A 72,089-nucleotide genomic window follows, 5' to 3' on the forward strand; every position below is an offset into this window, starting at 1 on the left:
CAAATAAAGATATTGATAGCCACTAACCAAGAAAAAACCTCATCAGATGACAGTCTGATAACATATTTATTGTATAGGATAGGTTTTGTTAGAAAAATGTGCATATTTCAGGTATAAATCCTAGTTTACAATTGCACCCACCATCACAACTCGACTAGAATAAATACACAGAGCAACGTGTATTACCTAATTACTAATCATAAAACATTTCTTAAAAATACACAACTCACAGCAATGGAAAGACACAGATCTTGTGAATTCAGACAATATTTCAGATGTTCTAAGTGTTTTACAGCGAAAACACAATAAATCGTTATATTAGCATACCACATATGCAAACGTTACCCGACCATTGATTCAAGCCAAAGAGAGCGATATCGTTATCATCGCCAAAATATATTAATTTTTTCACTAACCTTCTCAGAATTCTTCCGATGACACTCCTGTAACATCATATTACAACATACATATAGAGTTTGTTCGAAAATGTGCATATTTAGCCACAAACAACCGTGGTTATACAATGACAATACTAGCAAAACTAGCCTGAAAATGTCGGACGCCATCTTTCACAGTGATCTTGTCTCATGGATAACTATTCATAAACTTGACTAAAAAAATATAAGTTGGACAGCTATCGAAAGACAAATTAGTTCTTAATGCAATCGCTGAATTACATTTCTAAAATTATCCTTACTGTGCAATACAGGGTTCGCCAAGCGAAGCTATACCAAACAAAATGGCGGAATATGCGTTTAAAATTTTTCGACAGAACAACGATTTATCATCTTAAATATTTCTTACTATGAGGTGATCTTCCATCAGAATCTTGGGCAATGTATCCTTTCTTGGGTCTAATCTTCTTTTGGTCGAAAGATGTCCTCTGTCCGTCGAAATGCCCACTAACGTTCGACCGGGACCCCGAAACGTGCCCAGCTCTTGGATGGGCGTCACATAGAACTGCCTCAAAATCGCACTAAACGGATATAAATTGCTATAAAACGGTTTAAAGTAACTACCTTATGATGTTTTTAACACCAATAACGAGTAAAAACATGACCGGCGATATATAAGTGGCTAAACAACAGCTTGGAAAGAGAGGAGGTCCAACGTCCATCCTGCGTCAGGCGCAGGGAGCAAAGGGACGGTACATCCGGTCTTTGCCGTTTTATACAGGCACTGATTGCGCAATCGACTCCATTCAAATTGTCACCACTTACTGACATCTAGAGGAAGGCGTGGGCAGTGTTTGTATCCTCATAGGATTTACAGGGACTTTAAAACTGATCTGGAACCAGAGGCCAAGATTGCTGAAATCTCACACACTGGGAGGAAAAGTGCTGTAGAATGAGTTCTGTTTCACTCAGAGACATAATTCAAACGGCTATAGAAACTAGAGAGTGTTTTCTATCCAATAATAACAATAATATGCATATTGTACGAGCAAGAATTGAGTACTAGGCAGTTTAATCTGGAGAGCAAATTATGCTAATGCGAAACAGCACCCCCTATAGTGGCAAGAAGTTAACTTGCAATGCTCCAGAGGAAGATGTGCATAGCTCACGTTAGCTGTTGTTAGCAAGGTAGCTAGCTAGCTGTAGCCCATTGGCATTTAGGGTCAATACAGGGCGGGAACATGGATACTAGCTTGCTATCTAATCATAGGATGTAGCCAGCTTGCTTTCAATAATGTTTCAACTCAAACTGGCTAGCTAACGTTAGCTCGCTAGCCAGCTAATTTAAACTTGGACAAAGATATGATAACTAACCTGGATTTGCAAGTTAGGTAGCAAGCTAGTATTCGGGGGCTTCGTCTGCTAACCCAAAACAACATGCTTGTTCTCATAAAAGGTTTTGTGTATTTTCAAGGGCAAAAATAAATGAAGGATGGTACTTGTCTACTGCAAATACAGCCATGGCAGCAAATAGCAAAACGTATCAGCAAACATTCAGCAACATACACAGCTGTAGTTACAGTCCCTCTATTAGCATATAAATATTATATTTTACTCGCTATACCTTTATTGACTGATTATATTTTATTTCATTCACAGTCTATGTACAAAACCTGGTGGATTTGTTGTTCAGCACCGTTGTGGAAACCCCCTTACCAGATCAGGATTTGAAGAATCGCAAATATAAAATATATTTTGATTTGTTTAACACTTTTTTGGTTACTACATGATTCCATATGTGTTGTTTCATAGTTTTGATGTCTTCGCTATTATATTACAATGTAGAAAATAGTAAAATAAAGACAAACCCTTGAATGAGTAGGTGTTCTAAAACTTTTGACCGGTAGTGTAGTACTGAGATCTCACATGTGAAGCTGGCAAATTACCTTTTAATGGCATCAGACCAAGGTCAAGTCTGTCCTTGTGTCCCTAGACCTTTTGACACCATCGATCACTCTTTTGGAGCGATTGGAAGCCCAAATTGGTCTGCGCGGACAAGTTCCTTCTTGGTTTAGATCTTATCTGTTGGAAAGACATCAATTAATCTCTGTGGATGGTCTGTCCTCTGATAATTCAATGGTAAATTTCGGTGTTCTGTTTTAGGACCACTTTTGTTTTCACTATAGATGCTACCTCTTGGTGATGTAATTCAGAAACACAATGTAAACTTTCACTGCTTTGCGGACGACACACAGCTGTACATTCTGATTAAACATTGTGAAACCCCAGGATTGGCTACCCTGAATCCCTGTGTTTCAGATATAAGGAAGTGGATTGCAGCAAATGTTTAACTAGTTCTAGGTCCCAATAAACAAAGAGATCTGGTGTTTGATCTGACAATTACTCTGAATGGTGGTACAGTCATCTAAAATAAAACTGTGAAGAACCTCAGCGTTATTCTGGACCCTGAGCTCTCTTTTTCCAAATATTTCAACAGCAGCTTTTTTCCATCTTTGTAACGTTGCAAAAATCTGAATGTTTTTGTCTAAAAATGAAGCAGAAAAGCTAATCCATGCTTTTGTCACTTCAAGATCAAATCTAATTTTATTTGTCACACGTGCCGAATACAACAGTGAAATGCTTACTTACAAGCCCTAAACCAACAATGCAGTTTTAAGAAAAAATAAAAAATAAATACAAGAAATAACAGTAATAAATAATTAAAGAGCAGCAGTAAAATAACAATAGTGAGGCTACATACACAGGGTACCGCTACAGAGTCAACGTGCGGGGTTCAGGAGTCTTAAGACTTGGGGATAGAAGCTGTTTAGAAGCCTCTTGGACCTAGACTTGCCGCTTGCCGTGCGGCAGCAGAGAGAACAATCTATTACTAGGGTGGCTGGATTTGACCATTTTTAGGGCCTTCATCTGACACCGCCTGGTATAGAGGTCCTGGATGGCAGGAAGCTTGGCCCCAGTGATGTACTGGGCCGTACGCACTACTCTCTGTAGTGCCTTGCGGTCGGCGGCCGGGTAGTTTCCAGACCAGGCAGTGATGCAACCAGTCAGGATGCTCTCGATGGTGCAGCTGTAGAACCTTTTGAGGATCTGAGGAACCATGCCAAATCTTTTCAGTCTCCTAAGGGGGAATAGGTTTTGTCGTGCCCTCTTCACGACTGTCTTGTTGTGCTTGGACCATGTTAGTTTGCTGGTGATGTGGACACCAAGGAACTTGAAGCTTTCAACCTGCTCCACCACAACCCCGTCGGTCCTCCTTTTCCTGGAGTCCACAATCTTCTTCCAGTGGTGTAAAGTACTTAATAAAAATACTTTTAAGTACTACTTAAGTCCTTTTTTGGGGTATCTGTACTTTACTTTACTATTGATATTTTTGACAACTTTTACCTTTACTCCACTACATTCCTAAAGAAAATAATTTACTTTTCACTCCTTACATTTTCCCTGACACACAAAAGAACTCGTTACATTTAGAATGCTCAAGCAGGACAGAATTATGGCACTCATCAATATAATGCTTTGTCATCCTTACTGCCTCTGATCTGGCGGACTCACGAAACACAAAAAAAATATATATGAAAATAGTGCTGTCTGATTTGCTTAATATAAGGAATTTGATGTATAGCATTTACTTTTACTTTATACTTTTACTCAAGTATGACAATTTAGTACTTTTTAAGTACATTTAAAACCAGATACTTTTAGAATTATACTCAAGTTGTATTTTACTGGGTAACTTTCACTTTTACTTGAGTAATTTTCTGTTAAGGTATCTTTACTTTTACTCAAGTATGACAATGGAGTACTTTTTCCACCACTGTCATCTCCTTTGTCTTGATCACGTTGATGGAGAGGTTGTTGTCCTGGCACCACACGGCCTGGTCTCTGACCTCCTCCCTATAGGCTGTCTCATCGTTGTCGGTGATCAGGCCTACCACTGTTGTGTCATCTTAATGATGATTAGACTACTGCTCTGCTCTCCGGCTACCCGGATAAAGCACTAAATAAACTTTAGCTAGTGCTAAATACAGCTGCTAGCCCAATTACTAGAACCCCAAAGCTCAGTCATATTACTCCACTGCTATCCTCCCTACACTGGCTTCCTGTTAAGGGTTGATTTTGCCTGGCCAGGTCCCCTCTCTCCTGGGATTCTCTGCCTCTGACCCTTTTACTGGGGATGAGTCACTGGCTTGCTAGTGCTCTCCCATGCCGTCCCAAGGAGGGGTGCATCATGTCTTGCCAGGCTTTTTCGCTATACTCGTCTTGAGTGGGTTGAATCACAGACGTTGTCTTCCTGTCCGGTCTTGCGCTTCCTTGGGCTCGTGTGGTGGGGGAGATCTTCGTGAGCCATACTCCGCCTTGTCTAGGATAGTAAATTGGTGGTCTGTTGATATCGCTCTAGTGGTGTGGTGGCTGTGCTTTGGCAAAGTGTGTGGGGTTATATCCTGCCTGGTTGGCGCTGTCCAAGGGTATTGTCAGACGGGGCCACAATGCCCCCCCCCCCCCCCCCCCCCCCCCGGTCTCAGTCCCCAGTATCTATGCTGCAATAATCCATGTGCCGGGGGGTAGTCTGTCCTATCTGGTTAATTTCTCTTGTCTTATCTGGTGTCCTCTATGATCTTAATAAGGTATGCTTCCTCTAAGTCTCCCATCTCTCTCTCTCGCTCTCTTTTCCCGGAGGACCTGAGCCCTAGGAGCATGCCTCAGGACTACCTGGCCTGACGACTACTGGCTGTCCCCTTCCCCAGTCTACCTAGTCGTGCTGCTGATCCAGTTTCTGCAGTTCTGCCTGCGGCTATGGAGCCCTGACCTTTTCACCGGACGTTCTACCTTATCCCGGACCTGCTGTTTCGACTATCTCTCTCTCTCTCTCGCTTGCTGTTTGGTGTTTTAGGCTGGGTTTCTGTATAAGCTCCCGGCTCTATGTACTTGAATCTGTGCTTGAAATGTAATACTTGACTGAGGGACCTTACAGATGTTGTATGTATGGGGGACAGAGGAAGGGGTAGTCATTCAACAATTATGTCAACCCATATTGTTTCACACAGATGTAACTTATTATGTGATTTGTTACACTAAATGTTACTCCTGAACTAATTTAGGCTTACCTAAACAAAAGGGGAGAATAGTTTAGCAACAACTACATTTTTGTTATTTAATAATTTGCATTAATTTGTTAACATTTGTGGTATTTTCTTTTTACTTTGACATTATGCAGTGTGTAGATCAATGACAAAAAATCACAACTAAATCCATTTCAATCGTACTTTGTCAAGCAACAAAATGTGAAAAAGTCCAAGGGGGGTGCTTACTTATGATACACACTGTATTTATTACGATATCACAATCTCTGTCTCTTCAATGTGAGAGGACATTGGCCAGCTATCTCTCTCACACTTACACACACACACACACACACACACACACACACACACACACACACACACACACACACACACACACACACACACACACACACACACACACACACACACACACACACACACACACACACACACACACACACAAATATTCAGGAAGTATTTGGTTGATAATTCTTCTCCATTTGACATTATTCATCTCCATTTGATATTGCCATATTGATGCATATGCATGGCATGGCAGTGAAAAATATCCAGACGCAACCAGGCAGTCTTTTTGTATAAAAACTACAGTATTAGACCTTTTAAGTAGATAGCCCAAAAATCATCCTCCTAATTCCATTGAGAAATAGCATTTATTGTCTCACAAATTGGATACACTTTATCACTTTAATCAATCCAAGCAAACTCCAGATTCGTTGGGATGGACTGTGAATTTCAATGTGGGCAATTCCACTTCACTCAGTCAACAACTATGTCTATAGTAAAAATTTAAATGATTAAACACAGCAGGATTCCAAAACATTCAGAACACCCATAACCGCAAACCGATACACAAACCCAGAAATTGATTTTCAAATAAATAACTGCCATTCCGTTTGTGTGTGAACCCTTCATCCAGTGCAATTTTTATTTATTTTTTATTATATTTCACCTTTATTTAACAAGGTAGGCCAGTTGAGATCAAGTTCTCATTTACAATTGCGACCTGGCCAAGATAAAGCAAAGCAATTCGACACATACAACAACACAGAGTTACATATGGAGTAAACAAACATACAGTCAATAATACAGTAGGAAAAAAAAGTATATATACAGTGTGTGCAAATGAGGTAAGAAAAGGGAGGTACAAATTATGTTAAAATGTTCAACAAATGACTTTCGAATGAATGTTAAATTCGACCATTGGGGCAAATCAAATGTATTTATATAGCCCTTCGTACATCAGCTGATATCTCAAAGTGCTGTACAGAAACCCAGCCTAAAACCCCAAACAGCAAGCAATGCAGGTGTAGAAGCACGGTGGCTAGGAAAAACTCCCTAGAAAGGCCAAAACCTAGGAAGAAACCTAGAGAGGAACCAGGCTATGAGGGGTGGCCAGTCCTCTTCTGGCTGTGCCGGGTGGAGATTATAACAGAACATGGCCAAGATGTTCAAATGTTCATAAATGACCAGCAAGTCAGCACCTCAGGAGTAAATGTCAGTTGGCTTTTTTAGCACGTCCGGTGAACAGGTCAGGGTTCCATAGCCGCAGGCAGAACAGTTGAAACTGGAGCAGCAGCAAGGCCAGGTGGACTGGGGACAGCAAGGAATCATCATGCCAGGTAGTCCTGACGCATGGTCCTAGGGCTCAGGTCCTCCGAGAGAGAGAAAGAAAGAGAGAGAGAAGGAGAGAATTTGAGAGAGCATACTTAAATTCACACAGGACACCGGATAAGACAGGAGAAGTCCTCCAGATATAACAAACTGACCCTAGCCCCCCGACACATAAACTACTGCAGCATAAATACTGGAGGCTGAGACAGGAGGGGTCAGGAGACACTGTGGCCCCATCCAATGATACCCCCGGACAGGGCCAAACAGGAAGGACTGCGCAGTTGATGTTTATGCAACGCCTATTGTGTGCTTTCAACATCAGTCCACTAGCCAAGCTAGCTAGCTAGCTAACATTGGACATTACCAATAGCAAAAAGGCGATCTCATCAGCTGTTTAGACAAACCATCAAAGTTAAACTAACTACTGTAGTTTATTGTTAATTCAGGAATGTGCAAACTATGAAGAACCACTCAGTTTTAGAAATCCTGAATTGTTGATCTGGCTAGCCAGCTAATCATATTTTTCTATCTGTTTTCTGTCAGGGACTACAGGGCAATTGATGCTTTGGCAGGACAAAGCACTCTTTCCCAACTGGCGTGGATGTGTGAAATTGTACAATTATCTGATAAAAAATATAAAAATTCAGCTAACTGTTTTCTGCGCAGTTGATGTTTATTGTCGTGAGTCTTGTCCTGGAGGAAGAACTGAGCGATTTCCCCCTTAGATAGGCCAGCTGCAAAGTCAAAATGGGCTATATTGTAAAAATGTACGCAAACAAAAATGTGCTGTTTGCTCTTAATTTAAGGTTAGGGTTAGGCATTAAGGTTAGCAGTGTGGTTAATGTTAGGGTTAGGTTTAAAATTGTATGACTTTGTGGCTGTGCTAGCTAGTGACCACTCTGCAGAGCTGCCTCAGGTGCATCCTGTTTCCATTGATCATCCTTGAGATGTTTCTACAACTTGTTAGGACTCCACCTGTGGTAAAATCAATTGATTGGACATGATTTGGAAAGGCAGACACCTGTATATGGTTCCTAAGTTGACAGTGGATGTCAGAGCAAATACCAAGCCATGAGGTTAAAGGAATTGTCTGTAGAGCTCCAAGACAGGATTATGTCGAGGCACAGATCTGCGGTAGGGTACCAAAACATTTCTGCAGCATTGAAGGTCCCCAAGAAGACAGTGGCCTCCATCATTCTTAAATGGAAGAAGTTTGGAACCACAAAGACTGTTCCTAGAGCTGGATGCCCTGCCAAACTGAGCAATCGGGGGAGAAGGGCCTGTCAGGGAGGTGACCAAGAACCCGATGGTCACTCTGATAGAGAGAACCTGCTCCAGAGTGCTCAGGACCTCAGACTGGGGCGTAGGTTCACCTTCCAACAGGACAACAAACCCTAAGCACACAGCCAAGATGACACAGGAGTGGCTTTGGGACAATTATCTGAATGTCCTTGAGTGGCCCAACCAGAGCCCGGACTTGAACCCGATCGAACATCTCTGGAGAGACCTGAAAATAGCTGTGCAGCAACGCTCCCCATCCAACCTGACAGAAATTGCGAGGATCTGCAGAGAAAAATGGAAGAAACTCCACAAATACAGGTGTGCCAAGCTTGTAGCGTCATACCCAAGAATACACCATGTTGTAATCGCTGCCACAGGTGCTTCAACAAAGTATTTTATTTGTAATAAATTTGCAAAAATTTCTAAAAACCTGGTTTTTGCTTTACTGTCAGTTCAATCAAATACAGCACAGTATGAAGATAGGCAGAAACTGCTTCTCCAGTAGATATCCCTGATCACGCTTGTAGGCGAAGTCATGGTGATGTTGGCTAGCTAAGCTCATGCACAGAAACACGGCATCGGGTCTAACTGTCGTCTTGTGCCGAACTGCGCATGTGCTGTCCGTCAAATCAAAGCCACTCCTTCGTTATAACGTTGTTTTTGAGGAAAATTAACCTCTACCAATTCTCTCCCGGATCCGGGATCCTGCTCATCAAAAAAGCTGACTAGCATAGCCTAGCCTAACGGGACAGGGATATCATATAATATAATTTTCATGAAATCACAAGTCCAATACAGCAAATACAAGATAAACAGCTTGTGAATCCAGCCATCATTTCCGATTTTTAAAATGTTTTACAGCGAAAACACAATATGTATTTCTATTAGCCAACCACAATAGCCAAAGACTCAACCGCATATTTTCACCATGTTTCTACCGCATAGGTAGCTATCACAAAACCGACCAAATAGAGATAAAATTAGTCACTAACCAAGAAACAACTTCATCAGATGACAGTCTTATAACATGTTATACAATACATTTATGTTTTGTTCGAAAATGTGCATATTTGAGGTATAAATCATAGTTTTACATTGCAGCTACCATCAAAAATATCACCAAAGCAGCCAGAATAATTACAGAGAGCAACGTGAAATACCTAAATACTCATCATAAAACATTTATGAAAAATACATGGTGTACAGCAAATGAAAGATAAACATCTTGTGAATCCAGCCAATATTTCCGATTTTTTAAGTGTTTTACAGTGAAAACACAATATAGAATTATATTAGCTTACCACAATAGCCAAACACACAAACGCATTTATTCACCGCAAAAGGTAGCTTTCGCAAAAACCAGCAAAAGATATAAAATTAATCACTAACCTTGAACAAATTCATCAGATGACAGTCTTATAACATCATGTTATACAATACAATTATGTTTTGTTCGAAAATGTGCATATTTAGAGCTACAAATCCTGATTATACATTGTGAATACGTAGCATCGATTCACTAGAATCTCCAGAGATATTTTGGACACTCACCTAATCTGACCAAAGAACTCATCATAAACTTTACATAAAAATACTTGTTGTATGGCAAATGAAAGATACACTGGTTCTTAATGCAACCGCTGTGTTAGATTTTTTTAAATAACTTTACCATAACATACAGCTTGCGTTATTGCGAGACAGCGCTCACCAAAACGGCGGAGAATAGGACTCAACATTTTACACAGAAATACGAAATAACATCATAAATGTTTTCTTACTTTTGTTGAGCTTCCATCAGAATGTTGTACAAGGAGTCCTTGGTCCAGAATAAATCGTTATTTGGTTTTAGAATGTCCATTTCTTCTGTCAAATTAGCAACCTTAGCTAGCCATGTGGCGCGAACATGCCCATCAACTCTTGGCGCAAAGAACGGAAAATTCCAAAAGTCCCAATAAACGTTGAATAAACTGATAAAACTCGGTTGAAAAAACCTACTTTATGATGTTATTATCACATGTATCAAATAAAATCAGAGCCAGAGATATTCGCCGTGTATACGTAACGCTTTTCAGAAGCCAATGTCGAGCTCCGCGGCGCGCCTTGGTAGACAAAGAAAATTCCTGACCTGCCACTCCAAAAGCTCTTGTTCGGCCTCAGATCAAGCTAGACACCCCATTCCACCTTCCACTGCCTGTTGACATCTAGTGGAAGGCGTATGAAGTGCATGCATATCGATAAATATAAGGCAATTGAATAGGCAGGCCCTGAAACAGAGCCTCGTTTTCAGATTTTTCACTTCCTGCATGGAAGTTTGCTGCAAAATGAGTTCTGTTTTACTCAGACATAATTCAAACAGTTTTAGAAACTTCTGAGTGTTTTCTATCCAATAGTAATAATAATATGCATATTGTATGATCTAGAAAAGAGTAAGAGGCCGTTTCATTTGGGCACGATTTTTTGAAAGTGAAAACAGCGCCCCCGTATTGACAAGAGGTTTTAAAACGTGTCACTTTCATGAGGTTGGACTAATAACACAGAACTTAAGCTGAAATGCGATACCAAGGAAAGACCCAAGTGCAGACCGTGTGAAGTAACAATGTTTGTTGAAACACCAGGGGCAGGCAAACAACAGGTCAAGGCAGGCAGGCTCAGGGACAGGCAGAGTTCAGTAATCCAGAGGTGGAGCAAAGGTACCGGACGGCAGGCAGGGTCAGGGTAGGCAGAGGTCAATAACTCAAAGGTGGGACAAAGGTACAGGATGGCAGGCAGGCTCAGGGACAGGCAGAGTGGTCAGGCGGGCGGGTACAAGGTCAGGACAGGCAAGGGTAAAAAGAAAAAAAGGAGAACAAAGAAAAATGGGGAAAATGAACGACACCTGGAGGGGGGTGGAGACAAGCACAAAGACAGGTGAAACAGATCAGGGCGTGACAACTACAGGTTAAACTCAAATAAAGCATACTACTTAATGGCAAATAAACCTGGTAAACGTCTCGCAGCTCTCACAAAACGAATTCATGCTAAACCAGTTATAATTTTAAAAGATAAAGACACAAAGCGGCAATTAGCAACAACTACGTGATTAATTACAATTTTAAAGCTTCTATGAACATTTATATAAATCAGAATTAAACAACAGTTGGACAGATCCAAATCTGAAGCAATTATCAGCAGACAAAAAATGATCACCAAAAACAGAGAACACCCAAGAATAAATAATAGATAGTGTTAAAACATTAACACGGAGAAAAGCACCAGGAATGGATGGCTTTCCCAGAGATTTCTGTTAACATTTTGGGACAAAGTAGCTCAATTCAGTACTTCGTAGTTCCATGCATCAAACAGTTCTTTCAGTTATATTAAAACCAAGGAAATCTAGAGAGTCCCCTGCTGATTATAGACCCATAAGTTTAATAAATTGTGATAATAAAAAAATTACAAAGCTTATAAGCAATAGAATGGCAAAAGTCTTATCAGACCTGATACATATCAATCAAAGATGGTTTATTAAAAATAGACACTTACAAACAAATACAAGAACAAGTTTCAGTTTAATACAATATGCAAAAAAACAAGATATGGATTTATCAATAGTAGCTGTGATGCCAAAAAGGCTTTTGACCATCTTGAATGGCCTTTTCTATTCAGAACTTTGGAAGCTTTCAACTCTCCAGCTGAATTAATAAATGCTGTATAAATGTCCTAAAGCAAATAATACATTGTCTGATGAAATTGCTTTAAAAAGGGGCACAAGACAGGAATGTCCTCTCTCCCCCCTCCTCTCTGCACTGGCAACTGAACCGCTTGCATAAATAATTAGACAGGAGAACCAAAACATAACAGGTATCAGTATTGGAATATATGAATATAAACTAAACTTATTTGCAGATGATCTCCTGATTTACCTGACCAATATTGAAAACTCATTGCCCCCTTTGCTAGAAATATTTTCGGAATACTCAAAAATCTCAGGATATAAAATTAACATGGAAAAAAATGAAATAATGGCAATATGATTTTTTTTTTTTTTAAATAGCTCAGTCGACAGCAATCCTTTAAGTGGACGACAAAAAAATATTAAATGTATCAATATTAAATTACTCTTACCCGACACGCTTGTCTAAATTGATGGGTCATGTGAAGGAAATGCTATAACCATCACCCAGCCACATCTAGCTAAGTGGATAGGGATGATATGCAAAACCTTGCAGAGAGCATATATAACTGACAATCTCTTAGAAAAAATATAAACTATTGGAACCAAGACTTAAAAAGGACCGATGTTGGCACAAGATGGAGGGAAAGTTGCAGCATAACTATAAGGAAATTAAACTTAACGAAAATGTATGTTTAATCCAGTATAAACTAATGTATAGAATGTATTATACAAGAGGGAAAATTCACATTCTAAAGCACAATGGCAGAGTCATGTCTTAAGTGTAAAACTAATAATGACCCAATAATCCATGCTTTCTGGGAATGCTATTAAGTCCAGAAGTTGTAGGCGGAGCTCAAACGTTGGCTGTCAGAAGTATTACAATGTAAACTTACTTTGAATCTGTCTGTCAGCATATTTCAAGACATGGCATATGGGGATGTAATGAGATACTCGATGGGTTGGAAGATTCTCTTCTCATCATTCATCTTGAAAAAACAGAAACAAAAAACGTGGAAATCAATCCGGCATCGTTAACACAATGGAAAAATGTAATGAGTTATTATTTTAATATTGAAAGTGTTTGGGCTACGGAGAGAAACAAAATGTTTCAGTTTCAGGCCATGTGGCTGAAAGTGATGCGGGCTAGAGATGGGGGTGTGTGCTACTGGGTCTGGGAAGGAGTGATGTAGTCGATGTTTGTACGATGTTGTCGTCTGTATGTGTATGTTTTGTATTGTTTATAAAATATATAATAAAATATTGTGTGATGTGCACTGTCTGAGAGGGGGGGAGACATTCAGTAACACATGGACAATAAAGTTGTATTCTATTCTATATGTTGGCACTTTGGCACAAATGTGTGCAACTCAATTGCATTCTCATCGCGTATTCTCATAACAGTATTTCGTCTACTTCTCAAAACCCATTGGATGAGAAAGCCAGAGGTCCCACCCACTCTGACCTTCTCCCTCATGGCGAGAAAACTAGCGGCGCTGAGAAGGGCGCGAGTCTTGACGATTCCTGGTCAACTTTGCATTTTTATAGCTATTTTTGCATTAATAGTTACTTTGTTTACTCCGAAAGTTCGTACAATATTTTCCTACGACCGACAAACACTTCTGGATCATGAATTGGAAGCTACACACGTATCTCTCATCTCAAACTCCTGTTCACCAGACTTGGAGTTTCTGATGCTAAAATGCAGACCCTACTATTACTAAGTGCCGAGGGAATTCACGTGTGTTATCACAGCTGTGTACATACTGCCACAACCAAACATCAAGGCGGCACAGAGTAAATTGTACAAGAATTAGCCAGCAAGAATCTTCTCAACTGGAAGCAGTCTTTATTGTTGCGGATGATTTTAACCAAGCATGTTTAAAACAAATTCTTTCAAAATATCCCCAACATGTACTTTGCCCCACGAGAGAAAACAACGTGCTGGAACTTGTATATACAAACACCCGTGACTCCCCCACCTTGGCCATATCAGATCACGTCTTTTTGTTCCATGTCCCCCCCCGACAAGCAGCAACTCAAGAGGGAGCCCCCAACACAGAGTGAGGCGCTGGAAAGAGGACGCAAGACTTAATGCTGCTAGACTGTTATGAGAATACTGATTGGAATATGTTAAAAGATTTATCTACCCAGGACTCATTCATCGACATTGAAAAATATACATAATCAGTCACAGGCTTAATTTCGAAAATGTGTTGATGATTTTGTGCCCACAGTAGCAATCCGGACATTCCCCAACCAAAAACCTTGGATGAATGGGGACGTCGGTACGATGCTGCGAGCCCGTACTGCAGTATTCAATGTCAGCAGAACGAACACTGATTACTCGGTGGCAAGTAGGCACAATCTTAGCAAATCCATTAGGGACATAAAAAGAAAATACCAATTCAAACTTGAATTGATGTTCGACAACTCAGTCTTGTGACATATGGCAAGGACTAAAGACTATCACAGACTAAAAAAGCAAATCCAGCTGTGTGGTACCCACCGAAGCCTCCCTCCCAGATGAGCTGAGCTCGCTTTGATGCAGACAATACTGAGCCATCCAGGAACACTTTCGCCACTCCGGACGACCAGGTGCTTTCGCTCTCCGAGGCTAACGTGAGGAAAACTCTCAAAAGATTGAATACTCACACAGCCCCCGGTCCAGATTGCATCCTTGGCCTCATCCTCAGAGTGTGTGCTGACCAGACATCTTCAACCTGTCCCTGTTCCCAGCTGTAGTCCCCACATGCTTCAAAGAGACCACCATCCTCCCAGTGCTCAAGAAAAACACTCACCCCAGTCATCATGAAGTGCTTTGAGAGGCTGGCCATGGCCCACATCAAGGCCAGCATGCCAGGCACACTGGACCCACTCCAATTTGCCTACCGCTCCAACAGATCCACGGAAAAGGCCATTTCCACCGTTATCCACGTGGCTGTAACACGTCTGGACAAGAGGAACACCTACAGTTGAAGTCGGAAGTTTACATACACTTAGGTTAGAGTCATTAAAACTCATTTTTCAACGACTCCACAAATTTCTTGTTAACAAACTATAGTTTGTATAGTGCCAGGACAACAACCTCTCGTTCAATGTCAGCAAACAGAAGAGTTGATTGTTGACTTCAGGAACCAGAGGAGGGAACATGCCCCGATCCACATAAATGGGACTGCAGTAGAGAGAGCCAGCAGTTTTAAGTTCCTCGGCATTCACATCACTGAGGACTTGACATGAACCAACAACACCACCACTCTTGTCAAGTGGGCGCAACATCGTCTCTACTTCCTAAGGCGGCTGAAGAAATTCAACATTCCTAGGTCCTTTCCAAATACTATCGCTGCACCATCGAGAGCATCCTGACCGGTTGCATCACAGCCTGGCATGGGAGTTGCTCCATGCACGACCGCAAGGCCCCTTCAGTGGGTGGTGAAGATGGCTCAGTATATCACTGGGACCGTGCTCCCCCCAATCCAGGATATCTACTTCCTGAGGAAGGCCCGCAGCATCATCAAGGACCCCACACACCCCAGCCACGAGTTGTTCACTCCCTTACCGTTGGGCAGACGGTATTGGAGCATGAGGTCTGATACCAACAAGCTCAGAGACAGTTTCTATCTACAAGGTATCAGTTTGCTGAACAGACACACACACACACACACACACACACACAGCCACAACCACACACACACACAAACATGCTACACACACATCTCAACTGCTTCTACCAGCCTCTTATTATTATTGCTAAATATTGCACAATTTAAACAATTGCCCCACAATCCCCCTTCCCCAAAATATGTGTCAATATTGGACTATAAAGTGTGCCTTCCTGTGACATTATTATCCAGTTTTACATATCCATAAGCTTGATTAAGATGTCAGAGGTTTACTTTTAATTGTAATTTCATACTTCAAAACATTTTATTCATAACAATTATAAGATTACCTTGAGCCATCTTCATATCATGGCCTGTGCATTGTTACTCAACTAAACCCTCACGTTATTATCAAATTCAATCAAATCAAATTTTATTGGTCACATACACATGTTGAGCAGACATTATTGCAGGTGTAGCAAAATGCTTGTGTTTCTAGCTCCAAATGTGCAGTAGTACCTAACAATTCACAACAATACACACATATAAAAGTAGAAGAATGGACTTAAGAAATATATACATATTAGGACGAGCAATGTCAGAGTGGCATTGACTAAAATTTAGTAGAATACGGTATATACATATGAAATGAGTAAAACACAATGTAAACATTGTTAAAGTGACTAGTGTTCCATTATTAAAGTGACCAGTGATTCCATGTCTATGTACATATGGCAGCATCCTCTAAGGCCAGCTTTAATCAGACACAGAATGCATGTATTGACTAGGAAACAACATATTATTAAATGTAGTTTAGATGCACAACAAATCAAATCAAATGTATTTTTAAAGCCCTTTTTACATCAGCCGATGTCACAAAGTGTTATACAGAAACCCAGCCTAAAACCCCAAACACAAGCAATGCAGATGTAGAAGCACGGTGGCTTGGAAAAACTCCCTAGAAAGTCAGGAACCTAGGAAGAAACCTAGAGAGGAACTAGGCTCTGAGGGGTGGCCAGTCCTCTTCTGGCTGTGCCGGTGGAGATTATAGCAGTACATGGCCAAGATGTTCAAACATTCATGGATGACCAGCATGGTCAAGTAATAATGATGACAGTGGTTGTAGAGGGTGCAACAGGTCAGCACCTCAGGAGTCAATGTCAGTTGGCTTTTCATAGCCAAGCATTCAGTGATTGAGACAGCAGGTGCGGTAGAGAGTGAGAGTAGAAAACAGCAGGTCCGGGACAAGGTAGCACGTCCAGTGAACAGGTCAGTGCTCCATAACCGAAGGCAGATCAGTTGAAACTGGAGCAGCAGCATGACCAGGTGGACTGGGGACAGCATGGAGTCAGCAGGCCAGGTAGTCCTGAGGCATGGTCCCAGGGCTCAGGTCCTCTGGGAGGGGAGGGAGAGGGAGAGAGAGAGAAGGACTTGGCTAGCTAGCAAACAAGCCTACATGAAGAAGAAAACCTGATTTTCCATTTTCACCTTTTGGGTATTTTCCATATCAGTCAGTAAAGAGTGCATTGTCCTGCCAAAGCATCAATTGCCATGTTAAGTCCCTGAAAGAAAACACTCTTGCGCAACATTTCTCATTAGTTGGCTAGCCAGACCACCAATTCAGGATTTTAAAACTGCGAGGTTCTGCCTTCTATCAGTAGTGTCCAATGTTAGCTAGCACACACTCGGCGTTGCATGCCCCAATGGTTGAATTTTAATTTTTTATTTAATTTCACCTTTATTTAACAAGGTAGGCTAGTTGAGAACAAGTTCTCATTTACAACTGCGACCTGGCCAAGATAAAGCAAAGCAGTTCGACACATACAACAACACAGAGTTACACATGGAATAAATAAACATACAGTCAATAATACAGTAGAAAAAAGTATATATACAGTGTGTGCAAATAAGGTAAAATAAGGGAGGTAAGGCAATAAACTAGGCCATAGTGGCGAGGTAATTACGATATAGCAATTAAACACTGGGGTGATAGATGTGCAGAAGATGAATGTGCAAGTAGAGATACTGGGGTGCAAAGAAGCAAATAAATAAATAAATACAGTATGGGGATGAGGTAGTTGGATGGGCTATTTACAGATGAGCTATGTACAGGTGCAATGATCTGTGAGCTGCTCTGACAGCTGGTGCTTGAAGTTAGTGAGGGAGATAAGAGTCTCCAGCTTCAGCGATTTTTGCAGTTCGTTCCACTCATTGGCAGCAGAGAACTGGAAGGAAAGGTGGCCAAAGGAAGAATTGGCTTTGGGGGTGATCAGTGAAATATACCTGCTGGAGCGTGTGCTGTGGGTGGATGCTGCTATGGTGACCAGTGAACTGAGATAAGGTGGGGCTTTACCTAGCAAAGGTAGCACCAGACCTGGCCGATTAAACAATTAAACATTGATAAGAAAGTAATTTCATTGATAAGAAAGTCATTGAACATTTTAACATAATTTGTTGAATAAATAAACGTTACACTCATAGTTCACAAAGTTATTGTTTATTATTCTAGCTCGAAAGCTTTCTCCCAAGAAATGGCTGAATGTGTCACGACTTCCGCCGAAGTTGGTGCCTCTCCTTGTTCGGGCGGCGTTCGGCGGTCGACGTCACCGGCTTTCTAGCCTCCACGATCTACATTTCTTTTTCCATTTGTTTTGAATGTATTGTACACACCCGGTTCCCATTACGTTTTAATTATTTCCCTATTTAACCCTCTGGAGCCATCATGGTTTTGTGCGTGTTTATTGTTGTCAGTTGTCTCATTTATGTGATTCTGGATTTTTGTTCTCCTTGTTGGAAGATTATTTTTGAGTAAAGTTACTATTATTACTCATCTCTGTGTCCAGCGCCTAGTCAATCAGATCCGCTTTAGCCGAGATCCGCATAGCGAGTGTTTTGGCAGTGTTGGAGGTGTCAGAGGTGAAACTGCATTAGAGCTGTCAAATCCACAAGCGGACATTGCAGTCACTGTCATTGGCTGCACGGAGTCGGCCTTGTTTAAAAGTTTGAATACTGGAATGTGAGATGTAATTTATACCTCGAATAGGCTGGTAGAATGATTTTCAATTTGAACGTAATTATTTCTATATAGCCTACACTTTGTTGTTCTGAACTTCTACCATGAATGGGACGGGTGTGGCTTCGTGACAATGATCAAGAGCAGCTGATTTGACAGCTCCAACACAGTTAAACCTCCAACACCGCCAAAACATCAGCTATCGGGCATCGGCTATCGCCGGTTAATGCTTGGTCTGATTGAACCTAGACCTTAGTCTCCGAAGAGCTAAGGAAGGCCAACCCAGTCTCATATAGAGGGTATAGTGATGTCCACATCCTGAGGTGAGAGCTTTGGAGTTTGTAACAAACCTCAGCCTCCTATGGTACACTGTGTCGAGCATACGTAATGACGGGCAATATGTCACCATAATCAATTACCGTCAAAAAGGTAGCAGGAAGTCTTTCTCGGTTCAAAAGAAAAATGTCACTTATTTCAAAAATAAAAACCCAACTAGAGACTGTGCTTTTTCACAAGACCTATGTGGAGTTAAAAAGTGAGACACTCATCTAACAACATCACTCATCTAACAACACCTGGATCAACAGGTTGGCCAGCTAACTCCAAATCATAATTCAACCTTAACCCTTGCCTCAACACAAACTTAACCATAACTTCATGTCCACATCCTGGTTCAACCCTAATCCTAGCATCAATCACAACTCTAAACCTAGTTGCAACCCTAACCCTAGCTTCATGTCCACATCCCGGTTCAACCCTAACCCTAGCCTGGCTGGTTACCTGATACTACAAAACAGGATCAGGCCGCTAACTTTGGTAAACAACCATAATTAGCCATTTCTTGTGTTTTAGTAAGAAAGCTAAACTTAGTCGTTGTTTTGGTTGTTGAGTCAATTAGACCATGCCCATTTCAAGCTCATCTTTCAAAAAATATAAAGCTATTTCAGAACATTTAGGCAGGTTAACTGGCTAACTCGTGGATCGAGAGTGGTGTACTATGAATCTAGATAAAGGAGATAGCGAGCTAACTTTGGTCAACTCTGAGTTCAACTCGTGATAACCGATGACATGAAAGTGGCTGACCTTTTAGCCAGGTCAATTTCTATGGAAACAAATCCTTCAGAACGAACCTCATGTTTGTGCATTAATTCCTGCCGTGTTCACGCTTCCTCGCCCATGATCGCATCCCTCCATTGAAAATGAATGGGCTTCTGTTGTTTCATCACCTCCAACATGCTCTATGGATCTCAGCTGCCAATCTACCCTCCATGCAATTGCAGCTGATAAAGAGTTTGCAAAGATCCTCCTGAATCAAGGCCCCTACCGGCACATGCTGCCCCCGATCGCTCTTCCATCTCTGGTTATGTTGCCCGGTCCTCAACAACGTTGGAATCCATCAGGTGCAGGACCAAGCACTTCCAAAGGAAGCGTGTTACCATACATGACTAGACTGCTCAACCAGTGAGCTAAGGACTGCTACTTGTGTCTTACCCTTTTAGCACTGACAGTTTTCCAAAGATATGTATTTTAATGTTTTTATTGTGTTGATGATTTTCTTGTGCATAGTGTATTCATGTAAAGTGTGTCATAATTCAGCATCAGCTGCCATTGATATGTTTAAACAAGCAATCCAATTCTGATACATTTTTTTTACTAATCCGATCAGTTCTGAAAAAGATCTGATGTGATTGGTCAAAAGATCAATTAGTGGAAAAAAATATCAGAATTGGGATGCCTGTCTAAAGCAGCCAATGCAATGTCAAATTTGTGAAATAAACCATCCTACATATACTTATGACCACTAGACGGAGCCATAGTCTTTTGTTTTCAGTCCTTCATCCTTACTACAGTCGGCTGACATGTCAGTCAGTGTTAGCAGTGGTGGAGCAAGGTAAGCTCATTCATCAAACTTATCATAATATATCCACCCACGGAATGCACAGTATCTTTGTGCAGCTGATGTGTGAAGTGTGATGTGCGTGTGTTTCTTTTTGTCTGCAGTTTTATTCAGCATGATGCAACAATGCATCAATGGCTAAATATGTAGCATGTCAGTCTCTCATGGCTCAAAGTGGAGGAGAAATTGACTTCAATACTAGTGTTGACAAGCTGAATTCACCGACCTGTCTGTTTAAATTACTAGCACACAGCTTGGACACTGATACATACCCCACAAGACACGCCATCAGAGGTATCTTCACAATCCCCAGGTCCAGAACAGACTATGGGAGGCGCACAGTACTACATGGAGACATGACTACATGGAACTCTATTCCACATCAGGTAACTGATGCAAGCAGTAGAATCATATTTGAAAAACAGACACAAATAATTTCTCCACTTAGGTGAGATTGTTTCAGGAATGTGTGCCCCCCCCCCCCCCTGAAGACTTTCCGCTGCAGGCTTTCTGCATGACCGGGCAGGCTGGTTCAGGCTGTAGATGGTGCAATGAGACAATACAAAACATGAAAATATCCAAGTCTCCAAAATCATTAATCAAAGTGTGAAATAATCAAAAAATGTTTTAGGCCTACTTAAAGCTGGAGTCCTTAATTGAAACAATATCAAAGAGGTCACGTGCCTCTGTTTTTGTAAAAAGCTGAGGGATGGGCCTGGAGAAATGTAAGCACTCTCAAATTCATAGACAGAGCTATGGATGCTAGGACTGACCATCCACGATATCAACATTATAGTTTTAACCATGTTTTGAGAGGCTATAGAGTGTTTGTTTACATTTCATTTACATTATTTACAAACTTTGGAGCAAAACAAACTTGTATTTTGGGTTCTGATGGGGAATGACAGTTGAACTAAGCTTCGTATAGCCTAAAAACATGACAAAAACATGATTAAAACTATAATTGTTATATCATGTATGATCAGTCCTTGCATCCATAGCGTAGTCTATGGATTTGAGAGTGGTTGCACTGAGCTTTTTACTGATACTGTAACCGGAAAACAGAAATGAATAACTGTACTTATCAAGTCTTCAGAAAAAGTGAACAAGATTGTATTAAACGTCAGCTGCCTTTGCTCTCATGAAGTCTATGGGTAAATATTGATAATGCAGCTCAGTGTCTGTGATAATGACATTCAGCGAGTTGTGTAGCTGTAGGCCTGTTTCATTTCTCCATATTGTTACTATACCATAAGATAAAATCCTTAGATAATTATCCCCTTTTTTTCAAAAAATATAATGTCCCGCTTCAAAAGAATCATTATATTTCCACAACATTAATGTCCAGTTATTAAATGGGAGTGTTGTATAATTTACCTAGAATCCATAATTTAATTTACTTTTGCTTTGCCTTTTTACTCATGGCTTTTAAATTCAGTTATGTTACAAAGTGTCATCCTACCTCTTCAAATGACATACCAGTTCTCTACTGCCTGTGACTGGAACGAATTGCAAAAATTGCTGAAGTTGGAGACCTTTATTTCCCTCACCAACTTTAAACATCTGCTATCTGAGCAGCTAACCGATCGCTGCAGCTGTACATAGTCCATCTGTAAACAGCCCACCCAATTTACCTACCTCATCCCCTTACTGTTTTTATTTATTTACTTTTCTGCTCTTTTGCACACCAGTATCTCTACTTGCACATGATCATCTGATGATTTATCACTCCAGTGTTAATCTGCTAAATTGTAATTATTCGCTCCTATGGCCTATTTATTGCCTACCTCCTCATGCCTTTTGCACACAATGTATATAGACAAAAAAAAAATCCTACTGTGTTATTGACTTGTTTATTGTTTACTCCATGTGTAACTCTGTGTTGTTGTCTGTTCACACTGCTATGCTTTATCTTGGCCAGGTCGCATAGCAATAGCAAATCTGCAATGTGTTGCACAAGAGAGGAACAGGCAAAACGACTTTATATCTGAGTTGTGCCTGTTGTCATAGAGCTAGATAGAGGACTCATCATGGATATAACCTGTTTTAGCATGGAAATTGACAATGAGGGCTTCGACCATTTGAAAGTAGTCAACTGGGTGGGGACTCCTACGAGTTGAGAGCAATCAGCCAATGAACAACAAAATGGACAACTTTAAAATGGAAATAGCCTCAATGGCGCTGCCCATGCTGTCACAGACGCTATAATAGCACAGATACAAAGATGATTCCGCTATCTATCTCCATTGCCTGTTGTTCATTTGCCCTCTCATTGGCTAGAATGGTCCCACCTGATCTCGAGGCTTCCCCATGCTTTTATCTTTGAGGACATGTATTTCCGTAGTTAAAGCGGTCACTTGACTATCTTGTCAATATAATAGACAATCTTTGGTTACACTATCAAAATTACATTTCCTGAACCAAGATGGCCTCCTGCCTGCTCAGGTGACCATCAGGTGACCTGTTACCTGACTCTATAAAGATGGCTGCCGAGCACACCAACTATTAGAGAACTCTCATCCAGTATGTTTCATGACAAAGTGAATGTTAACTGTGCTTTTGATATGATATATTCATATTGTTTAACCCATAATTCAAACTAATCTTTACCTCTGTTCATTAGCACTCTAGCTACATTGTCTATTGTCATGCTAACTACTAACTTTAGCATATGGTTTGCAAGTACCATTCAGGTCTGTATTGACCCAATGACCATTGACCACACGTTGTGTAGTCACATTATGCTAATGATCCTTATGCCACTAATGGACCATTATGTATAGTAAAAAGGTGCAGTGCAATATTTTGTTTTACATGGTCAGCCATAGTAGTACAGCACCCCTGGAGCAAATGTGGGTTAAGTACCTTGCTCAAGGGCACATCAACAGATTTGGGCTGATGCTGTAACGGCTAAGCTATCTGTTTATGTACTAGCCTATTTAAGGCCATAGGGCACCTTTATAATGGGGTAACTGTAGCCTACTGCTGTGTTTTGCCTTTCTATTGTGTAAGCTTTAAGTTCATATTTCAGTTACCTTTATGTTGATTATGTTCCATTGTTTATCATGTAAACACGAATACTTGTCTCTGTCTATTACAGAAACCATACATAGTTCTTATTTATGTTTGCCCTCTGTGCTGGGATGTTTTTTGATGCTAAAATAAATGGTTGAATGTTCATTGGAGTCTTGTCCACCTCACTCTCTAACCGGAGCTGAATTTGCAGTTAACACCCAATCCACCCACCACAGTCTTTCAATCAACAGTAGGCTACGCGCCAACTCTCCTGTAACCTGGTCTTACAAGCCACTACAGTGCGTCTCTTGCAGTGTATTTATATTCCTGAGAGAGTCAAGCAGGCAGGTGTAGCCTAAAATACATTCGTTTTATTGAAACACTTCATGACAAAACTAAGCAAATCTTAAAGGGTATACAATAAGTGCAAATGTGTTTCAATATGTTATAAAAAGCTTTGTGTATGTGTAGGCTGCATTTACTTTTATAGGCCTATGGCGGAACAGAGGCCTAGTTACATAAAATATAAGGTATTTGTTTGCACAATTAATGACAGCAAACATATTTGTCGTTTTGAAACTTATTTTGAAAAAAACCTTGGTTATATTGTCAGAAGATTTGGTGCCTTCCTTAATTTCGGAAACAGTTGTTGCATCCGACTGTCCTTCATTTAGGCTTATCAAGACGACGAAGCCCACTGTAAATATACCCTGATGTGAGAAGTTTTCCGGCTTCTCAGAAATAGGCTAGCCCTTTGTCCTTATTGTTCATTCTCATCAGAAATATTAGCCAATTTATTTGCCTTTAATCTCTCATGGAATCAGTTTAAATTGTTTGATTTGGTGTTGGATCAGATTCTCATCTCCGGACGGTTTGGAGCCATTACGCACTCTCCATGACGCGCTCACATCACGCACGGTTTGACGTCTTGACAAAGGCTTTGGTGATGTTGGTGATGATGATAGTAAGATCCGCTGGCTGAAGGACGAAACGAGGAGATGCCGTTAAAGTTCAGGAGAAAATCCTTCCTGTCACACACGGGTGAGGAGTGGCTCTGGTAGCGAGGGATCCCCACTGGAGAAAAAGGAGATAACAGTGAGTAACTCATTTTTACTAAATCCATCAAAAATAAATGGACTTTTAAACAAAAAAATAACCCAGTTAAGTCTGAGTTTCGTTTCAGAATATAGGAGAATGCCTTAATTCTTGTGGGTTTTTACAAATAGGAATTTTGTAGCTTAAATATTATTATTAATAGAAGCATTCATGCATTAAATTGACCTTCTATAAAAAAGTTATAGTATTCAGTGTATTGTGTATACACTGTAATGTAAGACTTTAAATGATATAGTAAATATGGTATTATCAACTAAAATACTCTGAAATGTTTTACTGCAGCATACTGTAAAATGGTGCATTGTGGGAATATTTTTGGGGCAGGGAAAGAATCACTGTACATGGTACTGTAATTCCACCCCTCAGAATACAGTACCATACCGTATCTCTGGCACGCCAAAAACCTTTTGACCACTAGTGGGTGCATGGTATTGTTTTTGGCTCATGAACATTATTTGAGGCATGCCTTGTAAGAGTCTATATTTTTTTGCAACTGTGTGTGAGAATGCTGTACCAATTTCACTCCTGTGGTTATAGTGCCCCATCCGTTTGTATAGGAGGCAGCACATCTTAAACATTAAATGGTTAGGTATTTTTGTTTTGCACTGTAGACTCTGACAGGTTGGAAGCCTTTGTTAAAGGTCCAATGCAGCCATTTTTATCTCGATATCAAATAATTTCTGGTAACAATCTTACTGTGATTGTTTTTTAAATTATAATGGGCAAAAAGACACAGTTTAGCAAAAAGCTATTTCTCAAGCAATAATTTTGCTAAGACTTTCTGGAAGTGGTTTGAGTGGGTAGGGGGAAAATGAAAAGTACCTGTTATTGGCAGAGGTTTGGCACTCTTTCTTATTGGTCTATTAACTCATTTGCCGCGTGGCCTCAGAAGGCCAAAAACTCTCTTCCAGCAGGCTTTTCAAAAAGCTCTTACACTAAAAGGACATCTTCCACAATTTCACAGTATTATTACAACCTCATAGCATGGAAATATATATGCCTTAAACACAGGAAAATCACGTTTTTTTACTAAACTGGGCCTTTAAGGCCTCCAGAAAGACAAGTGACATATAACACCAAATATGAATGAATATACTGTAATGTGTAAACACTTTACCTAGCTGCCAACCTGCTTGCATCAATCCCTTGTAATTACAGTAAAATACTGTAATAAAAACCCCTCCCCTTAATGAATTTCATCCATTCATTCAGATTATGGAAGCATCTAATTTTTACAGTATAATAGTACATTTTATGATATTGTACTGTCATTACACGGTACTTGCTTTGATGTTGTATTCATGTACAGTAATATAAAATGCAGAACTGTACTTGCCACCGCCTGTAAGCTATTGTCACATTCACTGTCACCCATTTACAGTGTAGGCAATTAGGCATATACCTTTTAACTATGTTTGAGTTGACACATCTTGCAATAATTTGTCCAGTAAACATTGTGAAGAGTCCCATTACACCACGTGCAGAAATCACTTTCGGTGAATCTAGAGATTAGACCTCAACTTTTACGGCGGGGCTCGTTAATTAACTACGCCACGAAACATCCCTACCTCTGCATTTAGATGCATTATTTATACTGTAAACGATATATTCCTCACAGTAAAGTCGCTCATACTCAACAGTTCTATGGTCACTTTTCTATGTTGTATAATATATGTGAACTTTGTCAATTAATCTGTCTGTTTCGTCTATGTTCATTGTCTATTTCTAGAAACACCAAGCAAAATTCTGGGTATGTATAGACTACTTAGCGAATAATGTATTAATTGATGAAGAGGCAGGGATTGCTGTCCTTTTTAGTATAGGTAAAATAATAGAAATGCTTCCATTCTCCCCTCAGTATTCCCATTCATGAGAATACCACTAACGTTTCATCCAAAATCAAGAAACTGCATGTGTTAAGCCTATTTCTTCTTTAAAATATTCACATTTAAACATGCAATGATTTTAATATACAATAGATTATTTTGGATGTGTGCAAATTAGATGCATAGAGCGTAGGCCGACACAAAACAGCAGAGCAAATATATGCTATGGATGCAACAAAAATCGTACTTTGGAGCAGCAGTCTTTAATTCTGAAATTAGCCTAACGTAAAACACTCATGACTTGACTTCCGAATCCTTGCTTCTGTAATGTTTGTTGAGTTGGTGCACTTTGCATTAGTGATAGTTGTATTATGTGTACACATATTTTTACATTTGTCATTTAGCAGATGTTTTTTTACAGAGCGATTTACAATTAGCGCATTCAGTCGTATCAAGTACTACATTTTCCTTAAATATTTAGCAGCAAAGTCAGTGCTAGTAGGTAAAGCATTTTTAAAATTGGATGGGAAGGGGGCACGGTGATAGTTATGTAAGGTGGGCTACTCTTCAAAGAGGTAGGGTTCCAGACGTTTTCGGAAGATGGGCAGGGACTCCGCTGTCCTGACTTTAGGGGGAAGCTTGTGCGAGTGCAGGATGCCTTCCCGTAGGGGTGGGAGGGCCACGATTATATTTAACTTAGAGAAATGTTTAGTCTTACATTTTAAGTGTTTAGTCTTAAACCAGATAAAGTTAAATTAGTTAAAAGTGATTTGAAAGGCCTATAATAACCAAACAACGTCATCGTTTCAGTGCTTTCTACACCAATTGGCCTCCATATCCTTCAGAGATTTATGAAAGATGATTTAGGTAACGGTGCTTATGTTTGATTGTCCGTTTCTCTTGAGAGCATAGACATGTTATACGGTTTATCCCCGAGAGCTGCAGTAGCAACATCACACGTGTTAAGTCATCATTATATGGCCTTATATAATTTTCTGACAAATAATTGAACCTGGAAAATTAGAACAGCGGTCCTTTGTCATAGATCCTTATATGCCAGGTCAGCAACACAGTCAGAGCGAGAAAGAGGGAGGAGAGGGAAAGGGGAGCGAGCGAGCGTGAGCCTCATCAAGGTCATAAGGACTCCAGATGTGACGCATGCACGCGCAGTGTCGGCGTTTTCTCTCTAGGAGACTGCAGGCCTCTATCCTGAGGGTGCTGCCCTCGTGCCCGATTTTCAGAGACAACACACGGGCCGTGACTGACAATCGTTATGGGCCGTGTAGAGGCCCGTGAGCACAGATAAAGACTTGTCTTCTAAATAGTTATGAGAAGTCATAAAGTTTGACAAGCCTCGGAGGTCTAGGCCTATTCGTTAGTTGAAATCATCTTCAGTGTGGTCCGACTCGCACAGCCTTTGTTTAGATAACCCCTGAGACCCCTCTGGCTTTAGAATAATTCCCCTCAGAAATCCCTTGGACTTTTGTTAAAAGCGTCGACATATTAGAATCATGTAAAACAAGGTTAACATGAACTAAATTACATGGATGTGAAGACAATCAACTGGCCCAAGGAGCGATAAGTAAAATTTACACAAAGGGGGCTACAGTTTCAATTATGGCCCATTGCACTAAGCTCCAGAGGTGGATCAGTCCAACCACCGCTTCCTTCAGTGCAGAGCAGGCGAGAGTAGGCTGCAGTGTACCTGGTGAAGGACATGCACACTCTTGACCATCCACTGAATGACCTGCTCCCTCCAAAAAGAGGTAACAGCACCACCAGGCTCCTGAGAAACAGCCACGAACTGTCCTGTATAACAACCCGTACGAACCGCCTGCGAAACGCTCTAGCTCTTAAATGGTTCTACAAAAAAAATCTATTTTTTAAAATCACATTTTCATATTTCAATTTCCATCATGAAAAATGTCCTGTAATGTTTCAAGTGTTCAGTATTTTATTTGTGTCACGTATTATGTGTTATGTATTTCCAATGAGTGTTTTTGCAATTATTAGTCATGTAAAACCTGCATTTCTTCAGTTTTATCTGTGAGCGTGAATAAATAAACTCAAACTCAGATTCCTTTCTAAACATTTATGTAAACGAGAACACAGCCGCCACATTACTCTTCCTAAGTCCTAGCCTATATATCAACAACATTTGAAACTATTTTGTTAATTTCTGTTCTTAGAAGCAGTGTTTGCCCTTATATTTCCCACCTCACCTTCAAGTGTCCTTCTAATTACCCATGCATATGTGTAATGGAGTCCCTAAATAAAGAGCATTATTTCACCTGGAGAGATTCAAAATGTTACCTTAGTTCCACGACAGAATATAGTTGCAAACGAATCATCTTTAAATCCAATCAAATGACTTTAACCCACAACATATGGAAGACATTTTGCCAGAACACAACTTGAAATTTGAAGGAAATGCATCCACGTCAACCAATCCTTTAAATTAGGCCTAAATGATCTGAGACCTATCCATCTCCAACATAGCTGTATAGATGTATTACGAATGTAAGTCATTCCATATTTAGGCTGCAACAAACACACTAGACGACCGCTGGTAATTTTCTTTGCCAAAGACTGATTTTCTCTATTGACTATTAGAAAGGCCAACTATAATTTTAACATACAAATTAAGCAATTTTATAGAACGTGTATTACGCATTCCGTAAAGTTGGAGTTTTAGCCTCAAGAAAACAGCCTGATCAAAGAGAACATTTGAGTTAGTAAATGATCAACCTGCTAACGTTTGTTTCCCGTGTGTGTAACAAATGCACTACTTTTATATGACACTTTTTACAGTACTTGCTACGCTTGACCAAGTGTATTTGGAATGGCAAGATGCGTATGCTAAAACTCCCTATGACGCATGACATTTCAAACGATTTATTAAGGCGTTATGACTTAACTTACACAACGTTTATTGGCCTACCTGAGATATCGGCGGTGTCCCTGGCGTTCTGGTGGAGGTAGCTCTGCTCCAGGGAATAGGGGGACATGCCGGAATTTAGCCCAGAGGACGCCGAGCTGCTGGAGACCAGAGGCTGCTGCTTTATGTACGGGGAGCCGCCGGGAGACGCCCAGTGTCCGGCGCTACTGGCGTATGGAGAATGACCGTCCAACGCGCTGGCCATAGCCGGGGACGAGGGCACAGGGCTGCTGCTACTGTCCGGTCCACCGTAGTCCCCGTTGGACGTTACCGGACAGCTGGCCATATATGTGGACCCGGGGCTCGGGGACATGTGAGGTACGTGGTGGCCACCGCTCAGTCCGTCGTAGCCACCGGCCATGGAGTTGGTCATCATGTCCAAGTTGTAACTGTTGCTATGACACGCCAGAGACCCAGTGGGCGCCTGAAAATCAAAGTTCTGCGGTAAAATGGACGTACCGAAGCCTATCCCGTTCATCATCCGGTAAATGGGCTTCAGAGCTTGGCATTTTCTCCGGAAGCCCCTGGGTCTGCGGCGGAACGAGCCCTCTTCAAACATGAACTCGCTGGCCGGGTCGATGGTCCAATAGTGGCCTTTCCCCGGCCTGCCTAGCCCTTTGGGCAGCTTGATGAAGCACTCGTTCAGGGAGAGGTTGTGCCGGACGGAGTTCTTCCAGCCCTGGTATGATCCTCTGAAGAAGAGGAACCGGGCCTGGAGGAACTGATAGACCTCGCTGAGTGTCAGCCTCTTGGTCGGTGAGCTCTGTATCGCCATGACGATGAGCGCAATGTAGGAGTAGGGAGGCTTCTCTGGTCGCCTCAGGCCGGAGCTCGCCTTCTTGCTTTTGGCCCCGGCCAAGGAGCTGTCCACCTCGGTCTGTGGGCTCATCATGGCGGGGTGCAGGACGCCGGAGGTCGGGCTGGACCGCAGGGGAGGCGGCGGGTCCAGCTGCTGCTGAGAGATCTCGGTCGTCATCTCTGCTCCGCTAACGCACAACAGTGGCGTAGATGAGCAGTGACCTTAAGGGAGAGGGGGAAGCGGAGAGCAAGATGTAGAGCAATAGATCTTTAAAAATAACTGATAGGATTCGAAAAAGTTGATCACAAGAAATGTCGCCTATTCTCAACGTCCTCTTCAAATCACACAAGCATTTGGTCTTCGGAATTCGACAAAAAGTGGTTGGAGAGGGAAAATCCTCGTTGGACTCTCCTATTTCGCAGAGAATGTGCAGCGAGTGCACAGTGTCGGAATGTGGGAGAGACGGTGGGGTGCAGAGTATCCAATGAGGGCTCGGTATAACGCAGCGTTTTGCGGGGTTCAGTCCGACCTAGGCTCCGGTATGGTTCGTTGTCACCGTGGCGGTGAGTGCAGCTCTGTGGCGCAACGGGTGGGCATCGCCCTCCTTAATCCCTGGGGGAGGAAATACGAAGACTACTCGATTTAGTGTGCGCTGCCGCTCAGCCATACAAAATGCGACCACCTATCATTTCTTAAATCCCCCCCCCCTCCCCCCACCCAATCCCACTGAAATCAGTGACGACTAGAGCCCCCCCTCCCCTTCCTGTCCAGTCGTTGCTGCAGAGTCATGCCCCTCGCTCTTCATTTCTCCATCCCTCCTTCCCTCTTCCACCCTCTCTCTCCTTCCCATGCTCTCACTCTGACATATCAAATAGACTACACGCAATTACGCCATCTATCAAACCTCCCAGACGTTCTAATCAACAGCGCCACACGGAACGCGCACAAGGTAAAAAAACAACTCCTTCTTGCATGTTGTTACCAAACATTCAGATTGTTGATAAGTGTCATGATACTGCATAGCAGAAACATTTTCTGTAATGATGAGGGTATAGCTGTGTATGCCAGGGGTATTCAACACTTACCCTACAAGGTCCGGAGCCTGTTGGTTTTCTATTCTACCTGATCATTAATTGCACCCACCTGGTGTGCCAGGTCTAATGGTAGGCCTACATTTTTTTGCTGGCATGCAACAAGATCATGTTAGATATGAGATCCAGTAGAGGTAGCGATACATCCCCTAGCTGACAAGGTAAAAATCTGTTGTTCTTTCCCTGAACAAGGTAGTGAACCCAAGGCAGTTAATAACATAGGCCGTCATTGTAAATAATAATTTGTTCTTAACTGACTTGCCTAGTTAAATAAAGATTAAATAAAGACAAATAAAAAATAAATATAAATAAATTGAACTGTGCATAGAACAAACTGTGTAGGCTCATAGAAATCTCGTGAAATTAATCCCATCTCCTGTTTGCCTAGTTCTCTCGGACCCAATCGTGAGAGTCACTACGGAACCGACCCACATAGAAAACAAATTGTCGCGCTGAACCAGAGAGGGGAGAGGAAGAGCTGGTGCTCTTTCGCCGGAGTGCATGCGTGTGTAAGCGGGGGTTGTTCTGAGTAAATAACTTTGACATGAGTGGTAGCAGGCTTTTTCCATCAAGTCCAGCCCAGGATACCACACACAGCGCGCCAGTTTCAGCTTACCGCCCCAGGCTCGAGCTGGTCCCTGGCAGGGAGATTCCCCTGGGCCCCGCATTCATTAGAGCGAGAGAACCGAAATTAGGCTCACGGGCGTCGACAGCTTCCCCCCTTATGAAGACCGATCATAATACAGATTTGTCCAACATGATGCAATTATTTATAAAAAATATGATCAACAACCACGAGAGAAATATGAATTTGTAGATCACTTATCCATCCCATTGCGATGTTCAGTGTTATTGAAACTAATGACACTATTTATTGCAGGCCTGCATCATGCGTTTAACAGGCTATTTATTTGTTTTTACTAGGCAAGTGAGTTAAGAATTCTTACTTACAATGACAGCCAACCAGGGAATAGTGCCTAACTGCCTTGTCCAGGGGCAGAACGCCAGATTTTTACCTTGTCAGCTCGGGGATTCGATCCAGCAATCTTTCGGTTACTGGCCCAACGCTCTAACTAGGCTACCTGCCGCCCCATTTATACTGTGATGATTTATCCTTCATTTCGATATCGTTGTCTGCGTTTGACAGGCTACACTTTGTCGTTTTCCATTCAGCCACCCAATGTCATGAAAAATAACACGTTTTGGCTTAATTTCTATAAAGACGAATATTAAATAATTTCCCGTACTTTTTCCCCCTTATTACTTTTATTTTATAGGCTTTGTTTTTGTAAATAGAATGTATAATATATAGGCTAGTTGTTTACGTTTATAATTAATATTTACAGTTTAGTAGGTATATAAGCTATACAGAAATATACAAATAGACCTACAATCTTTGTCCAAAAATGGTAATGGGTTTAAAATAATGTTATAACGTACGATTTAGATGATTCATCTTTATTTGGGCCAATAAATCACATCACAATATGTCCTTTGTTTGCTTCTTCTCCCTCATTTCATTTCTACCATATGGATTTGGTTAAGACTGAGCTTTATTTCGTATTGTGCCGCTGAATCGAAACGATGAGAAGGAAAGAGTGAACAACTGTAAACAGTAGACTAGGCCTAATTACAACCTTCGATCAGAATAGAAGAATCTTGCAGCTGGGCCTAATAGAGTTCATTTCTGCATTTACGATATGAACGTCTTAACTTTGGATAGTTGAGATCTATAAAATAGACAGAAAATAGTATAATAATCTAATCGGCTCCTAATCTCTTTGTGCATGTGGGTTTTAACATTAGGATACCCCCTGTCCTTTGACACCAACAAAAACCTTTGCATTAGACAAAAAATAATTTGCGGATATAAACTAGGTTAGACAAAAAATAATTTACGGATATAAACTAGGTTTCCATACTATTGGCGAGAGATTTTCATGCGAATATCCTAAAATCCACATAAAAAAATATGCGCATTTTTCCACTACAGATGTTTCCATTAAATTGGCTTGTTGCAGATGAAAGGCTGTGCGTGATGACGTAGTGCACATAAAAATACATTTTGCGGTTAAATTCCCATGTACCGAATAAAAAATACAAGTTTAATCTGTTTCCATCGCATTTTCAACTCTACTGATTGTTTTTGTCACAAAACATGTTGCGTTTTATAGCGAATGTACTTACTCTGGTATTGACACGTGCCAATAGAGCGCAGATTGTAGCTGGAGGGTACTATAACCTACAACATGAGATTGTTATGGACAAAAGCGCCATTTTGGGGGGTGTCAAACGGCAGTCAAGCATGTCACGTCACTAGAATAAGAACCTCGATATTTATTGGAAAGCAGCATCATGCTCATCACCGTGCACTTTCACCACCCTGTGAAGTTCGTAATTTATTTAATCTGTGGTCTAATAAACTGCATGGTAAGCGAGGTCCACACAACCCATTTCGTGACTTCGATATCATGGATATTATATCAATATTAGGGGCATAAAGTCGTTTCCACCGCCATTTCTCGCGTCATTCATTTTACGGACACAAAAAGAACCCACAATGTCAAACAAATGGTCTCTCAGCATTGATAAAATTACATCGAAACTTCCTGTTTCCATCACACCTGTTATGATTTTTGTTTTATTACGATATGACTTTACTTGCATAAAAACTGTGGATGGGAACTTAGAAAAAAGGTTCCTTATATAGCCTATGCTATTATATAGCCTATGCTATGGAACCACAAAAAGTGATAAATTCTAAAACTATGCTGGTATTCTTTTGGCCATTATTTGTTTATTTGTATATTTAAATATCACTATTTAATAGTAAGTAGCCATAATTCATAGATGGCACCATGCAGGGTTCTATATGGAACCATGTTGGTTCATGAAGAACCTCTAGGGTTCTGATCAAATAACCCTATAAAAGCCTATGCTATGCTAACCCCTTTTATAGGGTTATTTGATCAGAACCCTAGAGGTTCTTCATGAACCAACATGGTTCCATATAGAACACTGCATGGTGCCATCTATGAATTATGGCTACTTACTATTAAATACTCATATTTTAATATACAAATAAACAAATAATGGTCAAAAGAATACCAGCATAGTTTTAGAATTTATTGTCATTATATGCAAACATCATTTGGAAATATAAACTGGTGGAAGGCATCTCTTTGTTTGAATGATGGTCCATGTCACCTCTGTCTGACTTCTTTATAATACAATAAACTTTGTCCATTTAGTTACGATGAACAACAAAAATGTATCTTCTGCTCTGTTCTCAACTCCCCCAAAAAGCAGACACATACAGTTGAGACCAGTACAGGTTCAAGCTGTATGCAGCGCCGCTGGATATAAAGCATCTTGTGGGATTAAGGACCTTGCTCAAGGACCAAACAGTAGGGGAACTTTTTGAGGATGTGAATCCAGCAGCCCTGCAGTTGTCAGATCAATTCCGCCTGTTTTTTTTTCTCCAGCGCCAGACCCAGGATTCAAAACCAGCCACAACTCCTTAGCCGCTGGCCTACCAACCTACTTGACCGGTTCCAGAGAAGAACGAAAAAAGGAGGAAAAACATGTATTAATCTACAGAAATAAACATGAGTTCATCTGCCAAAATGAAGCCAAAATGCTATGCAGACATGATTATTATGTAGAATAACAACTTATATGCAGTTGTCAGCAGCAGCTGAAAGAGGGATCTTCTGCCTCTGATTGTTCTTGGTTACCGCCAGACTGAGAAAAACATAGATAGTGTTAAAAGTAATGTCATGATTAACTAGGCTATTGAACCAACACTTATTATGCATAATTTATCATAAAAAAATGTATACATGCCTCTGTCAGCAACAGTGGCTTCATGAAATATAGGCTAGGCCCATCAATTGACTCCACACTGAAATAAAATAAACAATTAGCTAATTGCCATAGTCAGGCTGGATCTGTAGCTCTATTTGGCATATCCCATAATACATTTTTTTAATGTATTTGAAAGTAACTTGTAAAGTTCTTAATTAAATTAACCTAGCTTTTTCGGTTTAGCTAGCTATAGCTAGCTTACAAACATGCTCAAATTTGAACATTTAAACTTGATATATTTAGCCTATAGTCTCATATGATGTTGACTTCATATGTTTGAATTAAATAATTAACTTTTGCTTACATTGAATAATAATGTGCTTATTGGTAGGCTACTTGCAAATTGGTTCAACTACCATCCTCTTGTATCATCATGCTGGGATGGATTGGCAGTTGGTTTTTGAATTGGAATTTTGAGGTCACCAAAATATTCAATATAGAACCCTTTTTACATTTTTGTTTTTATCTAAAGGCCTTTTCCATTTGCACTTAAAATTAGGGCCAAATTCTAGCTAGCTCGAATGGAGTTCTCATTCGAGCTGGGTTGAGGGAAACCAAGGCAAGCACAGCCCAGTTTCACAACTAGTGCCAGCTCAATTAGAATTCGCCCCGGTGACAGCGTTACTATGCAACCACCTGCTGATCACAGCTGGATGCTAACACCACGTTTAGCTAGCTTGTCTGGGCTTTTTCCTGTTAGCTAGCATATGGAAAAGTAATACGGCTGTAGTTGGACATGACACAAATTATCACCACAGCTGGATCCTTAATTTATTTTTGCACAACACACATTTTTATGAGAACAGTCAGGCCTCGAATGCTAAGGAGCTACCTGATGTTAAATCAAATCAAACTTTATTTGTCACATGCGCCGAATACAAGTGTAGACTTTACCGCGAAATGCTTACTTACAAGTCCTCCAGTGCAGTTCAAGAAGAGTTAAGAAAATATTTACCAAATAGACTAAAATAAAAAGTAATAATATAAAGTAACACAATAAGAATCACTTTTTTTTTGTTTTGAGCAAGATGGCGCTGACAGAGATGGTCGCCTCGCTTCAGGTCCTTAGGAAACGCTGTTATTTGTATTTTTATGTATTATTTTATGTATTATTTCTTTACAAGCATTTCGCTACACTCGCATTAACATCTGCTAACCATGTGTATGTGACCAATAAAATGTGATTTGATTTGACAATAACGAGGCTATATACAGGAGGCACCGGTACCGAGTCAGTGTGCGGGGGGTACAGGCTAGTTGAGGTAATCTGTACATGTAGGTGGGGGCGAACTGACTATGCCTAGATAACAAACAGCGAGTAGCAGCAGTGTACAAAAGGTGGGGATCAATGTAAATTGTCTGGTGGAGATTTTATAAATTGTACAGTAGTCTAATGGGTTGGGGGTAGAAGCTGTTGAGGAGCCTTTTGGTCCTAGACTTGGCTCTCCGGTACCGCTTGCCATTCAGTAGCAGAGAAAACAGTCTATAACTTGGGTGACTGGAATCTCTGACAATTTTATGGGCTTTCCTCTGACACCGCCTATTATATAGGTCCTGGATGGCAGGAAGCTTGGCCACAGTGATGTACTGGGCCGTTCGCACTACCCTATATAGCGCCTTACGGTCAGATGCCGAGCAGTTGCCAAACCAGACAGTGATGCAACCAGTCAGGATGCTCTCGATGGTGCAGCTGTAGAACCTTTTGAGGATCTGGGGACCCATGCCAAATCTTTTCAGTCTCCTGAGGGGGAAAATGTTTTGTTGTGCCCTCTTCACGACTTTCTTGGTATGTTTGGACCATGATAGTTCGTTGGTGATGTGGACACCAAGGAACTTGAAACTCTCGACCCACTCCACGGGTCGACCCGCCTTTTCCTGTAGTTCACGATCAGCTCCTTTGTCTTGCTCACATTGAGGGAGAGGTTGTTGTTCTGGCACCACACTGCCAGTTCTCTGACCTCCTCCCTATAGGCTGTCACATCGATGTCGGTGATCAGGCCTACCACTGTTGTGTCATCAGCAAACTTAACGATGGTGTTGGAGTCGTGTTTGGCTACACAGTCGTGGGTGAACAGGGAATACAGGAGGGGACTAAATACACACCCCTGAGGGGCCCCAGTGTTGAGGATCAGCGTGGCAGACATGTTGTTGCCTACCCTTACCACCTGGGGGCGGCCCGTCAGGATGTCCAGGATCCAGTTGCAGAGGGAGGTGTTTAGTCCCAGAGTCCTTAGCTTAGTGATGAGCTTCGTGGGCAGTATGGTGTTGAACGCTGAGCTGTAGTCAGTGATCAGCATTCTCACATAGGTGTTCCTTTTGTCCAGGTGAGAAAGGGCAGTGTGGAGTGCGATTGAGATTGTGTCATCTGTGGATCTGTTGGGGCGGTATGCAAATTGGAGTGGGTCTAGGGTGTCCAGGAGGATCCTGTTGATGTGAGCCATGACCAGCCTTTCAAATCACTTCATGGCTACCGATGTGAGTGCCACGGGGTGGTAATCATTTAGTCAGGTGACCGTTGCTTCCTTGGGCACAGGGACTATGGTGGTCTGCTTGAAACATGTAGGTATTACAGCCTCGGTCAGGGAGAGGTTGAACATGTCAGTGAAGACACTTGACAGTTGGTCCGCGCATGCTTTGAGAGTTGAAACTAGCTAGCTAACGTGAGCTAGCAGGAATTTTAGCTGGCCAAGTCGTATTGAAAGCTAGCTTGCTACATATCTAACCTGACGTTGGGTTTGCTTGCTTAGCTAGCTAATAGCCAATGCCATGGTAAGCAAGGTAGGAATTAAGCTAGCTAGCCTGTTATGCTAGTGACAACGCTTACCATTTAGCTAGCTAGCTAACTTTAGCAAGCTAAATACATGGCTCTGTGTCTGGCTGGCACTTGCAGTAGTATGGGGTAACATTAGTGAATTCAATTCTTCAACATCTTGCTAGCCAACATTTGCTAAGCCAACTACACAGTCACATATTGGCTACCTAGCGACATTATGTAACTTCTCATTTCTGGAGGCAGTGTTAACGCAATTCAAGCTAGCCCACCAAGGCCAGCCCAACCAAATTACCAATGGAAACTGGGCTTAAGAGTGTAGGCTAGGGTTCCCCAACTGGCGGGCTGTATTTGGCCAGCAGATGGTTTTATTTGGCCCCCAAAGTTTTCTGAGCAAAAAATAAATAAATAAACATTTTGGGGTGGAGTTTTCATTGTTGGACATAAGACTGTAAAAGACATGGAAATCAGCTCCAATTGAATTTAAGAAATCTGTTCCCAAGTATTCCCATGCATAATAGAGACACGTGATCGTATGCAAATGTTGGCAAGGTTTGAAATGATTATGTTTAAGTCAAACATATCTGTTTGGGCTTCTTGCAGTCAATTTGCAGTCTGCAAATTATTCATACTTCTATTCCGGCCCCCCAACCATCCGCTCATGAAAAAATTGGCCTACAGCTGAATCTATTTGATGATCCCTGGTGTAGGCTATGCGTTTATTAAACACATGATTTCCTCTTGCTTCTAGCTAGCAAACACTGCAGTTAGCTATAATACATTTCCATGAAGAACAACCAAGACTACACAAACCACAGCCGAGAAAACAAATTGTTTTGTTAAACAGTAAGCTAGTTATGAACCCCAAATGTACATGTAAACATAAACTTAGTTGTGTATGCTAGCTAGCATTAGACTCGACTGACAGCATTGTTGTTTCAAACATTTGTAGTATAAATTCCAGCCCCCGGCATAAACTTTCTCCTGCTGTCTTGTCATTCATAGAATCCAAATTTGTGCTGACTGATCAACAGTGTCAAGTTACTTTTTAGTTTGTTCACAGAAAATCAGAAGTCGCCAAGCAAAAGTAAAAAGTCAGGGGGCTGCACATGGTATACCAGAGTGAAACAACATCACTCAGAATCACTGCTTGCACGACATTCCGTATGCCAGCCTGGTCTCATAGACTAGATGTAACATCGTAAACGTAAAGCCGGGACACTGAATTGATGATATATTACGATTGGTATGGTTACACGACGGGTTACTTAAAACCCTTTCCTGTAGTCAAATGACCAAATAGTCCTCTAGTGGCCTCATGAGTGGAATGTTATGAATATATTTCATAATTTCATAATTAATAAACATTATTTCAAAACACCGGCCGAAATTCCGGTGTTTCTATTTCAAACGGTTTTGTTATATTTCAGTCTTCTGTGATGTATATAAAGTGTAATATTGGGATTCCAAATCAGAATATAATACATTTCAACCCTATCTGACATGGTACAGGTGTTTTATTGTTTTTCTTAAGACCATAACCATGTGTGTTAGGTGTATACGTTTGTTTCAAAGTAGATAGGCATTTTGCAATGAATCATACAGTATAATGGTTTAAGAGCGGGATTTTGATAATATTATTATATCCACACACTCTAAATCACTTTGGCACAGTAGGCATCAAGTTACTTTCCAATAATGTTGTATAAAACATTATACATTTCAATACTTTTTACAGAACACAAATGCTTTCAATTACCCACTTATAGATAGGCATGACCAATTTAGGCATCTTTTTTAACAATGCGATATTCTGCTTGAAATAACACGTAGGTTAATGAACTAATCCAAATAAAAATGTGAATATTTATTAGTCTAGTGGTTAAGTATTTGGGCATATATTATGTGAATCAGGCCTCGTGAAATCATTGTCAAATGTGCAACAGGTACTGTTGCATATAGGTATACATTATGTATGAGTCATGTAGAAATATCAAAACATACTTTCAACTCCAAAGCAATTGCCTGTCTATGGTGCAGGAACCACTGACTCGTAGCCTTTTTCTATAATCAAGACACCTGCTGGAAACTCTTAACTGGTTAGGACAGCTTATGAGGTGTCCTAAATATACCCGTAGGAGTAAAATGTTTATTATGCTCAGAACGTATTACCAATTGTCTACTGAGACATATTGTGGATACTGGCCCACCTCGCAGACTATCAAAGGAAGATGTTATTGCCCTAATCCGCGAGATGCATGCCATCCCTATGGTACTGCCCAGGGACACAGTGCTTTATGGCAGAGTGGCAGATTGTGGAAATGCAAACACCAGCTGGTTGACAGTGCGCCGGGCCATCTCTATGCACTTTGTTGATGTCCTCCTCCCACTGGAACATACAACTACCCCACTGTGTGATGTCAGAGTAGACAACAATTGTCCCAGGGAACATTTGGATGACTACCTCCAGATCAGACAGCATCTGACGCACCAGGGCTGTCCCTTTTGTGTGTCCCAAGTCGTTTCCACCGACGTGGATGTCTATGATATATTCACTGTCACACCTTGGCTTGACGAGAGAGAATATTCCAGAACTCTTCCATTGAGAACAACTCATCCATATTTTGCGTTACTGTGGTCATCTAGCCAGCTACATTGTGAAATGACATAGTCTTTGCTTCAGTCGTTGTTTCCTTGCTCTCGCCAATTTGCTTGTAGGTGTGTGAGCTGGGATCTTATCAATAAATAAAATGCACAACATTGTGAGGGTTCACAAGGAGAGCATGTGTTAAACGGTATTACAAACTCGGTGGTTCGAGCCCTGAATGCTGATTGGCGGACAGCCGTGGTATACCACACATATGACGAAACATTTATTTTTACTGCTCTAATTATTTTCTCGTAGAGCCTATACTTTGATCTCTCATAATCTATTTTAATAAGTGCCTACATCTTTTCAGAGCCTTTTTTTATTATATATTATTTTACTTAAAATAAAGCTATTTCCAACGTACTATAACTGTAATGTGCGTCGTTATTTCCTCTTTCAGGCGCCCAAATGCACACTTCCTGTTCAGATCAGCCCTTTGTGCTGAGAGCACCGGGTTCTTTCTCTGTTTGGACTCCCTAACATTGTGCCACACACACACCGGACGAGAACTACAGCATATTCAGTCTCTATTGTCCTCAGACTCAGACATGTATTTGGTGTATTATGATACGCCATCTGTTAGCTAGTTTTTGTTCCACAACCCAGAGAGATAGGCTTAGCCCATAGAATGAAAACATAACCGTACACTGACGGGGAGGGTTGGCCGTCAGTGCTGGTGCTCTTCGCAGCGTACAGGTGTGCTGTTCCGGTGTTTCACCTGCAGGTTGCAGCATTGTTCCTGGAAACGGTCTCAAACCTGTCACCTGGACCATGCAGACTGCGTTTTTCTGGTTGCGTTTACACAGCCAGCCAAATTATACCTTATTTCTAATCAGATCAGCGCGGAAAAATATTTGATGCGAAAAGATCTGGTATGATTGGTCAAAAGACCAGTTAGTGGGTAAAATATCCGAATTGGGCTGCCTGTGTAAACGCATCTTCTGAGGCATCAGGATCGTACAAGTGTCACCTGTACCATAGGCCTATGCATCAATGTGCATGATTGAGGAGGACGGACAGGTAGCCTAATATTTTATGAGTCAAAATATGTGTCCACTTGCATTGTAGGCCTATTTGTAGAAACATGTAAGGCCTAAACAAGAATGTTCTCCGTTATTTTTGATTTCCTTTGCATTGATTGCCATTGCCTTCAACGCTGAAGAAGGGTTCATACCCGAAACTCATACCAATAAAAATATGTAAATTAAAAAAAATTTTTACCGGAGTGCTCTCCTATTTCTGTTTAATTTATCATTGGCCCACAATACAATAATTGACTTATCTTTCTCCATTTATAGCCTACTCCTTTGCACTGTTTGTCTAGATACAGCATTTCGTAGCGATAGTCTACCATTTTTCAATAACATTAGTAGTAAACATTGTTAGGGGAACGCGAAGTTTAAACATAACTTCGAGGTTCTGCTTCAGGACGGTGGGGAGCTCGAGACATAGCCTATGGACTGCACGGACCTATGGATACCCCCTAAGCTAATATCACAAGTGTATTGTGATAATTTATGCACTTGAAGTAGCCTACATTGCTTATCAATATTTTACAGATTACATAACTAACTTGTAATGTATTATGAAACATTGAAAAAAAACGGTTTTGGTCTAAGTTAACAGTATATCGTTTAGAATATGCAGGTCGGTGTCTTGGTTGTTGTTGTAATTCATCCCACATATTTTTTTATATTCATGTGTCATTTTTTATATTCATTCGTGTGTCATGTTTAAAAATCAAATACAAAATCCTGAACATACAGCATGGTAAAAAGGGTCGAATATATTGTTTGATCCAACTATTAAAGTGTTTATGATGAAAAAACAAACATAAAATGCACGAATGTATTGTTTACTATAATACACATTTATTCCAGTATGACACAGACATTTTGAATTGCGTGACTGAAACAAGAATGCTTGTGTAGCCTACAAGGTTTATGTACAGAGTAAAGTCAAATGTCAAATAGGAACACTCTACATTTGATTGTACATTGTTTATAGTTGACCCGACCCCGGGCACGTTACCCATGTGAACGTCACAGAACAGAGAATGTTGAATGAGTAGGGTACGCCATATTTTGATTGACATGCTCTGTTACAATTTACCCTAAACCATAGGAGATGGAGCAACGTTTCCCCAAGTCTGAGATTCCATCCTCGAATTGGAGGACAAATATGAAGAATGTTTTAGTTTGTTTTAATTAACTTAGAGCTTGAGGAAACGTGTATATTTTAACTGTACTTAATATATATATAATATATTATAACTACACATGATCTGCTATTGTGAAGCGAAATGTCCGTATAACGCAAACCCCATCCTCACTTGGAACGTCCTTCCCAGACGTGTGTTGTTGTTAATGTTAATTATCCTTCTTGATTTATTTGACATAATTCAGCACTCCCCATTCCTGGGATGGATCTCACGAGCCTTAAATATTTAGAAATAGCTTAACGGACCTGTAATTTGTGCCTAACAATCCCGCATGCTTCTTTAGCCGTGCCGTGCAGGCAGAGGAAGACAGAGGGGTGAAATGTAGGTCTGTATATGTATACCCCTTTCTTCATAATTTGTGCCTTACACTGCAGCTTCCTAGCTGTGCCATGCTATGCAGAGTAGGCAAAGGGGTGAAATATAAGTCTGAAATGAATGTATAACCGTCATTCCTCTGGAAGTTAAGTGGTTTAAGTGGGATGAGAAGGATGCCAAAACAGCGCGAGAGTTGCAGGCGCTATATGCCCTTATTTCCTGGCAGATATGGGATTTTCCCATTCGTTCCTTATGCACATGCACAACTTTTCCCACCCCCTGATTCCAAACACACTTTAAGTATACTTCATGGAAAAAAAAAATATTGACTTTTTATTGCCCTTGTCTTGGCTTTAACCAAAGGAAAATAAAGAATACATACTTGTGGTTTGCTTTGATAATTCTTTCCAAAATATATTTTTATTTTCGCTCAGAAAAATATCGTGCATGAATGAATCAATGTTTAGGAAAACAGACTGTATTTCCTTTCTGTGCAGTAGTCAACAATCGAACAAATATTTTCAACGAATATTTTGCAGCAAGTCTTACAAAACTAGGCTACAACACAAATATTTATATATTTTCATATTTGGCACATGGTAGCCGTCGTTTACAGTAGAAAGGACCTTACACACACACGCACGCACACACACACACACACACACACACACACACACACACACACACACACACACACACACACACACACACACACACACACACACACACACACACAGGGGAATGTCATGTCATTAGATTGCAACTAATTTGCTCGGTCCTAGGAATAACCAGACAGAAATAAAGTCACTTGACAACAAGAAAATATTACGTTTTTCATTCTTGCTAAACGACTTATCATTGGAAACTGTTCAAAGCCCTGAATTCTTTTTTAAAACTAGAAAAACGTAGAGCGTATAGGAAAGTGCACATGGCAAATCTAAGATACATCATTACAGTATTGTCCCTTATGTTGACTTTAGGAGAGCAATGAGTCTATCTGGAAAGGATGACAGCTGCCACGTTGCGCTGTGTGCATCTTCACCCGGGAGAAAGCAGCATCGGAGTTTGGCATGTAGCCCTGTGACGTCATGTGGACAGCTGTGAGTGGGTCCCTGCTGTGCTCGGCTTGCTCCGCGAGGCTGCACCTGAATGCGTGCAACATGCGCGACGCGCCTGAGCTGGCCTGGTGGTACAACTGCTGTGCATGTGCGTGCGCCATAGCAGGGGATACCGGTGGGTAGCCCAGTGTGTGGGGCAGCATGTGGTGGGCACCGGCGGGCCAGTAGCTCCGGTGGGCACCGGGGTTGGTATATGCACTGTCTGCATCAGTGTGGTCTCTATCCTCCCTCCTTATGAAGGGCTTACTGAGGATGCTATCGATGGAGAAGGAGCTGGAAGAGCTGGAGAACTTAGCTCCCATAACCCTCTCCTCCCGGGAGGGCGCAGATGGAGTGCTCGAGAAGCGAGTCTCCTCGTCTGGGGTCTTGGTGTCCTTATTGGAACCAACGCTGGATCGGCACTTAGTGATGCGCTTCCTCCTGCGCCGGAACACCCCGTCGGCGAAGGTATACTCGCTGTTCGGGTTCAGCATCCAGTAATTGTCCTTGCCCCAGGGCCTGGACGGGTCCCGGAGCACCTTGAGGAAACAGTCATTCAGCGACAGGTTGTGGCGCACCGAGTTCCGCCAGCCAGTGTAGCTGCCACGGAAGAACAGGAATTTATTCATCAGGTAGTTGTTGATCTCGGCTAGAGTCAACTTGCCGCTGCCGGAGTCCCGGATGGCCATAGCAATGAGTGCTATGTAGGAGTAGGGTGGCTTGGGTCTGCGGGTGTAGGGCTTCCCCTTGCCATCGGCGCTGCTCGGGGTGGCAGGTGTTGGACTGTTGGCCACGCAGTCCCCGTCTGAGCCCAGCTCATCCCCGGATAGGGGAGAGGGGACAGTTCCCTCTGCATCACTGTGACTGCACACCTCCATGGGAACGAAGTGGGTTGCGGAAAACACTTCAAGTTTCATGTTTAAATCTTTATTTTGTATCTTCCTCTTCTCACCTGTCAGTGGACTTGTTAGAGTTCCTTGCAGTGCAGTTCTCCTCGTCTGAAAGTGAAACAAATAGATTGTCTGTGGTGGTTCTTCAGAGAGGCGCAGGTGTAGCCGGTGAATCTGTTTCAGTAGTGGGGTCAGTGCACGTGTCTTTGAAAGCAGAGGTCGCTTTCGGTACAGGAGCTCGGTTGTACAGAGGAACTCGAGGCACCCAAACTAATGAGCAGTAGAGAGTAGACTTGTCTCAGGAGACGCGCCCTGTTATAATATAAGTCCTCCGCGAGGGACTGCCCACAAGGGGCGTGGTCTATCATCTCGAGCTCAGACTAATCTCAAATCCATTGAAATGATTGTGGGATTTATGATTGCACGCTCCTTCTATACATTAAAAGTATAGCAAGCTTAAATTATGAGGAAGAGATAAGAGCTGTGTTTTAAAAAGAATATATTTTGGAGCGCTTCAACAGCTCTCTCTCTCTCTCTCTCTCTCTCTCTCTCTTTCGCTCTCTCAAACACACACACACACACACACACACACACACACACCTGCTAGATTGTGTGCCAGAAAATCGTTTTTCGGGAGGTGGCGTGCGTTTGCCAGACAGACACACACAGATGTGTTTACGTTTGTAATGTTTGTTTGTAGAGAATTTCACATCATGGTACATGTATTTACAAGTCTATTTCAATGATACATGTATGAAGATTCTGAAAAAAACACCGTAGACTAGCTCTATGTCTAATACAAAAAAATATATTGTCTGCATAATAACCAGTATAATACCATGGTGTTACATGTTACATTTCTGGGGAAAGTTTGTTCGATTTTAATACCTTATCAAGTATATGGTTAACACCTTTACACATTGCCCACCTTTTTTCCCGCTGCAGAGCGATGATTAGCCCTAGGGCATAAAACGGTGATGATTATTAAACCGTGATGATTATGTCAATGACAATGAGATCCGGGGACAATTAAACAACACAACTTTCTATCAGAAACTGTCACGTGACCCCACAACACTGCTCAAAGACTAAATTCACGACACGCTGAAGTCTCTTGTTGAAAGTGGAGACATTATGTAAAAAATAATATGAGTTCATGAAAGTACACAATCCAGTCACGAGGTTTATCCATGCGAGGGTAATCCGTGCGAGCGTTATCCACAAGCGTGGTCCAAAATTCACAAATAATTGGATAAGCTCTCAGGGAGACCTGTTATGGCTGCCATTGGCTCAATGACTGAAAATATTTCTGCTTTTGTAGATTTCTTTAGAAAACAATGTGTGGTGTCACTCCCTGCACATCTACACGATTATATGGACACGAGTAACACCCTTAAAACAATTAAAACAATTATGGGGAGATGCTTATGGCTTGCTTTGATGTTGAATCCCTGTATACAAACATTTCCACCAGCGAGGACTAGAAACTATGGTACACTATTTTAGTTAACGACCCACTGGTACACTCCCTAGCACTAACTGTATTGTTGAACTTGCTGAGATTGTTTTAAGAATTTTTTCATGTTTGAAAATTACATCTTTATTCAAAAAAAGGGAACTGCTATGGGTAGTAAAATACACTATATACACACAAAAGTATGTGGAGAACCCCTTCAATAAGTGGATACGGCTATTTCAGCCACACCTGTTGCGAACGGGTGTAGGAAAATCGAGCACACAGCCATGCAATCTCCATAGACAAACATTGGCAGTAGAATGGCCTTACTGAAGACTTTCAACGTGGCACCGTCACAGGATGCCACCTTTCCAACAAGTCAGTTGTTCAAATTAAGGGTTGTTATTGTGAAGTGGAAACATCTAGGAGCACCAACGGCTCAGCCGCCAAGTAGCAGGCTCAACAAGCTCACAGAACAGGACCACCGAGTGCTGAAGTGAGTCAAATTCATCTGTCCTCGGTTGCAACACTCGCTACCAAGTTCCAAACTGCCTCTGGAACCAACTTCAGCACAAGAACTGTTTGTTGGGAGCATCATGATATGGGTTTCAGTGGCCAAGCAGCCGCAACACAAGCCTAAGATCACCATGTCAGCTGGAGTGGTGTAAAGCTCGCCGCCAATGGACTCTGGAGCAATGGAAGCGCGTTCTCTGGAGTGAAGAATCACGCTTCACCATCTGGCAGTCCGACGGACGAATCTGGGTTGGCGGATGCCAGGAGAACCCTACCTGCACCAATGCATAGTGCCAACTGTAAAGTTTGGTGGAGGAAGACTAATGGTCTGGGGCTGTTTTTCATGGTTCGGGGCCCTTAGTTCCAGTGAATATAAACATTAACGCTGCAGCATACAATGACATTCTAGATGATTCGGTGCTTCCAACTTTGTGGCAACAGTTTGGGGAAAGCCCTTGCCTGTTTCAGCATTACAATACCCCCATGCAAAAAGGGAAATCCATACAGAAATGGTTTGTTTTGATGGGTGTGGAAGAACGACTGGCCTGGACAGAGCCCTGACCTCAACCCCATCTTTAGGATGAATTGGAACGCCGACTGCGAGCCAGGTCTAATCACCCAACATCAGTGCCCAACCTCACCATTGCTCTTGTAGCTGAATGGAAGCAAGTCCCCGCAGCAATGTTCCAACATCTAGTGAAAATACTTCCCAGAAGAGTGGAGGTTCCTATAGCAGCAAAGGGGGGACGAACTCCATATTAATGCACATGATTTTGGAATGAGAGGTTCGACGAACAGGTGTCCACATACTCTTGGTAATGTTGTGTAGCACTGAATTATGCCAATCTATATGTGGGGTTGTTTGAGAAGAATATGATTTTCAGCCCTAAGGGACAGATTGAAATTGACTGTGTGGAAGTGGGTGGTCCAACTCAAGGTGTCATAAATACAGCCTCCTGTGCGTCTCCAGAGCCCTGTGTGCCCTGTTGCTGCTCCCCGCACTAGCCTTGAGGTGCGTGTCTTTAGCCCGGTACCACCAGTTCCGGCACCACGCACCAGGCCTACTGTGCGCCTCAGCCGGCCAGAGTCTGCCGTCTGCCCAGCGCCGTCTGCGCTATCCGTCTGCCCAGCGCCGACTGAGCTACCCGTCTGTCCTGAGCCTTCAAAGCCGCCCGTCTGTCCTGAGCCGTCAAAGCCGCCCGTCTGTCCTGAGCCTTCAAAGCCGCCCGTCTGTCCTGAGCCTTCAGAGCCGTCCGTCAGTCAGGAGCCGCTAGAGCCGTCCGTCAGTCAGGAGCCGCTAAAGCCGTCCGTCAGTCAGGAGCCGCCAGTGCCGCCCGCCAGTCAGGAGCCGCCAGAGCCGCCCGCCAGTCAGGAGCCGCCAGAGCCGCCCGCCAGTCAGGAGCCGCCAGAGCCGCCCGCCAGACAGGAGCCGCCAGAGCCGCCCGCCAGACAGGAGCCGCCAGAGCCGCCCGCCAGACAGGAGCCGCCAGAGGCGCCCGCCAGACAGGAGCTGCCAGAGCCGCCAGCCAGCCAGGAGCTGCCAGAGCCGTCATTCAGCCAGGACCTGCCAGAGCCGTCATTCAGCCAGGACCTGCCAGAGCCGTCAGTCAGCCAGGAGCTGCCAGAGCTGCCTGTCACGCCGGCGATGCCGGAATTGCTCCTCAGTCCGGAGCTGCCCCTCAGTCCGGAGCTGCCCCTCTGTCCAGAGGTGCCCATCAGTACAGTGGGGTTATGTTGGTGGGTCGTCAATAGGAGGAGGCCACGGAAGCGGGGATTAACTATGGTGGGGTGGGGGCCACGTCCAGTGCCAGAGCCGCCACCGTGGACAGATGCCCACCCAGACCCTCCCCTATAGGTTCAGGTTTTGCGGCCGGAGTCCGCACCTTGGGGGGGGGGGGGGGGGGTACTGTCACGTTCCTGACCTTATTTCCTTTGTTTAGTCTTTGTTTAGTTGGTCAGGACGTGAGCTGGGTGGGTATATTCTATGTTTTGTGTCTCATTGGTTTAGGTGTGTCTGATTGGCCTGATATGGTTCTCAATCAGAGGCAGGTGTTTTACGTTGTCTCTGATTGGGAACCATATTTAGGTAGGCTGTGTTCACTGTTTGTTTGTGGGTGATTGTTCCTGTTCATTGCGTTCTTTGTTTTCACTAGGTTCACATGTTCAGGTCTGTAGCGTCGTTGGTTTCATTCTGTTTATTGTTTTGTTCGTGTTTATGAAGTGTTCCAATAAATATGGAAACGTACCACGCTGCGATTTGGTCCTCCTCTCTTCCATCCAACGACGAAAGCCGTTACAAGTAGACAATTGGAAGAGGGACGCAAGCTCTAGTTTGCTGAATGTTAAATACAGCAGCCAATAGATCTCATGGCCACAGGCAGGAGATGTTGAAAGAAGAGAGAACACGGGATTGCTGTAGGCTATAGCAGTCATTTGTTCCGACCCGTAACCATTCAATCTTCATGAAGAGAAAAGAAAGCCATCTCCATCTTATTCTAGTCCTACGTTATTCAAGCATGTCATTACAATAATGAAGGACAACAAAACATTTCATTTAACTGTTGAAAGTGAGGAAGGAATGAAGAACAATAGAGAAAGAGGAGTTAGGCTAATACTGCACATTGCGCAACATTGGGGGAAATATTATGAAAGGTATGCATGCATCAGCCTACTTATTATAATACTGTAAAATAGGCCCTATTATATTTCAAAATTAAAATAGAATTTCTAGTCTTTAATTGTAACTTTGTAGGCTGGATGTCCTGCATCAGCATCATGTGTTATCTCCTGGGTTCATGGTTTAAAAGAGGCGTGTAATTCCAGTCCATATAATACAGTATAATACAATACAGTAATACAGTCCATATGAAAAAAGATGACCTTAATGGAGCTTGTTTCATTTATTTACCCAAGAGAGCATAGCTACATCAATGAGCTTTTATGTTTTTGTGTCATGCATAATGTGCAGTAACCTATCATATGTATTGGATAAGTGCACAGTCATTTGGCCTTTTTTGGCCTTTTTTGGACTTTGGACAATGTCTTTAATGTAGGGATCATAAAATGTATTTAATGTATGGCTCATCAGGCTTAGGTAGCATCAGAAATGGTCATACCATCAAAGCCCTACTCAAATCCAGACGTGCTTTAAATGCTTTAAATTACATTTCTGCTTTGGGCGGGACATACCGGGTTAACTGGGAGAAAAGTGATTATTCTCAGGATGTAACATTTGTAAATTCCAGGGAAAATATTCACCCCTAATCTGTATCTTATTCTTTAGACGTTTGAGGCTGCTGGTAAACATGCAGGCATAATGTGTAGGCATAATCAAAGTGACACTGGACTAGCGCACTTGACAGTCTTTACGGTGTCTGTAGCTAGGTTTCCATCCAATTGGCGACAGATTTTAACGCAAATATTTTAACATCTGCATATAAACAATATGAGTATTTCAGGGTTCCTTTAGGACAATTTGGCACTGGACAAAATGACCGGCAAGATTTAATTTTACTGGACATTTGAGAAATTTGGTGCAGCCAGTGCCATCAGTAAACATGGGATATTGGCCAAATGTCCTTAAAAACAGCCTATAACAAATGACAAAAACACTATTCCTTGTGTTTGGACGTGTAGCATATGCAAAACTTTATAGCATGTGTAGCATCTTTTTTTGTTTTTTTTAGGCTACTACAATAATTGTCCACCTCAGGGTTCAGCTGTTGGAGATTTGAGCACTAAATAGACCAATAGGCTTAGTTATCCCCTGTATGATATATGTGCCTATATAAAGGAAGAGAAGCCTAGGCCTATCCCCAGAGAGATAGAGGGAGAGATATAGACATTCCGGTGGCATACATTTCTATATGCCAGATGGCTACTGCATCTGCTACAAAGATTTAGGGCTCTATTTTCAGCTGTAGTTAAGGCAGCACTGTTGCAGGTGTAAACATGATCCAAAGTGCTAATTTCTGGCAGCGCTGATAAGGATATTTAAGACTAACCAAAATCTGGTTTTAGCCGTAATGTAGTTGGTTATGGCATTGAATTTGACAGCGAAAACGCAGCCTATCCAACCGTAACGCACACTGCCAAAATGCATATGGGACAAGAGTAGTCAAGCTTGTGGAAGGCTACCCAAAACGTTTGACCCAAGTTAAACAATTTAAAGGCAATGCTACCAAATTCTATTTGAGTGTATGTAAACTTCTGACCCACTGGGAATGTGATAAAAGAAATAAAAGCTGAACTCTACTATCTCTACTATTATTCTGACATTTCACATTCCTAAAATAAAGTGGTGTCCTAACTGACCTAAGACAGGGTCTTTTTACTAGGATTAAATGTCAGGAATTGTGAAAAACTGAGTTTAAATGTATTTGGCGAAGGTGTATGTAAACTTCCGACTTCAAATGTATTTTTTCCTAATCTCTCGCGTTAGTTGCATTCCTCTGGGGAACGGTGGAAAAGGGTGAACCGTAGGCCTACTGCTAAACACCTGTCTTGTGATTGTCTCCACCCCCTCCACTAACAAAGACAACTACCCACAAATACCAAAAGGAAAAAAGGCTGCCTAAGTATGATTCCCAATCAGAGACAACGATAGACAGCTATCCCTGATTGAGAACCATACCCGGCCAAAACATAGAAACAAAGAACATAGAGTTTCCCACCTGAGTCACACCCTGACCAACCAAACATAGAAAATAAAAAGATCTCTATGGTCAGGGCGCGACAATATCACATCCGGCTGTGATTGGGAGTCCCGTAGGGCGGAGCACAATAGGCCCGTATGGTTTTGAACAGGGTAGGCCGTCATTGTAAATAAGAATTTGTTCTTAACTGGCTTGCCTAGTTAAATAAAATAATAAAAATACATAGACGTATTAGTGTTTCAAAAGGCAATGGAAATTCCGAAGTTGGAATAGTAACTTTTCTTTTGTCTTGCGATCCCTTTCTACACAATATTATTTTTATTTTTCACACATTATAGCCCTCAGACTAGCTATATCAAAAACCAAGTGCAATATAAAGTTCAGCAAACAAGAGCTTGAAGTGATGGTGGAGGAAATAGCAGCCAGGAAAAGGTTTCTGTTGGGGAGACTCGACAACTGCAGACACCAAAAAGAGAGGATGGGCGAGAGTGGCTGTGTTGGTCTCTGCCGTCGGGGGTATGGCAAGGGAAAGTGACGCCATAAAAAAAGTGGTCTGACATCAAGTTGGCTGACAAGAAGCAGGGAGCTGAGAGAAGCAGAGAGTTGAAGAAGACTGGAGGGGGGTTATCGACCATTCATGTGGACCAGCTGGAGGACAAGGTGTTGTCCATGATAGGAGATACCAGTAAGCTAAATAGCTAGCTAGCTAATGTGTAAGGACATTAGCCAACATAGCTAACAACATTAACGTTGTTAGCTAAGTTAGCCAAGTTGTTCTTTGCAAATTGACGAGATAATGCTAAATATATAACACTTCTAGAATATTCAAATATATTGTTTATTACATGCTAGCTAGATAATGCACGTTTAATTCATTTTTTGGTAGACGACTATCTGTGGCAGTGGCGCAAGAAAACGTTCATGGTTACAAAAGTATCCATTCGTCACAAGACAAAGGTTTAGCTGTCCTGACTTTAAGTACCTTTCCAAGAAGAAATCCTGAAACATTATATTCAAGAATCCCATTTCTTCTCAACTTTTTTCTTAGGAAGAGACATTGGGGGAAAAATAATAACATTTCCAATAACTTTATTGAGCAATAGCAACTTTGCTTAACTATAGACTTAACTATAGAAAGCTAAGGAAAAATGGCAGTTAAGACATTTTTCTTAAGAAGGTTTTGTGAATCTGGGCCTAGGTGCTACGCGGGGTGGATCAGGTGAACCCAAGTGCAGACTCAGATGAAGATACAGGGATAAGGTAACTAAGGTATTTATTGAAGAGCGTGGGGAGATGGGGTGCAGGCCAGGGGAGGAGGGGCAGGGTAAGAAGGTCCAGAGTGGAATCCAAGGAAGAAGTAGAGCGGGGATCCAGGGCAGGGAAGCAGGACTGACGAGACGAGGGCCTGGTGACAGGGACCAGTCAGAGCGGACAGAACTGTAGCGGAGAGAAAAGCAGCATCAGGCTATGGAAAACAGGCACCACAGGATAACAAGATCTATGCAGGCACAAATGGCTTGCAATGCAGAGTGACTAAGCATAGGCTACGATTTGGCAGCGTGGAAGTGGCAGGCTGAGTATTTGTATAGGTCTTGATTGTGGAACAGGTTGCAGCTGGTGGGGATATGCTCTGACTCTAGCACACCTGTCTCCACTCACACAATCAGATGCACCCACATAGACAGAGAGAGGGAGAGAGCACTGGGGGAGTGGCGGCAGGTTAGGGAGACAGGATGAGAAGTAGAGGGCGTGGCAGGGGCAGATGTAACACTAGGTTTGCATCTAATATCAAGCTTCCCTTTTTTGCTTTATGTTAACTTATTTTCTGAAACGGAATCTATGGAATTTTTTAGGATGCTTAAGAGAGAAGCTTATAGTATTCTAAATAAAACAAATTATTTGAACAACAGTGCAAAAAGGGGTTTCACATAAAACTATTTTCTAAATAGTTTGCCTTCAATGGGCTTCAACCGCATACCCTTACAAACCTGAATGTTCCGTAGTTCCCTAAGCTAACGGTCAAATGAAACTTTTTGTACAGAATCCTAACTATAATTCTAAGTATGGTGTTCAGTAGAGGTCGTTGGTTGAAAGCATCTTGGAATCAAAGAAAGCACAGAACCACGGTGAAATCAGTGGGCAACACAGTTTGAAAAAGCATGTGAAAGCAAATGAAGCTTCGGACATCATTGATGATGTAATTCTGATAAAGTAATACACGCATTAGCACAATGCTTCAAAGTTAGCTTCTCAATGATTTCAACACATGCCTCGAGGCTCTGGTATCAAACGTGACATCACTAATAATTACAACTTTATGTAATCAGCATTGTTATATTTGAATAAACAATATGCATAAATATTCGGAGAATGGAAAATGACACAGTACAAACTTAAAACGATGAACAGAAATGACATTTACTCTAACGGTGGCCAAAATTAACTCTCGGAAAGCCACAACTCCATTGAGCAATGCATCCAATATTCTGATAGGCTGCCACCTGTACAGTATACAGTTGTGGCCAAAAGTTTTGAGATTGACAAATATACATTTTCACAAAGTTTGCTGCTTCAGGGTCTTTAGATATATTTGTCAGATGTTACTATGGAATACTGAAGTATAATTACAAGCATTTCATAAGTGTCAAAGGCTTTTATTGACAATTACATGAAGTTGATGCAAAGAGTCAATATTTGCAGTGTTGACCCTTCTTTTTCAAGACCTCTGCAATCCACCCTGGCATGCTGTCAATTAACTTCTGGGCCACATCCTGACTGATGGCAGCCCATTCTTCCATAATCAATGCTTGGAATTTGTAAGAATTTGTGGGTTTTTGTTTGTCCACATGCCTCTTGAGATATGACCACAAGTTCTCAATGGGATTAAGGTCTGGGGAGTTTCCTGGCCATGGACCCAAAATATCGATGTTTTGTTCTCCAAGCCACTTAGTTATCACTTTTGCCTTATGACAATGTGCTCCATCATGCTGGAAAAGGCATTGTCGTCACCAAACTGTTCCTGGATGGTTGGGAGAAGTTGCTCTCGGAGGATGTGTTGGTACCATTCTTTATTCATGGCTGTGTTCTTAGTCAAAATTGTGAGTGAGCCCACTCCCTTGGCTGAGAAGCAACCCCACACATGAATGGTCTCAGGATACTTTACTGTTGGCATGACACAGGACTGATGCTAGCGCTCACCTTGTCTTCTCCGGACAAGCTTTTTTCCGGATGCCCCAAACAATTGGAAAGGGGATTCATCAGAGAAAATGACTTTACCCCAGTCCTCAGCAGTCCAATCTCTGTACCTTTTGCAGAATATCAGTCTGTCCCTGATGTTTTTTCCTGGAGAGAAGTGGCTTCTTTGCTGCCCTTCTTGACACCAGGCCATCTTCCAAAAGTCTTATTCTCAGATGCACTCACACCTGCCTGCTGCCATTGCTGAGCAAACTCTGTACTGGTGGTGCCCCTATCCCGCAGCTGAATCAACTTTAGGAGACGGTCCTGGCGCTTGCTGGACTTTCTTGGGCGCCCTGAAGCCTTCTTCACAACAATTGAAGTTCTTGATGATCCGATAAATGGTTGATTTAGGTGCAATCTTACTGGCAGCAATATCCTTGGCTGTGATGCCCTTTTTGTGCAAAGCAATGATGACGGCACGTGTTTCCTTGCAGGTAACCATGATTGACAGAGGAAGAACAATGATTCCAAGCACCACCCTCCTTTTGAAGCTTCCAGTCTTTTATTCGAACTCAATCAGCATGACAGAGTGATCTCCAGCCTTGTCCTCGTCAACACTCACACCTGTGTTAACGAGAGAATCACTGACATGACGTCAGCTGGTCCTTTTGTGGCAGGGCTGAAATGCAGTGGAAATGTTTTTGGGGGATTCAGTTCATTTGCATGGCAAACAGGGACTTTGCAATTAATTGCAATTCATCCGATCACTCTTCATAACATTCTGGAGTATATGCAAATTGCCATCATACAATTTGAGGCAGCAGACTTTGTGAAAATTAATATTTGTGTCATTCTCAAAACTTTTGGCCACAACCATATTATTAAAAAGGTTCAAAATTGAACCCCTACCATCACAAAAAGGTTCAAGTTGAGACCTTTACACAGTGTTTTCTCAAAGACCCTTTCAGGTGAGGAACATTTTTGAACTGTGAAGGTGCCCCATGTGTGACAATTCTTTGAACCTCAAAAGGTTCTTCCAGTCTCGTTTATTTCTAAGAGTGTAGGCTATATCAAAGAAAAAGTTGGCTATTGAAGACCTTAGTCCTATTTTTTCCCCATACATTCCCCATACGTACCACATTTAGTTAAGTTACAGCCTTATTCTAAAATGTATTAAATTCATGTTTTTCCTCGTCAATCTACACACAATACCCAACAAGACAAAGCAAAAACAGGTTTTTAGAAATTTTTGCACATTAATAAAAGACAAATAACAGAAATACCTGATTTACATAATCATTCAGAACATTTGCTATGAGACTCAAAATTTTGCTCAGGTGCATCCTGTTTCCATTAAAGGTCCTTGAGATGTTTCTACAACTTGATTGGAGTCCACCTGTGGTAAATTAATTTGATTGGACATGATTTGGAAAGGCACACACCTTTGTCCCACAATTGACAGTGCATGTCAGAGCAAAAACCAAAGTATGAGGTTAAAGGAATTGGCCGTAGAGCTCCGAGACAGGATTGTGTCGAAGCACAGATCTGGGGAAGGGTATCAAACAATGTCTGCAGCATTGAAGATCCCCAAGAACACAGTGGCCTCCATCATTCTTAAATGGAAGAAGTTTGGAACCACCAAGACTCTTCCTAGAGCTGGCCACCCGGCCAAACTGAGCAATCGGGGGAGAAGGGCCTTGGTCTGGGAGGTGACCAAGAACCCGATGGTCACTCTGACAGAGCTCCAGAGTTCCTCTGTGGAGATGGGAGAACCTTCCAGAAGGACAACCATCTCTGCAGCACTCCACCAATCACGTCTTTATAGTAGAGTGTCCAGATGGAAGCCACTCCACAGTAAAAGGCACATGACAGCCCACTTGGAGTTTGCGAAAAAGCACCTAAAGACTCTCAGACCATGAGAAACAAAATTCTCTGGTCTGATGAAACCAAGATTTCACGCTTTGGCCTGAATGTCAAGCGTCATGTCTGGAGGAATCCTGGCACCATCCCTACGGTGAAGCATGGTGGTGGCAGCGTCATGCTGTGGGAATGTCTTTCAGCGGCAGGGACTGGGAGACTAGTTAGGAATGAGGGAAAGATGAACGGAGCAAAGTACAGAGAGATCCTTGATGAAAACCTGCTACAGAGCACTCAGGACCTCAGACTGGGGTGAAGGTTCACCTTCCAACAGGACAATAACCCTAAGCACACAGCCAAGACAATGCAGGAGAGACTTTGGGACAAGTCTCTGAATGTCCTTGAGTGGCCCAGTCCTTGAGTGGCCCGGACTTGAATCTGATCGAACATCTCTGGAGAGACCTGAAAATAGCTGTGCAGTGACACTGCATCCCATCTGACAGAGCTTGAGAGTATCTGCAGAGAATGGAAGAAACTCCCCAAATACAGGTGTGCCAAGCTTGTAGCATCATACCCAAGAAGACTTGAGGCTGTAATTGCTGCCAAAGGTGCTTCAACAAATACTGAGTAAAGGGTCTGAATACTTATGTAAATGTGATTTTTCAGTTTACATTTTTTATAAATTTGCTAAATATTCAAAAAAATGGTTTTTGCTTTGTCATTATGGGTTATTGTGTGTAGATTGCTGAGGAAACTATATATATCTTTTTTTTCACCTTTATTATTATTATTATTATTATTATTTTTTTTTTTTTTTAAATTTTATCCCCTTTTCTCCCCAATTTTCGTGGTATCCAATCGCTAGTAATTACTATCTTGTCTCATCGCTACAACTCCCGTACGGGCTCGGGAGAGACGAAGGTCGAAAGCCATGCGTCCTCCGAAGCACAACCCAACCAAGCCGCACTGCTTCTTTAACACAGCGCGCCTCCAACCCGGAAGCCAGCCGCACCAATGTGTCGGAGGAAACACCGTGCACCTGGCCCCCTTGGTTAGCACGCACTGCGCCCGGCCCGCCACAGGAGTCGCTGGAGCGCGATGAGACAAGGATATCCCTACCGGCCAAACCCACCCTAACCCGGACGATGCTAGCCCAATTGTGCGTCGCCCCACGGAGCTCCCGGTCGCGGCCGGCTGCGACAGAGCCTGGGCGCGAACCCAGAGACTCTGGTGGCGCAGTTAGCACTGCGATGCAGTGCCCTAGACCACTGCGCCACCCGGGAGGCTTTTCACCTTTATTTAACAAGGTAGGCTAGTTGAGAACTAGTTCTCATTTACAACTGCGACCTGGCCAGGATAAAGCAAAGCAGTGTGACACAAACAACAACACAGAGTTACACATGGAATAAACAAACATACAGTCAATAATACAATAGAGAAAGTCTATATACAGTGTGTGCAAATGAGGTAGGATAAGGGGGTTGAGGCAATAAATAGGCCATAGTGGTGAAATTATTACAGTATGGCAAATTAAACACTGCGGTGATAGATGTGCAGAAGATGAGGCTGCAAGTAGCGGTACTGGGGTGCAAAGGAGCAAAATAAATCAAATAAATAACAATATGGTGATGAGGTAGTTGGATGGGCTATTTACAGATTGGCTATGTACAGGTGCAGTGATCTGTGAGCTGCTCTAACAGCTGGTGCTTAAAGCTAGTGAGGGAGATATGAGTCTCCAGCTTTAGTGATTTTTGTAGTTCGTTCTAGTCATTGGCAGTAGAGAACTGGAAGGAAAGATGGCCGAAGGAGGAATTTGCTTTGGGGGGTGACCAGTGAAATATACCTGCTGGAGCGCTTGCTGCGGGTGGGTGCTGCTATGGTGACCAGTGAGCTGAGATAAGGCGGGGCTTTACCTAGCTACGACTTATAGATGACCTGGAGCCAGTGGGTTTGGCGACGGATATGAAGCGAGGGCCAGCCAACGAGAGCATACAGATCGCAGTGGTGGGTAGTATATGGGGCTTTGGTGACAAAACGGATGGCACTGTGATAGACTGCATCCAATTTGCTGAGTAGAGTGTTGGAGGCTATTTTGTAAATGACATCGCCGAAGTCAAGGATCGGTAGGATAGTCAGTTTTACGAGGGTATGTTTGGCAGCATGAGTGACGGATGCTTTGTTGCGAAATAGGAAGACGATTCTAGATTTAATTTTGGATTGGAGATGCTTAATGTGAGTCTTGAAGGAGAGTTTACAGTCTAACACCTAGGTATTTGTAGTTGTCCACATATTCTAAGTCAGAACCTTCCAGAGTAGTGATGCTGGACGGGTGGGTAGGTGCGGGCAGCTATCGGTTGAAAAGCATGCATTTAGTTTTGCTTGCATTTAGAGCAGTTGGAGGCCACGGAAGGAGAGTGTTAAATTATACAATTGTAAATTATACAATTATACAAACTATACAATTTAATCTATTTTAGAATAAGGCTGTAACGTAACAAAATGTGGAAAAACTCAAGGGGTCTGAATACTTTCCGAATGCACTGTAAACTCAATAAAATAAAAACTACCTTTCATGATTCGGTTTACAGTAGGAAAAGGGCTATGCTCAAACTGGAGCCAGTACTACAGTAATAGTACATGGCCCGAGCATAATGTCTGGATAGAGTTACAGCTGCTTCAGGTCTATAATTTCCATCTGGATGAGGGTTTTCAAAACAAAAGTGTTTCCAGCAATTCTGAGTGAAGGGGCGAACAAAATACATAAACAGTGCTGCTTACAGACAGAGAATGTTTTGGGTCAGTGCAAACTAGCTAGATTATATGGCCTTATTCAAGCAAAACCACTATCCGGATGAGGTTGAACAGCTTTCCTCTGGTGTTGATAGAGCATTGAGAGTGTTTACAAACTAATAATTAACAGCTCAGACGATTGCTGGGGGTGGTGGTGAATGGAGACTTCCAACAAAGCAGGATTACAGAAATATGCCAAGTTTTTAAACTAACGGTCGTTTCTTTGAGAAGATATATAAAGTGATCTGTGCATTTGAACAACGGCATAAATGTTTCACGTTTACATTTAAAAAACCAACTGACCCCTGTTGCACTTGCTGTCATTGCTTTGAACAGATTAGATGATACTATTTAGAATGAGCAGCCAGCTCACGAACGAACGCACCAGGGAGACCGCAACAAGCATGCAGATGCAATAAGTGAAAACTCCTTGTCTAACTGGGGATAACCAACATAATGTCACAAAGCATGATGTGCTAGCCAGTTAACTTTTATTCTGAAATAACGTACTATTTTTTTGTTAGTCATATATTAGTTTAGATATACTTTATATTGGCATGGGAGCTAGCAAGCTACCAGCTAGCTATAGAGCTAGCTATAGTTGCTAATCAAAGGTAGATAACTGGTTAATTTGACGAAAAAATTGACATACATATTTCTTAATGTTTCTCAAATTTACTGTAGCTGGCCAATTCATTTGATCATGCTTTGTGATACACCCGGTTTTATGCTGTTTTAGTCCACACAACCTACAGTAGAATCTGATGAACACAACGGGGGAAACAATCAAATTGGCCAACCACAGTCATGCTTTTTTGTCCTACCGGATCCGTAATGAGAAGGTTCTAGCTAGTGTATCTCTCTGTCCTTCGACTCTTGTTGGCTGTAGATGTCCGGTTTATCAGGTCCCAGGCTCCCATGGCTGTTATGACTGTTTATTTACAAGGTCATTACAATTTAGCTTTTTGCTTTAACGCCATCTGTACCTGATAGAGCCGATTAAGTCGCACTTGCAGAAGTAAGCTGTCTGGCACGAGAGACTCATTCGGAGGGAGACTAGAGCAGATCCAGAAGTCATGACTGATCTCACATTTGAGCACCCCAGGATGGTCCATTAACTTTGTGATGTTGAAATTTATGCTATGAAATCCTGCGATTTCATTGGGCCAGTTCTCCCTCATAGCAAATATCTGGCAAAAAACAAATTCAAATCACGTGCGACCACGGAGCTTCTGCTGCTGGCAGAGTCACTCTTTTTAAAACAGAAAAATGTATACATTCAACACACTTTTATGAGCATTTAAAACAATCAATAAATTAGATAATACTGTATATATATATATTTTTACTGATATGAAGGCACAACACAGACACACGCAAAAACAATATTCTCACACAGATCTATTCAAATTGTATACTCTGGTTAGGTCACACAAATGTTAAGACACGATTTGTAGTGTAGTAATATCAGGGAAAGTATTTTGTTGGAATTCAAAATGCCTACCACTGAGTCAGTCATTGTAATTGCACAACAAACAATGTGTACACTCTGATCGAGTATACAGGTGGTGCCGGTACCGAGTCAATGTGTGGGGTACAGGTTAGTCGAGGTAATTTGTACATGTAGGTAGGGGTAAAGTGACTATGCATAGATAATATACAGCAAGTAGCAGCAGAGTAAAAACAAAGGGGGGGGGGGGGGGGTCAATGCAAATTGTCCGGGTGGCCATTTGAGTCATTGTTCAGCAGTCTTATGGCTTGGGGGTAGAAGCTGTTCAGGAGCCTTTTGGACCTAGACTTGGCAATCCAGTACCACTTGCCGTGCGGTATCGGTGAGAACAGTCTATGACTTAGGTGACTGGAGCTTTTGACAATTGCTTGGTCCTTCCTCTGACACTGCGTCGTATTTAGGTCCTGGTTGGCAGAAAGCTTGGCCCCAGTGATGTACTGGGCTGTGTAGCGCCTTGCGGTCGGATGCCGAGCAGTTGTCATAGCAGGAGGTGATGCAACTGGTCAGGATGCTCTCGATGGTGCCGCTGTAGGTGTAGCTGTGTAGCTGAGGATCTGGGGACCCATGGTCATGCCAAATCTTTTCAGGGTGTGTGTGTGCATGTGTGTGTGCATGCGTGCGTGTTCGTTTTGATTACATACACTCTGCTCAGATGGCTACACACCTGTGTGGGACAGATCTGGCGTGAGAGAGCGAGTGCACCTGTTTCCTCGACTGTTGTTGTGTCCCCAGTTTCTTACGTGAAGATGAAGCGACACCATTCATTCCAACGTTGGCTAAATCACAGCCCACTTGTTTACGGTGAAATCGGTACCATGTACATTTACGCATAATTTCACACTTGAATAGCTCTAAAGGTGTTCTGCTTTGTTTTTCCTTAAAGGATCATGCTGCACGCTTAGTAACACGATGCAGTGAGTGGAGAGTGTGCTCAGAGGATACATGAGAGCTGAGTGTCAGTGGGGTCAATTGAGGAAACAAAACAATGAACAATACACGGTTGGAGCCTTTCACCCATAAGGCTGAATGTGGGTGTTTTGGAATCCCCATTACCTGAAGATCGTCTTGCCCAATGCCTCCATCATTGTTAAGGCTTGCGGTTTGTTTTAGGTTGAAATGGTCCTAAAAGTGCAGTACAAAGTTTTCAAGAAGAAAAACAAAACTACATACGCACGCACACACACACACACAGAATCACAAACCCCCCAAAAATGCTTGTATAATGTGTGAAAGTTTGTGTGCTAAAATTGGCACATTTCTAGAACAGCTTTTGAGATTTAGCTGACATCCGCCTAGCGGTTGTTTTGGCAGTGTCGGAGTTGGAACTGCGCTAGAGAAGAGAAATCTCTTGACACTAGTGGAATGTAAATAATGTAAAAATCATCATTGGGGGAATCCACGCCTGCATCTAAATGTCTAAAAATAGACGCACCTCTGCCTGCTCATCTGTGGATGACTTTCTACCTGTCTCATTTCTGTTTTCTTTCTTCTCTCTGAGTGAAGGGTGCCATCCCTCATCCCTCTCTTTAAACAAACTAGTTCTGCGTGAATAGAGTTCTACGTGAATAGAGTTCTACGTGAATAGAGTTCTACGTGAATAGAGTTCTATGTGAATAGAGTTCTACGTGAATAGGTCAGAAGAGTGTTTGTGAGCCAGAGGAAGGGCTGTAGCAGAGATTCTCTAGATTTCCTGCAGTAGATGTAGAGTTTAACAGGCCCTGCTGATAGTGAATACGCTTCACTATGCCTAAGAATGGGGTCTGTCTCTACAAAACTGTGTTCATCAAGATTAGGCATGTCTAACTAATTCCAACCATATTTGAGCTATTTATGATAAGTGTATGTATATTTGCCATTTATCAGACACACTTATCCAGAGCCACTTACAGGAGGAATTAGGGGTAAGTCGCGGACTTGAGCCGTCGACCTTTCGGTTAACTGTCCCAAAACTCTAGGCTACCTGTCGCCTTATGTATACTGTACAGATGTGTTTATTAGTGTGTGTATGCCTGCATATGTACTCCTGCATGTGTGAGCGCACCAGTGGGTGTGAACGTGAGTGTGTAAGACAGGGGAATTCTCAGTGGAGGGTGCTTAGGGGAAGACAGGGCATAATATTGGCTGGAATGGAGTCAATGGGATGGTATCAAAAGTGTTTCTCATGTGGTTGATACCAATCCTTTGACTCCATTACAGGCGTTACTGTGATTCGTCCTCCTCTCAGCAGCCTCCACTGGTACTACATGTACATCAATGCTCGCATCCCATTTAGTTGATAGCTTCAACTTTAGATAGTTAATGGTTATTATCCAACATCGCAGTCCTCTAAGCGTTTTTTCCCCCTTGCTCTGTCGCTCCATTTTCTTTCACTCCAACTTTTTTTATTTGGGCTTCCAGTCCATACAGTATAATCAGCAACACCTGAACACTTTACATTTACAGAACAAAGTTCCCACACAGTGAGTTCTCTTGCTGATGTTTATACATGCATATACACACACACACACACACACACACACACACACACACACACACACACACACACACACACACACACACACACACACACACACACACACACACACACACACACACACACCCCCCCCCCTCCTCTGGAAAAAATTAAGAGACCACTGCAACATTATCAGTTTCTCTTGTTTTACTATTTATAGGTATATGTTTGGGTAAAATGAAAATGTTTGTTTAATTCTATAAACTACTGACAACATTTCTCCCAAATTCCAAATAAAAATATTGTTATTTAGTTCAGAAATCAATATTTGGTGGAATAAACCTGATTTTCAATCACAGCTTTCATACATCTTGGCATGCTCTCCACCAGTTATTTCACATTGATGTTGGGTAACTATGCCACTCCTGGCACAAAAATTCAAGCAGCTCGGCTTTGTTTGATGGCTTGTGACCATCCAGCTTCCTCTTGATCACGTTCCAGAGGTTTTCAATGGGGTTCAGGTCTGGAGATTGGGCTGGCAATGACAGGGTCTTGATCTAGTGGTCCTAAATCCACACATTGATTGACATTGGCTCTGTGGCATGGAGCATTGTCCTGCTGGAAAAACCAATCCTCAGAGTTGGGGAACATTGTCAGAGCAGAAGGAAGCAAGTTTTCTTCCAGGACAACCTTGTACGTGGCTTGATTCATGCGTCCTTCACAAAGACAAATCTGCCCGATTCCAGTCTTGCTGAAGCACCCCCAGATCATCACCGATCCTCCACCAAATTTCACAGTGGGTGCGAGACACTGTGGCTTGTAGAACTCTCCAGGTCTCGCACCCACAAGTTGGTGTAATGTATATCCAACACTGTAAAAGGGGTAATAAATGAAGTCTGCGAAGCAAACGGTCACACTTTAATTGGATTGTCCGGATAGTACATCTGTAGAGTTGTGTTTCGAGTTGCTCAAAATGACACACGCATGTAATAAATGCCGTTGCACAAACACAGCACACTGGGATTGTCTTGGATAAGGCTTTCATAAGTGTGCTTTGCTGAACATCAATCTTCATACTCAGCTTTCATCTCCACCAATAGAAATAAATAGAAATATGAAAGCTGCTACATGAGAGAGCCCGAGTCAGGTTACCTCGTGAAGTCACTCGGCAGAGCGGGCCATGCCAGTGTGTATGTGTATGTGTATGTGTATGTGTATGTGTATGTGTGTGTGTGTGTGTGTGTGTGTGTGTGTGTGTGTGCGCGTGCCAGGACCAAGCCTCTTGTTGCTATTCTGGGTTCCCCTGCGTTCTTACCTGAGGTGATGTTCACGCCCTGCCAAACCAACAGAGAAAGAAAGTGACGCATAAATAAATAAAACCTAGCAAAGCAAGGATATAATTAAAGTAATTAAGGAGGGAGGTGAAGTACAGGTGATGCACAGGTGAACAGTGTTACAGCAGGAGCCGCTCCCCTGGAACCAAGAATGCACAGTGACGACTGTAATGTGACCATTCTGGGTCATTCTGGTGTCCCCAAGCATTCCAGTGCATGGAGAATAATGGTAAAGCTTCTCTTCTTTTCTCTTTGGCCAATTCCAGGGGTTGGGAGGACAGTTTTGTGCAGGTTAGGGCTAAGGGTGACCTTACATGAGAGGACTTTCTGAGCACTATACCCAGAGATACTGATCTTTGGTCTGCATAAAAAGACAATCAAATTCCATCAAGGGCAAGGGGAAACAATAGACAAAAAAGAAGAGGTGAGGTAGAAAAGGTAAGACGAACCCCCTAATCCCTCTGCCTAAGTGTTACTGTTACCGTGCCACTCAATGACTCTTCTCCTGGCCATGCGGGCAGAGCGGGCTCACACACCCATCCATCCCCACTATCGCTCTCCTCTCTCCATTTTTTCACACGCTACTGAGCCCCCTTTCATGCCTAGTGTACGGGTAAAGCCCAAATGGCACCCTATTCCCAGTATAGTGCACTCCTTTTGACCAGGGCCTATAGGGTAGTGCACTGTATATGGAATAGGGTGCCAGTCCGACAGTACAAAAATAAGACATGAGTGACCCTCGCTATAAATGCTTTGCGTTATCTCTACGGCAGTGCAGCTGTTATGTGTGATAGTTTGTCGTTCCTATCTCCATTAAGCAGCACTGTAGGCAATTCATTTATGTAAGCTTATACAAAACACTAAATCAGTACCTGCAGTACACCCTCTCCTTGCCTGCCACAAGCTGCTCTGATTACCTGACAGCCATTTAGCCCTTTTCTGTCTAAACTTGAAATAGGATCCAAAACACTAAACTCACGCATAGTGGTTTGCACGAGATGCTTTGGTTCCCTCCCTCTCTCCCCGTTCCCCGACAGTAGGGCTCCCAAGCACTATTTTCACACCCTGTCTCTGACCGGGAGAGGGAACACACAACCACTACCCTGCATATACTTCCCCTCCACCACGTTATTTTTTGTATTGATGAGAGTAGTGGTGGAACACCTATCTTTAGGGCCATATCTACCTGCAATTAAAGCATTAATGCTTAAAACAAGCCTGTGAATATTGGCTGACTGAAACAAGCCTGTGAATATTGGCTGACTGAAACAAGCCTGTGAATATTGGCTGACTGAAACAAGCCTGTGAATATTGGCTGACTGAAACAAGCCAGCAAACAAGCTCAGAGCTGCATGGGGATAACATCAATATTCAGCTTATTTATATCTCATCTACACTCTAAAACATTTCCTGTAATATTGACAGTAACTTACTGGGCTCAAAAGACCAGTAAGTCACTGTAATTAATTTTACAGTACAACTACTGTAGTCCATTTTACAGTAATCCATTTTTATTAAAGGTCATGAACAGTCAAAATTACGTTTTTCATTAAATAGGATGATATTTGGATGAAACCAGATCAAAGCATGATGACCAAAGTATGACATAGTTTTATCGTAAGGTTACCGGTCCCTTCCCCCATGTCAAATGCTTGGATTCAGGAGGCGGGATTATTAAGGGGATAGTGTGACATCCCCCTAACTCTCATTTTAACAGACCAATTGTCACATCTACTCCCGCTCCTACCTTCTGGCGCTTGACATTGCCTTTATACTAACCACTGGTCCTAACCTGTGCTCCATCATTAGGCACACCTGGCATCCATCATTACGTGATCATTATGATACTCACCTGGACTCCATTACCTTCCTGATTAGCTCCCCTTTATCTGTCACTCCCTTGGGTTTCTTCCTCAGTTGGTCTTGTTCCTGCGTTCATGCATTATCGCCACTGTTATGTTGTCTCGTTTGTTGTTTTATTAAACGCTTCACCTGCTTCTCAACTCACAGTGTCTCCGTTACACCAATGGTAATATGATATTCTCGTACATAATTTAAATAAGTACCGCCTTGTAACCAACATTGGAGAAGGTGTGTTTTGTGGAGGGGAGTGGTTTATATAGCCAGATAGCTACTATACTTTAGCCAAAATTTGATTATAGGGTGTCAGTAAATATAATTAATAGTTTACAATATGAATCTATCAATATGAAGATATTTAAATGTCTCCCCTTTCATCTGTGTCTGGTGTTAACTGGTTACTGGCTAGCTAGGTCTTTAGCCATAGAACAGAAGGGGTGAAGGGTCATTCCAAACTCTGATGCAGTTGTCATGTCAACACATGTGTTAGTGCTGCTGTAAAGCACATTACAATAAACATGCCAAATGGGAAAGACTTTTTATGTGAGCAAAGTCATACTGTATATAAAAAAATCACTACAGCTGTGATAGGGCAGTATGTTTTGGTAAAATGTTATAAATGCAGACAGATCGTTTGTTTGACATGGTGGGATCTTTTTGTGTCAGTAAAATTAATCATGCAAGAAATGGCGGTGGAAACACCTTCATGCAAATATTGATATAACAACCATCATATCGAAGTAAACTTGGAGTCACACGATGACATGGTGTATAGTTCTCCCACTACGACTCGGGGAAACCATGCAGTTTATAAGGCTACCTTGAAATAAGTTATGAATTTCACAGGGTGGTGAAAGTGTACAGTGATCTTGATGCTCCTTCACAATAAATATCGAGGGTCTTATTCTGGTGCAGTGGCGATTTTAGCATGTAAATCATGGTGGGGCAAGCACTTTTTTTTATGCATGCCAGCACAGCAACACAACACTAAACAATAAATTAATTGCAAAGAGCGGATAAGAGGCAATCCATAAATTAGATTAAGACATTAATGAGCGAGCTAGGACGGCCGTATTCAATATAACGATTTGTTCAGCACTTTTGAAATGTACAGTGACAATTCAGAACATGGGCCGTGCTTACAGTATTCTCCCTATACACCAAGTCAGAACAGTAGGATAATAAAGGAGGTGTAACGGCAGTCTAAGTCGTCCTCCTCCTCAGACGAGGAGATGCGAGAAGGATCTGAGGACCAATGTGCAGCGTGGTAATTTTCCATGATTTAATTAACACAAAACAAGACACTATACAAAATGACAAAACAAACTAACCGTCACAGTCCTAGCTGGTGCAGACAAAACACAAAGACAGGAAACAACCACCCACAATCCCCAACACAAAACAAGCCACCTATATATGATTCTCAATCAGGGACAACGATTGACAGCTGTCTCTGATTGAGAACCATATTAGGCTGGACACAGAAACAGACTAACTAGACACACAACATAGAATTCCCACCCAGCTCACGTCCTGACCAACACTAAACAAGCAAAACACATAAGAACTCTGGTCAGGACGTTACAGTACCCCCCTCCTGAGGTGCGGACTCCGAACGCACCCCTAAAACTCAAGAGGAGGGTCTGGGTGGGCATCTGTCCGCGGTGGCGGCTCCGGCGCAGGACGAGGACACCACTCCACCACTGTCTTTGTCCCCCTCCTTAGCGTCCTTTGAGTGGCGACCCTCGCCCACGACCTTGGCCTAAGAATCCTCCCCAAGGCCCCCACATGATTTAGGAGGTAGCTCAGGACAGAGAGGTAGCTCAGGACAGAGAGGTAGCTCAGGACAGAGAGCTAGCTCAGGACTGAATGGCAGCTAAGGACTGAATGGCAGCTCCGGACTGAGTGGCAGCTCCGGACTGAGTGGCAGCTCCGGACTGAGTGGCAGCTCCGGACTGAGTGGCAGCTCCGGACTGAGTGGCAGCTCATGACTGTAGGGCAGCTCATGACTGTAGGGCAGCTCACGACTGTAGGGCAGCTCACGACTGGAAGGCAGCTCACGACTGGAAGGCAGCTCACGACTGGAAGGCAGCTCACGACTGGAAGGCAGCTCACGACTGGAAGGCAGCTCACGACTGGAGGGCAGCTCACGACTGGAGGGTGGCTCACGACTGGAGGGCGGCTCACGACTGGAGGGCGGCTCACGACTGTAGGGCGGCTCACGAATGTAGGGCGGCTCACGACTGGAGGGCGGCTCCTGACTGGAGGGCGGCTCCTGACTGGAGGGCGGCTCCTGACTGGAGGGCGGCTCCTGACTGGAGGGCGGCTCTGGCAGCTCCTGACTGGCTGGCGGCTCCTGACTGGCTGGCGGCTCTGGCGGCTCCTGACTGGCTGGCGGCTCTGGCGGCTCCTGACTGGCTGGCGGCTCTGGCGGCTCCTGACTGGCTGGCGGCTCTGGCGGCTCCTGACTGGCTGGCGGCTCTGGCGGCTCCTGACTGGCTGGCGGCTCTGGCGGCTCCTGACTGGCTGGCGGCTCTGGCGGCTCCTGACTGGCTGGCGGCTCTGGCGGCTCCTGACTGGCTGGCGGCTCTGGCGGCTCCTGACTGACGGACGGCTCTGACGGCTCGGGACAGACGGGCGGCTCTAACGGCTCGGGACAGACGGATGGCTCAGATGGCGCTGGGCAGACGGATGGCTCAGATGGCGCTGGGCAGACGGATGGCTCAGATGGCGCTGGGCAGACGGATGGCTCAGATGGCGCTGGGCAGACGGATGGCTCAGATGGCGCTGGGCAGACGGATGGCTCAGATGGCGCTGGACAGACGGATGGCTCAGATGGCGCTGGACAGACGGATGGCTCAGATGGCGCTGGGCAGACGGATGGTTCAGATGGCGGTGGGCAGACGGATGGCTCAGACGGCGCTGGGCAGACGGATGGCTCAGACGGCGCTGAGCAGACGAGCAGTGCAGGCGGCGTTGGGCAGACGAGCAGTGCAGGCGGCGTTGGGCAGACGAGCAGTGCAGGCGGCGTTGGGCAGACGGCCGACTCTGACCTGCTGAGGCGCACAGTAGGCCTGGTGCGTGGTGCCAGAACTGGTGGTACCGGACTGGAGACACGCACCTCAAGGCTAGTGCGGGGAGCAGGAACAGGGCACACTGGTTTCTCAAAGCGCACTATAGGCCTGGTGCGTGGTGCCGGAACTGGTGGTAACGGACTGAGGGCATGCACCTCAGGGCGAGTGCGGGGAGAAGGAACAGTGCGTACAGGGCTCTGGAGACGCACAAGAAGCCTGGTGCGTGGTGTAGGCACTGGTGGTACTGGGCTGGGGCGGGAAGGTGGCGCCGGATATACCGGACCGTGCAGGCGTACTGGCTCCCTTGAGCACCGAGCCTGCCCAACCTTACCTGGTTGAATGCTCCCCGTAGCCCGTCCAGTGCGGGGAGGTGGAATAACCCGCACTGGGCTGTGTTGGCGAACCGGGGACACCATGCGTAAGGTTGGTGCCATGTACACCGGCCCGAGGAGACGTACTGGAGGCCAGATATGTAGAGCCGGCTTCATGGCACTTGGCTCAATGCTCAATCTAGCCCGCCCAGTGCGGGGAGGTGGAATAACCCGCACCGGGCTATGCACACGTACAGGAGACACCGTGCGCTCTTCCGCATAACACGGTGTCTGCCCGTACTCCCGCTCTCCACGGTAAGCATGGGAAGTGGGCGCAGGTTTCCTACCTACCTTCGCCACACTACCCTTTAGCCCCCCCCCCCCCCCCCCCCCAAGAAATTTTTGGGGTTTCTTCACGGGCTTCCAGCCACGCTTCCGTGCTGCCTCCTCATACCACCGCTCCTGGGCTTTAGCTGCCTCCATCTCTTCCCGAGAGCGGCGATATTCTCCAATGTGAGCCCAGTGTCCTTTACCCTCCAGAATTTCCTCCCATGTCCAGGATTCCTGTGTAGTGGGCCGCTGCTGCTCGTACTCACGCTGCTTGGTCCGAGTTTGGTGGGTGGTTCTGTAACGGCAGTCTAAGTCGCCCTCCTCCTCAGACGAGGAGAGGCGAGAAGGATCTGAGGACCAATGTGCAGCGTGGTAATTTTCCATGATTTAATTAACACAAAACAAGACACTATACAAAATGACAAAACAAACTAACCGTCACAGTCCTAGCTGGTGCAGACAAAACACAAAGACAGGAAACAACCACCCACAATCCCCAACACAAAACAAGCCACCTATATATGATTCTCAATCAGGGACAACGATTGACAGCTGTCTCTGATTGAGAACCATATTAGGCTGGACACAGAAACAGACTAACTAGACACACAACATAGAATTCCCACCCAGCTCACGTCCTGACCAACACTAAACAAGCAAAACACATAAGAACTCTGGTCAGGACGTTACAGTACCCCCCTCCTGAGGTGCGGACTCCGAACGCACCCCTAAAACTCAAGAGGAGGGTCTGGGTGGGCATCTGTCCGCGGTGGCGGCTCCGGCGCAGGACGAGGACACCACTCCACCACTGTCTTTGTCCCCCTCCTTAGCGTCCTTTGAGTGGCGACCCTCGCCCACGACCTTGGCCTAAGAATCCTCCCCAAGGCCCCCACATGATTTAGGAGGTAGCTCAGGACAGAGAGGTAGCTCAGGACAGAGAGGTAGCTCAGGACAGAGAGGTAGCTCAGGACAGAGAGCTAGCTAAGGACTGAATGGCAGCTCCGGACTGAATGGCAGCTCCGGACTGAGTGGCAGCTCCGGACTGAGTGGCAGCTCCGGACTGAGTGGCAGCTCATGACTGTAGGGCAGCTCATGACTGTAGGGCAGCTCACGACTGTAGGGCAGCTCACGACTGGAAGGCAGCTCACGACTGGAAGGCAGCTCACGACTGGAAGGCAGCTCACGACTGGAAGGCAGCTCACGACTGGAAGGCAGCTCACGACTGGAGGGCGGCTCACGACTGGAGGGTGGCTCACGACTGGAGGGCGGCTCACGACTGGAGGGCGGCTCACGACTGTAGGGCGGCTCACGAATGTAGGGCGGCTCCTGACTGGAGGGCGGCTCCTGACTGGAGGGCGGCTCCTGACTGGAGGGCGGCTCTGGCAGCTCCTGACTGGCTGGCGGCTCCTGACTGGCTGGCGGCTCTGGCGGCTCCTGACTGGCTGGCGGCTCTGGCGGCTCCTGACTGGCTGGCGGCTCTGGCGGCTCCTGACTGGCTGGCGGCTCTGGCGGCTCCTGACTGGCTGGCGGCTCTGGCGGCTCCTGACTGGCTGGCGGCTCTGGCGGCTCCTGACTGGCTGGCGGCTCTGGCGGCTCCTGACTGGCTGGCGGCTCTGGCG

At 43.2% G+C, this 72,089-nt stretch overlaps 2 protein-coding genes across 2 annotated transcripts; both read right to left on the bottom strand.

Moving 5' to 3' along the window:
- Positions 1-23,932: 23,932 nt before the first annotated feature.
- Positions 23,933-30,880, bottom strand: LOC120051890 (forkhead box protein F2-like). The gene is made up of 2 exons (XM_038998777.1): positions 29,455-30,880; positions 23,933-24,645 (listed from the first exon to the last, which is right to left on the bottom strand). The coding sequence occupies exons 1-2, from the start codon at positions 30,425-30,427 to the stop codon at positions 24,476-24,478; spliced, it is 1,143 nt and encodes a 380-aa protein (XP_038854705.1). The 5' UTR covers positions 30,428-30,880; the 3' UTR covers positions 23,933-24,475.
- Positions 30,881-44,140: 13,260 nt separating this feature from the next.
- LOC120052105 (forkhead box protein Q1-like) lies at positions 44,141-45,178 on the bottom strand. The gene has a single exon (XM_038998955.1). It carries the CDS (start codon positions 45,176-45,178, stop codon positions 44,141-44,143), a length of 1,038 nt encoding a protein of 345 aa, XP_038854883.1.
- Between the last annotated feature and the right edge of the window lie 26,911 nt (positions 45,179-72,089).

The sequence above is a fragment of the Salvelinus namaycush genome, chromosome 8, assembly GCF_016432855.1.
Source record: "Salvelinus namaycush isolate Seneca chromosome 8, SaNama_1.0, whole genome shotgun sequence".
NCBI lineage: Eukaryota > Metazoa > Chordata > Actinopteri > Salmoniformes > Salmonidae > Salvelinus > Salvelinus namaycush.

Excerpts from the sequence above, each read along its gene's own strand:
- LOC120051890 (XM_038998777.1), bottom strand. The coding sequence starts at position 30,427 with ATGACGACCGAGATCTCTCAGCAGCAGCTGGACCCGCCGCCTCCCCTG. Across the intron at positions 24,646-29,454 it reads GGACACCGCCGATATCTCAG|TGGGGATCCCTCGCTACCAG; the intron begins GTAGGCCAATAA and ends CTTTTTCTCCAG.
- LOC120052105 (XM_038998955.1), bottom strand. The coding sequence starts at position 45,178 with ATGAAACTTGAAGTGTTTTCCGCAACCCACTTCGTTCCCATGGAGGTG.